This window comes from Hyaena hyaena, unplaced genomic scaffold (genome assembly GCF_003009895.1).
Source record: "Hyaena hyaena isolate Hyena2069 unplaced genomic scaffold, ASM300989v1 scaffold_33, whole genome shotgun sequence".
Classification (NCBI taxonomy): domain Eukaryota; kingdom Metazoa; phylum Chordata; class Mammalia; order Carnivora; family Hyaenidae; genus Hyaena; species Hyaena hyaena.
Window position 1 is genome coordinate 154,378 of NW_024080666.1, and position 72,089 is coordinate 226,466.

At 44.6% G+C, this 72,089-nt stretch overlaps 1 protein-coding gene across 1 annotated transcript; it reads left to right on the forward strand.

The window, feature by feature from the left end:
* Positions 1 to 15,178: 15,178 nt before the first annotated feature.
* Positions 15,179 to 37,011, forward strand: MEX3C (mex-3 RNA binding family member C). The gene is made up of 2 exons (XM_039228909.1): positions 15,179 to 16,003; positions 33,978 to 37,011. The coding sequence occupies exons 1-2, from the start codon at positions 15,253 to 15,255 to the stop codon at positions 35,201 to 35,203; spliced, it is 1,977 nt and encodes a 658-aa protein (XP_039084840.1). The 5' UTR covers positions 15,179 to 15,252; the 3' UTR covers positions 35,204 to 37,011.
* The last annotated feature ends 35,078 nt before the right edge of the window (positions 37,012 to 72,089 follow it).

Here is a 72,089-nt window from a genome sequence, read left to right on the forward strand (position 1 = left end):
GCGGAGCCTGCTTAGAATTCTCTCTCTCCCTCTCTCTTTTTCTCTTTCTCTCTCTCTCCCTTCCTTCCCCACTCAAATCCTCTGTCTCTCTAAATACATACATACATACATACATACATACATAAATACATAAATAAATAACTTTTAAAAAAGTCTTTCCTGATTATCTCTCAAAAATAGTTTTTCCAAAATGCCTAAAATATGTTTCTCTGATATCCATTTAATTATTATTGTCTTTTATGCCTATGTAATATTTTAACTTTTGACCATATTGCAAACTAGATTGTGAGCCTCTTGAGATCAAGTCTATGCCTTATACGTCTTGGTATTTCCACATGCTTAGTTCAAGGCCTTATAAGAAGAAATTAGTCAATACTTGTCGGCCCATGTGTGTCTCCTTCAACCTGCTATATTAGGAGATGTAAGAATTCTTAAAGATTTTCCCCCTCTTGGCAAAATATTAGTTCCATGTTATGCCTTTCAAATCTTTGGCCTTTCCTTTTAGGACCAGTGATTTTCATGAGTGAAGATAATATCAACTGTAAAATCCTGAGATTGTAGATAAATTTATTGGGAAATTTTCACTAGCATATATGCAGTTTACCTCCTCATAAACATGCAAAGGGAATTTGCTACTACATTCCAGAATATGGGAGGTGTTGTTGATACATCTTAATAATAGTTCATAGCATCTAAAGAGACAGGAAATCCCTTTTAAAGGACATTACATTAAATTTTTTATCCATTACTACTCACTTTCTAGTAGATGTAGATCAATATCATTTGATATAAAAATTAGCAGTTATGGGGAGGCACAATATTTTTGAGGAATATGGAGAAACCATCTAAAGATTGTTTTATTTGGGAGGTTCAGAGCATCTGTTTCCACTGGCATTGCTTTGAAAATTTGCAAGAAAACTTCGGAGATGATACATGTTTACAATTTGCATCCACATTGTTACTAACACAATAGCCTGTTAAATCCCTTGCCATGAATGTGAGCAGACTGCAGGCCATCCACATTACTTACCAAGGGGGAAACAGACATTATTCACAAATTTTAATTGCTCCTATGGCACCAAGAGTCTGAAAACAAAACATAAAAACGTAGCCTTGGGGAAGTTTTGCTGTGCTATGACTTTAGTGCAAACCTGACCACAGGGACCAATGCATCTATCACAATTATGCAGGGACCAGAATAAAATAAGTTTATTGTTTCAACCCAAGTCCTAGGGGACAGATGGCATATTTTAAAACTCATCCTATCCACCGCAGACTCAAAAACTCCTACACTTGACCCAAAATAAAGAAATCAGAGATTAGATTGATATGGAAAGTATATTTCATGCTTCTCCTGGCCAAGGTCCAAACACTCTACTAAATACTGGAAGAAAAAATGCTTCCATATCCTTCCTATCTCAAGAAATTAGCTCTCTAGTATTGCAAAGTGAATATCAAATTTGTTGCCAAAAATTGAATTATTGTAAAAGATAATTTTAAGAACAAATTTTAAGAAAAAAAAATTAATCTTATCCAAAAAATTTTAAGAAGAAGAATGAAAGTATTAGGAGGCTTCTTGTTTTTGTTTCTGTTTCTTCCCAACTAAGAGTCATTCATACTCCCTCAAGGACCACTGTCCTGTGGGAGAGGGCTTAGCAGAGAGATTGACAATTAAGTGCTAAGCATGAGAGGAACCGGCCAATAGGCTCCCTAGAAAATTAAACTGATCTATCTCCCTAAAGTTAAGAGTTAGAGGGTTGCAAAGCCTACGAGGATGATGACCAGTAGGGATGGTGAGAAACACCAAATCAAAGAGCCACAAAATAGGCTACCAATGATTGTGAAATCCAAAAATATGTGTCCCAAACCTGATCTGACTGCAGCTCTCCTCACTGATGGAATCACCATGGTTCTGATTGCCACGGAGCCAGCTCCTGAATGCTACTGCATCTTATGACCCTGCCCTTATCTGTGCCTCTTACAGGCAAAATTCTCAACACCTTTGAAAACACCACTTCTCTGCTTAAACTCAGCAATGGTTTCTCCTTCTACACAAAGCGAAGCTAAAGTTCCTAAAATGGTCTTACAAAGCTTTGGCTCATCTGCTCCAAACTGAGACCTTCACTCTAGATGTGTTGCTCTTCCTGGCGTGTTCTTCCCCCAGATTTGCAGTCAGATGACCTCTTAACCTACAAATCTTTACTCAGACATCTCCTGCTCAATTAGGCCTACCCTGACCGCCCATTTTAAGACTGCACCATGCCGCAGGGTCTTGTAGTCCATACGATCCTTACCCTATTGCACTCTTGTTTCTTTTTTATAGTATGATCACCTTCTAACACACTATGTAGTTTATGTATTACATTTGTTGTTCAAGTTTTTATGCTACACCCCCCCCCCCCCAATAAAATGCGTAAGTTCTTCAGGAACAGAGATCTTTCTTTTGTTCACTAATGCATCCCAAATACTTTCAAGCACCTGGGACATGGAGAAGTTAAATAATTATTTTTTGAATGAATGAATGAATGAATGACTCCATATTTTATCAGTGAAGAAACTGAGGCACAGACAGGATAAGCAATTTGTCAAGCTGAAAATTAGCAAACACCCCTTTGTTTGCTACGTATTTCCCACTGTTTTCAGAAGACTTATTCCATGGGTTAGAACTTGGTAGAGATGTTGAGTTCTGAATGGATAAACCTCCAAAGTTATGAAAACCAACACTACACAACAATTAAACTTTAAAGACACGCAGACAATTAGAAATAGAGTAGAATAAGAGTCCTCCTAAATGCTGCTATCCTAAATAAGGGCAAAAAATGAAATTGTTTACATGTTCATCCATCAAACTTATTTACATAGCTTGAGTATTTAAACTTATAAACTTATAATCATAAATTTCTAATACAAATTATGTTGTTTCCTTGCAACATCATTGTGTGATCACATTTCCTTTCCAGCTTTATGAGGACATTTTCTTTAGCAGCTCTATCAATATTTACTAACTTATTCCAGATTCACTTCAATATTTTTTCTTTCCTGCTCACAGCTTGCATTTTGCTTCTTTCTTCAGTTCTTTTGGTTTAATTTTTAATCAACTTTTGCTGTTTTATATATTTTATACCACATCTGCCATAGCTTATCTTTGTGTTAACTCTTTAGTTAACCAATGAAATTTTTCCCCCTTTCTCAACTTTTTCGTGCCTATATGTCATTTTTTCTGTCTGTACTTTTTTTGTAATAACTACTCCTTTACAGTGAGACTTTTAAATCAGTTCCATATAAAGTTGGGGATCAATTCTGCTGGTTTGTCTTTTGAAAAAAATGGAAATTTGTTATTGAGATCGTCTTCCCTTTTGGGTTTTTGACTAACTTCCTGTTTATATTTGACAATTCCGTCTAAATACTCTTCCTTTCTAGAGCACCTGGGTAGCTCAGTTGGTTAAGCATCAGACTCTTGGTTTCCACTCAGGTCATGATCTCATGGTTCGTGGGCTCGAGCCCTGAGTCAGGCTCCACGCTGACAGCATGGGGCCTGCTTGGGATTCTCTGTTACCTTCTCTCTCTGCCCTGCCCCTGCTCATGCAAGCACATGTACACGTACTTTCTCTTTCTCAAAATAAATAAACTTAAAAAAATAATAATAAATATTCTATCGCTGAGAAACAAACTGAGGACTGATGGATGTCGGGGGGTAGGGGGGAGATGGGCATGGAGGAGGGCACTTGTGGGGTTGAGCACTGGGTGTTATATGGAAACCAACTTGACAATAAACTATTTGTAAAAAATAAATAAATAAGTAAAATAAGCCCCTCTGGAAAACAGTGTGGAGGTTCCTCAGGAAACTAACAATAGAACTCCCTTATGACCCAGCAATAGCACTGCTAGGAATTTACCCAAGGGATACAGAAATGCTGAGGCATAGGAGCACATGTACCCCAATGTTCATAGCAGCACTCTCCACAATAGCTAAAACATGGAAAGAGCCTAAGTGTCCATCAACAGATGAATGGATCAAGAAGATGTGGTTTATCTATACCATGGAATACTACATGGCAATGAGAAACAATGAAATCTGGCCATGTGTAGCAACATGGATGGACCTTGAGGGTGTTATGCTGAGCGAAATAAGTCAGGCAGAGAAGGACAAATATCATATGTTTGCACGTATAGGAGGATTAGGAGGAACTTGACGGAGGAACAAGGGGGAGAAGAAGGGAGGAAATGGTGGGGGAAAGGGAGAGAGGCAAACCATGAGAGACTCTTGAATGCTGACAAAAACTGAGGACTGATGGATGTGGGGGGGAGGGGGGGATGGGCATGGAGGAGGGCACTTTGGGGATGAGCACTGAGTGTTATGTAGAAACTAATTTGACAATAAACTATTTGTAAAAAAAAATAATAAAAATAAATAAATAAGTAAAATAAATAAAACACAATTGATAAACTTCTCAAAAAAAATAAATATTCTTCCTTTCCAATCTGCATATCTTTTGTTTCTCCTGCTTTATTGCTCTGGCTAAAACTCCCAGTTCTATGTTAAATAAGAACACTAAGAGTAGACATCTTTGCCATGTTCTCAATCTTAGAGGAAAAGCATTCAGTCTTTCACCATTAAGTATAATGCTATAGACAGTTTTTGTAGATTTCCTTTAATTTTTTTATTAAATTTTTTATTAAAAACTTTTAATGTTTATATTTTTAAACCTTTTTAATGTTTATTTATTTTTGAGAGAGAAAGAGACAGAGTGTGAGCAGGGGAGGAGCAGAGAGAGAGAGAAGGAGACACAGAATCTGAAGCAGGCTTCAGGCTCTGAGCTGTCAGCACAGAGCCCCACACAGAGCTCAAATCTATGAATGGTGAGATGATGATCTGAGCCGAAGTTGGATGCTTAACCGACTGACCCACCCATGTTCCCCTAGATTTTCTTTCTCAAGTTAAAGATATGTCCCATTATTCCTAGTTTTCTGAGAGTTTTTATCACAAATGGGTATTGAATTTTGTGATACGCTTTTTTTTTTTTTTTTTTTTGCATCAACTGAGAGGATACTAAGATTTTTAGATTGTTGATATGGTAGATTACATATATTGACTTTTTAATTGAGATATAATTAACATACAGCATAATGCACACATTTAAAGTATACAGTTCCATTGCTTTTAAAATATTAACAAGATCTTTAAAAAATTTTTTTTCAATGTTTACTTATTTTTGAGACAGAGCACGAGTGGGAGGGGGCAGAGAGAGAGGGAGACGTAGAATCCAAAGCAGGTTCTAGCACAGAGCCGTCAACACAGAGCTTGATGCAGGACTCAAACCCACAAACCGTGAGATCATGACTTGAGCCAAAGTTGGACACTTAACCAACTGAGCCACCCAGGCGCCCCTAAAATATTCACAAGATTGTAAACCATCACCACTAATTCCAAAACATTTCATCACCCCAAAAAGAAACTCCATACCCTTCATCAGCCATTCCCTTTCTCCCCACCCCTTAGTCCTCGGCAGCTACTAATCTGCTTTCTGATTTTATGTATTTTCCTATTCTTGATATTCATATAAATGGAATCATACAATATGTGCCCTTTTGTGACTGACTTCTTTCACTTAGCAAAATGTCTTCAGGGTTCTTCTGTGTCACTCTTTTTTTTACGGCTCAATAATATTCTATGGGATGGATATAGCATATTTTGTTTATCCATTCATCAGCTGATAACATCTGGGTGGTTTCCACTTCTTGGCCATTATGAATAATGCTGTAATGAACATTCCTGGCAAGTTTTTGTGTGAACATATGTTTTCCATTGATGGATTTTAAATATTGAACCAGCTTTAAATAACTGAAATAAATTCCACTTGGTGGTAGGGATGTATGTATGCTTCTTTTTATATGTTACTAGGTTTGATTTGATAAATATTGTTGAGGTTTTTGTTTGTATGTATGAGAGATTTTGGTCTATAGTTTTGTTTTCTTTGTATTGTCTTTGTCTGGTTTTAGTATCTGTGCTGCCATCATAAAATGACTGTGAAGTATTCCTTCCTCTTCTATTTTTTGGAAGAGACTGCATAAAATTAGTCTTAATTCCTCTTTAAATATTTAGTAGAATTCTCCAGTGAAACCATCTGGTCCTGGAGATTTCATTTTTGGGAGCTTTTCAATTCTCCTACCAAGAAACAACCTCTTAACTATAGAGAACAAACTGATAGTTACCAGAGGGGAGGTGGGTGGAAGATGGGGGAAATAGGTGATGGGGATTAAGGAGTGCACTTGTGATGAGCACTGAGTGTTGTATGTAAGTATTGAATCACTAAATTATATACCTGAAACTAATGTAATACTGTATATTAACTAACTGGAATTTAAATAAAAACTAAAAAAAACAGAAAATGAATTCACTTTTAACCATTACAGAATATTTAAATTGTCTATTTCATATTGGTTGGTAGTTTGTGATTTTTGAGGAATTAGTTCATTTCTTTTAAGTTGTTATGAACATTAACAATGTTTATAGTATTCTTTTTATCCTCTTACTGGCTGCAGGATCTGTAGTGATGTCCACTATTTCCGTGCTGATATTGGTGATCTGTATCTCCTCTGTCAGTCTTGCTAAAGCTGTATCAATTTTATTTGAGTTTATTTTGCTCTTTTTTTTTTTTTTTAGATAGGCACTTAGGTTTCTTATTTGAGACCTTTTCTCTTTTCTAGCAAAAGCATTTCATGTCATAAATTATTCTGCTTTAGCTGTGTCCCACAAATTTTAATGTTGTATTTTCATTTTTATTCCATTCAATGTTTTTTAAATTTTCCCTTAAGACTTCCTCATTGGTCTATGGATTGTTTAGAAGTGTGTTATGTAATTTCCATGTATTTCAAAAAAAATTTTATTCTCTGTTATTGATTTCTAGGCTGATTCTATTATGGTCAGAGAGTGAACTCTATATGATTTCAGTTCTTCTAGATTTGTTGAGACTTTTTTCACAGCCTAGGATATGGATGTGAAAATTGCATGGGCAGCTGGAAAAAATGTGTATTCTGCTATTGCTGGGTAGAGTACTCTATAAATATCAATTAGATCCTCTTGGCTAATGGTATTATTCAGTTCTTCTACATCTTTTTCTTATTTTTTTGGCTAACAGTTTTATCAGTTGCTGAGAAAGGAGCGTTGAATGCCCCAATGCTTTCTTTTTTAACTATAATTGTGCATTTGTCTAATTCTCCTTTCAGCTTTACCAGGTTTTTTGTTTTTCATATATTTTGAAGCTCTGTTGTTTGGTGTATGCACTTTGAGGATTGCTGTGTCATCTCAGTGGGTTGGTCCTCATATAAGTAAATATTATCAGGTTCTGTGCTACAAGTGGGATCAACCCAGGCAGTTTGTGATCAAAGCACATCAGTATTCAAACTAAATATTGTCAATATGCAAAAGAGGTTTAAAAACATTCTTAATGGACTTTTTGAAAGTTTATTTATATTGAGATAGAGAGCATGAGCAGCGGAAGGGCAGAGAGAGAGGGAGAAGGAGAGAATCCCAAGCAGGCTCCTGTCAGCGTGGGCATCCCCCCCTCCCCCAACACCACAGGGCTTGAACTCACAGACTGTGAGATCATGACCCAAGCCGAAACCAAGAGTTGGATGCCTAACCAACTGAGCCACCCAGGTACCCCAATAGACTTAATTTTTTAAATCATTTTTAGGTTATGACAAAACTGAGCAGAAAGTACACCCTGACTCTACACACACATAGCTTCTCCATCATCCTGCACCAGAATGGCACGTTTGTTACAACCAATAAACCTGCATTGACATATCATTATCGCCTAAAGCCGTTAGTTCATGTTAGAGTTCACTCTTGGTACTGTATATTTTATGGGTCTTGATAAATGTATAATGACATATATCCACTATTATGGTCACATGCAGAATGGTTTCACCACCCTAAAAATTCTGCCCTGTGCTCTATTGATTTCTCCCTTTTCTTTAATGCCTAGTACCACTGATTGTTTTACTGTTTCCTTACAAACTGGAGAGTTTTGACCTGGCCATTTCTACAGTTAAAATGGGTTAACTGCTTTAACAAATGTACACAAAAACATATAACACTTCAAACTCAACAAAAATATTTTTTCTCTCACATAAGTCTAAAACATGTGTCTCTGACCGGAGGGCACCTCTCCTCCATGTGGTGATTCAGACTCCTCTCTCTTGTGGCTCTGACATCTTTAACATGTGGCTTCATGGGCATCTCACTCATCTACATCACAGATGGGAAAGGAATGCAGAAGATAATATGTGAGGGATTTTTAAGGGCTTGGAATGGAAATGGTGTAAAACTCCTCCCAGCTGCAGTGGAGGCTAGGAAATGTAGGCTAGCTATGTGCTCAGGAAGAAGAGAAAATGGGCTTAGTGACCATCTCACCAGTCTGTGTCACAAGCCTTAGGAATCTAAAGGGGGTCCGTGGATAGACCTTAGGGGGTTGTTTAAGCATTCAGAAGATATATGCAAAATGTTGCCTTCAATTGCATTTTGCAAGGGAAATTTACAATTTCTTAGGGAGAGGGGATGACCAGCCCTTTTTCACTTAGGAAAGTATGCTGGGAGTCAAATTTAAACTGAGGCTTAACAATAGGTAGAGGTAGGAGGGTAAGATAGAAGGTAAGGGGAATCCGGGCAGAAAGACATCACAAGCAGAGGTACAAAGATGGGAGATTATAATAGGTGTTTGCTTTTGTTTTTTTAAATGTTTCATTTATTTCTGAGAGAGAGAGAGACAGCGTGATCAGGGGAGGGTCAGAGAGAGAGGGAGACACAGAATCTGAAGCAGGCTTCAGGCTTTGAGCTAGCTGTCAGCACAGAGCCCAACGCGGGGCTCGAACCCACGAACAGTGAGATCATGACCTGAGCCAAAGTCGGGCGCTTAACCAACTGAGCCACCCAGGCGCCCCTGTAATGTGTGTTTGAAAAATGGCCAGGGGTGCCTGGGTGGCTCAGTCGGTTAAGCATCTGATTTCGGCTCAGGTCCTGGTCTCATGGCTCGTGAGTTCAAGCCCCGCATCTGGCTCTGTGCTGACAGCTCAGGGCTTGGAGCCTGCTCTGGATTCTGTGATTCCCTCTCTCTCTGCCCCTCCCCTGCTCATGCTCTGTTCCTCTCTCTCTCTCTCTCTCTCTCTCAAAAATAAAATAAACATTAAGAAAAATAAATAAATAAAAACGAAAAATGGTCCAAAGCTCAGACTAGCTGAAGGATAGAGGTTATTTGGAAGAATATCCATTTAGTCATACAAGTTCACATGGCTCATTTCAGTGCCAGGACTTAGAGCAGACACTGGCTCTGTAAGGGTGAAAACAGAGGAACAGGGACAATTAAACAACAAGATGTGAACAGTGCTGCTTACAGACATGGAGGATGCAATGAGAGCCTGCTACAAGGACCAGCCTCACCCCTAGAGGATTAGAGGAAGTGATATATAAGTGAGGCCTGAAGGACGAGCAGGTGCTAGCGAAGAGTGGGCAGAGGAGAGCCATATTTCAGGCCCGAAGGCATAATAAGGTATGTATCATATACATAGGAATGGCTGTCAGAAGGTCTCTGTGGCAGAAGGGAAGAATGAAAGAGGAAGAATGGCATGAAATCAAGCTGAAGAGGTAGGCGGGACCCAGATATACAAGACGCTGTAAGCTATGTTAACAAATTAAGATGTTATTCTAAGGACAGCAGGATTTTAAGCAGGGCAGTGGAATAGGTAAACGCGAATTAAAATCATATCAGCTACAGCTTGGCAAATGAATAGGAGGGCAGCAAGACTGGATAGAAGAATATTGTTTGGGGACTATTGTGATAGTTCATGATGTAAATGATGGTGGCCTAGAGTATGAGAATGGTGATAAAAATGCAGAAAGATAGATGGATTTGAGAGTCGAGAAGTATAACCCACAGGACTGGATCTTTACAGGGCGTGCAGATTAAGGAGAGGTCAGGAATGTCTACCAGACTCTTGGTCGGAGGAACTCAGTAGATAGCAGCGATTTTGTTTTTTTTTAATATAGTTTATTGTCAAATTGGTTTCCCTATAACACCCAGTGCTCATCCCAACAAGTGCCCTCCTCCATGCCCATCACCCATTTTCCCTTTTCCACCCCCGCCCCCCTGCACCAACCCTCAGTTTGTTCTCAGTATTTAAGAGTCTCTTGTGGTTTGTCTCCCTCCCTCTCCTTAACTATTTTTTCCCCTTCCCTTACCCATGGTCCTCTGTTAAGTTTCTCCTGTTCCACATACGAGTGAAAACATGGTGTTTCTGTCTTTCTCTCCCTGACTTATTTCGATAGTGGTGATTTTGAATATGAAGCTAAAAAGTGGCTTTTCATTGAGATTTCACTTTGGGAAATGGAGCTTACATTGGGGTTGAACTTGAATTACCAAGTGGAGACATCCATATAACTCAATGAGGAGGGGTCAGGAATCTGGAAATTGTCAGCAAGGGAACAGAAATCTTGGGAGTGGACAGGATTTTAGGTGGAGAATACGGAGTTAAGCAGAACGCAGCCCAGGACAGATCCTGGATGACTGACTTCCCAGGGGAGCGAGAGGGACACGGAGCCTACAGAAGAGAACGAGGCAGGGAACCAGGAAGGGAAGCAAAAGGCAGGCCAAGGGACAAAGTGCTTTTAAGGAGGAGTCAGTGGTATCAAATCCTGCTGTGGAAAGGTTAAGCTGAGGAAGGATAAACAGTGCTCATTGGATTCAGCAACAAGGTGAGGACAATTTCAAGGAAGCAGCAAGAGCCCATGGGCGCACTGCAGTGTGCTGTAGAGAAGGAGAACAGACAGGGGCGCCTCGGTGGCATCTGACTTCAGCTCACATCATGATCTCGTGGTTGGGGAGTTCGAGCCCCATGTTGGGCTCTGTGCTGACAGATTAGAGCCTGGAGCTGCTTCAGAATCTGTCTCATGCTCTATCTCTCTCTCAAAAATAAACATTAAAAAAAAAAAACTTTTTAAAAAAAGGTGAGCAGACAACTGTTGGAGCAGTGGACTTGGAGAAAAAAGAGTGGTGACAGGAAGGGGTATGCCATCAAGGAACACTTCTTGTTTGTTAATGTAGGAGAGGTTTAAATGTGTTTAGGATACAATTTTGACCACTTGGATGACTGACTGACCAGAGTATGGAAGGCCTGGAATTTCAGAAGTAGGAGACTGGGTTCCTAGGCAATCAGAAGCCATTTCAAGCAGAAAGACAGGGTCATTGTCATGCTCTAAAAGACTTGTTTTGGGGGTGAGTACTGCTGCTCCCACAGGACATCCTATCCTGAAGAAACTTACCCTGCCTGAAAATGAAGCAGATGTTTAGTCCTGGGTTCTCGATGAAGGTCTCAGTGGCATCTTTCAGGGTGCCTTGGAGGGCACTTTTGTAGCAGTCTTTAAGGCATTGCTGCAAAACTGTTGTCTAATAATTTGTTTCCTTGCTGGGACCAACATCTTTGTTAAGCTCTGTGCAGCGTGCAGTTGTTCCAACCTTAAAATCATTACAATTAGACAGGCTTAAAAGGCTAGTTCAGCAGTCAGGCTGAGAGTTGATAAAATGTAGCCAGTTCAGTAGGTTCCTTTTTGTCCTGAGATCCTCAAAGCAACTCTTCTGCCCCAGTGTATCATCCTACGTCATAAACGGCAGCAGAGGAATGAAAGAGAAACCCTACTCAGGGACAAATTACTGTGTTGTGTGGCTGGGACACACAATGTGTGTCCCAATTAAATTGGGAATTTAAATGAAAGAATCCCAAGCATATATTTAGAGCGAAAGCAAATCTTAAATTTGCTTCCTAAACAAAATTTAATACAAGACAAATTTAGACCGAAATGGGAAGGTCTGTGAGCTTCAATATCTCCTACCTTGTTCATAAATCACAATATTGATCAAGTATAAATTAAGGCATGAATGTATACATTAGTATATGGGAACTTAATGAAACCTCATTTATTATGTGAGAATGAAGCAGAAAGCAATTTTAATATTATGAACCCCTAAGTTAAACCATTTAGCATTTTTAAAAAGCTTACCTGAGTGGAACTTATCTGTATGAATCTATTCTTCACATCTCTCCTTCTCAAAAGAAAAACGTCTGGCAAACGATCACTCCCACTTTTGCTTTGGGTCCTCGGGAAGAGAAGTTAGGACCCAGGCATGAGCATTACGTGACAACTCATGGAAAGAGGTAGTGAAAGGAACTTCTGAGAATTTCATTTGTACTTCTACACATTTTCTCCCAATGACCAAAGTATCCTGGGTGTGGTCACTGCATGTTTTGATTTTCTCCCTTGATGAGATTTGCTTTGCTCCATGATCTACCCTTCAAATAACGGTTATTGTTTAAACTGAAATATCAGACAGCAGATGTACAGTATTTGTATATTCTATTAAGTAAATGCTGAGTTATACAAGCTATTCACTGGTACATTATTAGGATATTGTGAAATAATATGTCCTTGGGGCATATCTCACAAAGGGTGTAGGTATAATAAATCAGTGAAAATTGTACGTAAGTGGGAAGGCAGGGGAGAATAAGATCATTTTTCAGTAGAGTTAATAGCAAATTCCTCTGTAAACCCAAAACCATGCCCTAGATCAGTGTTCTTCAATCCTGGCTGAGATTCAGAAGAACGTGTGTGGCTTTTTAAAAACATGTCCACTCCAGATCTAGTAAATCCAAATACCCAGAGTTTGCCTGTCTCTGCTCTCCACTTGCCTTTTTTTAAAGCCCTTTTTGACTTTGATGTACATGCAGGGTTGATTGAAATCACTGCTCCAAGGGCTTAGAACAACAAATGACTTGTTAGAGAAGCAACATACAGGGTTATACGAAGTCTAGAAATCTTGGAGAAACAGAGACGTTTTAGTGTTAGCTAAAATCGTCTAAGCCTTTGACTGGAGGGGTGGGGTAAATTGATGTAAGGGTTGTGCAGGTAACCTTAAGGGAACAAACAGGAGAAAGAGAAGACATAGTTTATAGCTTTCACTTGCACTAGTGGCTTTCTAACAATTTAGAAGAGTAGGCGCTCAATTAAAATTCATTCATAAATTCTGAGTTTGAAGCAAGATATCATAAACAAATCCAATGTAGAAAGGGGCCCAAGTTATAATCCAAAAATCAAGAGGTTTGGAGCTTCTAGCACTCGGTACGTGAAATATGGCTAATGTGAAGCGAACTGGATTGAGGTCTGCTGACTGTATGCATGTAAGTATAAAATACACGCCAATTTTCAAAGACTGAAAAAACTATAAAACAATTCACTAATAATTTTATACTGATTGTATGTTGAAATGATGTTTTAAACATATTGAATCCAGTCTATTTAACTGTTTCTTCTTACTTTTTCTAACGGGGCCACCAGAAACCTTAAAATTACACTATGTTGTTCGCATTATACAACGCGGGTTAAGATTAACCTGCGGAGTTCATAGCAGCGCTCTCAACAATAGCCAAAACATGGAAAGAGCCTAAGTGTTCATCAACGGACGAATGGATCAAGAAGATGTGGTTTATCTATACCATGGAATACTCCATGGCAACGAGAAACAATGAAATCTGGCCATGTGTAGCAACATGGATGGACCTTGAGGGTGTCATGCTGAGCGATATAAAGTCAGGCCCAGAAGGACCGACACCATATGTTTGCACGTATAGGAGGATTAGGAGGAACTTGACGGAGGAACAAGGGGGAGAAGAAGGGGGGAAATGGTGGGGGAAAGGGAGAGAGGCAAACCATGAGAGACTCTTGAATACTGAGAACAAATTGAGGACTGATGGATGTGGGGGTCAGGGGGGAGATGGGCATGGAGGAGGGCACTTCTGGGGATGAGCACTGGGTGTTATATGGAAACCAACTTGACAATAAACTATTTGTAAAAAAAAAAAAAAAAAAAAAAAAGTTAACCTGCGGAGACCCAACTGGTCCCGGGGGTAAGGGTTGGGGCGATGGCATAGCCTAATATGCTGGCAAGTAATAGGCTTTTTTAACAAGCCATTTCAAAATAAACCTCTTAGAAAAGACAGCCCAGTGCGGGATCACCTGGGCCATACTGTGGGAAGAGCGTCTTGGAGGAGGAAACAGTGACATAGCTCCTTTGAAAAGTCCCAAAGATCGAAAGTGCAGCCCAGCAAGACTCCCGGGGCAGCCCAGCGGCCTCCTGGCACTGGAAGCCGGGCCCGCCGGGCGTGGGAGGGCCCCGCCCGGAGGGAGGAGCGCTCCCGGGTCGCTCAGGGATGGCCCAGAAGCCACGCGGCTCAGGAAACCACCCCCGCGGCCGGATAGGAGGACGCTGCGCTGGCCCCTCCTCCGATGACTCTCCCTAGGCCCTTACCCTGAAAGAAGGAAATCTCCTTCTCTACCCGGGGAAACGACGCCCTCCGCGCCCACGACTACGCCACTCCAAGGCCGCTCCCACAGTGCCCTAAAAGACCCGACCCTGGTGGGCAAGTGGGACGAGGAGAAAGGGATAAACCTAGGTGTGCACTACGGCTGCACGCGCCTGCGCGGAAACCCCTACTCGGCCCCAGCTTCAGCCTGTTACAGAGCCTCTGTCCCTCCTGCTTTTCCCCGCCCCCACCTGGGCACGTCACAATGAGTGACGTGTAAAGCGAACAATCACAGCCCCTCTCCTCGTGAGCCAGTAGGGACAGGGGAGGGAGGGGAGGGGGGAGGGGAGAGGACGGAAGGAGAAGGCTTCGGGGCCTGGCTTGTCCCGGTCACCCAATCAGAGAGCTCTGGGGAGGAGTGGGGCGGGGCCCGAGAAGAGGGTAGAGGAGTGGAGCTGTGGAAAGGCATTAGAAGGCTGCGGGGAGCAGAGGGCGGGCTCCCAGAGATTAAAAGCAGCCAATCAGAGCGCGCCGGCTTCATTCGGAGAGCGGCGTGGGGCGTCGCCGCCGCCGCGCGCGCCGGGGGCTGGTTAAGGCCATGAAACAAAAGAAACCCTGAGAGGGGAGCCGCTGCCACCTCCAGCCGCCCGCCCCGCAGCCGTCCCCACCCACCCACCTAGTTACCTACCTCTGCCTCCTTCCTCTGCCCCTCCACCCCGCCCTCTCCAGTCTCCGGGCGGCCCTGGCGCTCCTCGGCCCAGGTCGCCAGCCCCGCCGCCTCCCCAGAGGAAAGGTGTTTGCGCGCTGAGCAGGGCCCGAGCCCTGTCCGCCATGGGGCTCGCCGCCCGCCGCGCCTGACCCGGCCGCCGCCGCCGCCGCCATTGACAGCGCGCCGCCGCGATGCCGAGCGGCAGCTCCGCGGCCCTGGCCCTGGCGGCGGCCCCGGCCCCCCTGCCGCCGCCGCCGCCGCCGCCGCCGCCGCCGCTGCCGCCGCCCGCGGGCGGCCCGGAGCTGGAGGGGGACGGGCTCCTGCTGAGGGAGCGCCTGGCCGCGCTAGGCCTCGAAGACCCCAGCCCGGCGGAGCCCGGCACCCCGGCGCTCCGGGCCGCGGCGGCGGCGGCGCAGGGCCAGGCCCGGCGGGCGGCGGGGCTGTCCCCGGAGGAGCGGGCTCCGCCCGGCCGGCCCGGGGCCCCGGAGGCGGCCGAGCTGGAGCTGGAGGAGGACGAGGAGGAGGAGGGGGAGGAAGCAGAGCTGGACGGAGACCTGCTGGAGGAGGAGGAGCTGGAGGAGGCAGAGGAGGAGGACCGGCAGTCGCTGCTGCTGCTGTCGCCGCCCGCGACCGCCACCTCCCAGACCCAGCCGATCCCGGGCGGGTCCCTGGGGTCGGTGCTGCTGCCCGCCGCCGGCTTCGATGCCCGGGAGGCGGCCGCGGCGGCCGCGGCGGCGGGGGTGCTCTACGGAGGGGACGATGCCCAGGGCATGATGGCGGCGATGCTGTCCCACGCCTACGGCCCCGGCGGCTGCGGGGCGGCGGCGGCGGCCGCCCTAAATGGGGAGCAGGCGGCCCTGCTCCGGAGGAAGAGCGTCAACACCACCGAGTGCGTCCCGGTGCCCAGCTCCGAGCATGTCGCCGAGATTGTCGGTCGCCAGGGTGAGTGCGGCGGGGAGGAGGGGAGTCCAGCTGGGCTTGGCCCCCGGGCGTGGGTGGGGAGCCTAAAGAGATGAGCTCCGGGCCGCAACCTTGAACCCGGCGAGTCCCCCAGGTCCGTCGCGAAAGGGGTCTGCGAGGAACCGTGGGTGGATGAAATGGGAAGATGGGTCACCTTGCGACAACCCACGGTATTCCGCTCGTTTGCATGGGTGAAAGGTGTTAAGTTTCTCGAGCCACCCAGTCCGGTGGTGTTCACTTTACTCGGGCTGTATTCGTGGAACACCAGGCTGGCGTGGCACCAAAAACCTCAGTGAGGTGGTAAAAGGTCTGGTCGGTTGTGGATTCGGTGGTGGGCTCGGAAAGCTGCGAGATTGCAAGTTTGCGCAGCCGACAGTCCCCAGCTTACCTTACAGCAGCTTGTTCCGATGAAGAAATTGACAGAAATGGAGGCTTTGTGTAAAGAGCTCAAGTCGAGAGGGAAGGGGATGTTCAAGTCGTGGGTAATCCCATCACCCCCCTCCGCTGTTCAGAAACTTAGCTTTGGAAGAGCAGCCTAACTCTGTTGATCTTTTTGTACTCCTTTTGATACATTTGAACTCTCGAAATGGCACATTGGCTATCTTTTAGAACACTGTAGTAGTGTACACGACGACGAGAAAATGGACAGTAAGGTAATTGAGTTAAGGAACTCTGCGTTTATACAGTTTTCAGTAAATTCTCTTCACTCGCCAGCACACCAGCTCTGCAGACAGACTCCTCCCACATTGTTCAGACAAAGGACCTATGTCTCAGATTCCAGGAGTAGATTTGTGAAGGTGGGGGAAGGGGATGCCCAGAGTACCTCTGTAACCGACATTTTTAGGGAAGGTCCTCTGCTCTTCAGTATAGCTTCCCCCACCTGTACTAAAGGAGTAAATACTACCCCCAGCTGCTTTATTACAATATAGCTTAGCCTGGTGGATGCATGTCTCTTTACTGTTAGGTTGAGAGCATTGTTGGGGTCAAATAAAGAGAAATAATGGCGCTGCAGCTTAAATGATCTCATCTTTCCCAAGTGGTCTAAAGTACACATAAATACGAGGTCTGGTGGTTTCAGATGTCAGAGTTGGCTCATTTCTTACCTCTCAGATTTTAATAAGAAAAACCCATCTGAAATCTGGATAAAGGAGATAGCTTATTTCAGACTGCCTGATGACTGGTACTTGAAAGGCACTGTTCGAAGCTGGTACCATCCAATTGAGAATTTTCGTATATTGTTTGGTAAATAAGATTCAGATGCCTTGTTTTTGTTTTGTTTTGTTTGGATGGGTTTGGGGGGCTTTTTTGTTCTTTGTTTGGCCGTACTTAAGATGCTAATCTAGGAGAGCACTGTTTCACCTTACACAGAATAAAATTGTAACATCTCAATTTACAAAGCCAAAATGAGTTGGCCATTCAATTCAGAACATCAAGGAATTGCTATGTTTCAAGCTTCTGTTTGCCAGGTGTGGAGTTTGTGGCAGTTGGGAATGTGAGGTTGATTCAGACAAACTTGTTGCCCTTAAGAAACTAAGAGTCTAATAAACAGTGGAATGGCACTAAACTAACATGTAGTTTAATGGCACTCAATATACTGTGTGACAAACAGACATACTTGTGAGAACACCAACCCTAGAGGGACTTGGAGAATGGATAGGACTTAAATGGAGACGAAGAAGGACTGAGGGAAGGTGTAGGGAAAGGTGTGGAGGAGTGCTCTCTGATTATGATTAGAAAGTTGTGATTTTTGTTGTTGTTGTTTTGATACTTGGGGTCTTAACAGGGGTGTGGTGAAAAGGGGCTGGGAAGGTCTTTTCAGCCAGAGTATGAAAAACTCTAAATGCTATACTGGGATGGCACTGCCCGAGCACAAGTTGCTTCAGTGTGCTTAACAGTTTAGGAGAAAAGACAAGACCATTTACTTGCCGGTTTGACTAAGGACAACATAATGGTATCTTTTATATATTTAGTTTAATACAAACTTTTGTCCTTTTCTATACTTAAGCACGAAAAAATCCCTAATTGCACAAACTGTTGTCTTTATGCAACTCCATTATTTAAAAGTAAGTGGAATTCATTCCACGTTTTTATTTTGTATCATCTACTAAATTATAGCAAATGAGATAAATCTTTAGTTTTTCTGGGCTTATTGGGCTGTGCTTATTGGTTAATAAGGAAATGTGGTTCTATTTATGTCTTAGGACATGGAGACAAATTGCTGACTATTCCTCTTGCACTTAATATTTCCCAGAGTTGACAGTACTGTTAAAAGTATGTCATCATCCGGGGCGCCAGGGTGGCTTAGTCGGTTAAGCGTCCGACTTTCGCTTAGGTCATGATCTCGCGGTTCGCGGGTTCGAGCCCCGCGTCGGGCTCTGTGCTGCCTGCCAGCTCAGAGCCTGGAGCCTGTTTCAGAGTCTGTGACTCCCTCTCTCTCTGACCCTCCCCTGCTGTGTCTCTCTCTCTCTCTCCTAGAAATAAATAAAACATTAAAAAAAATTTAAAAAAAGAAGTATGTCATCATCCTCTATCTTATCTTAAGAGCAGAAAGTCTTGTCCCCCTTTCCTGTTCTGAACCATGCAACTAGTAGATCATTGACCCCTTCCCTATCTCCACCCCGGCAGCACCATAACAAAACCTGTAAAGTGTTTTCCCACTCCTGCCACAGCAAGGCAACTTCTAATGTTTGCATCGTGTGATGATTTCTCTCTTCTCTAAGTGAATAAATGGGGCAAATTACTTAATTTACTTGTTTGCTTTGGATGAACTAAATTTTCATTCTTAAGATTTATCCATTCCTTCCATTTTATTCATTACCTAAAGTCATGAGTTTCTGTTTGCCATCTCTTAATTGGTTTTGGAAATAAATATGACACAGATGGAGACATTTCTGACTTCAGCTCCGAAGCAAAGGGTAGGACAAATGGAATTCTGAGTCATATAGACTAGAACTCCTGTAGATGGCCTCTGGTTCCAGTATCTTTCAAAAAAAATAAACCACTGCTTTTGATAGTGATGAAAGTTGGCAGTGTTGACCTCATATTTGTACTCCTCAGTAGCATTGGTCATTTGCAAATGTTAAATTGGTCCCAGTTTTTTTAAGCTTTGCATCTCCTATTGAAACCAACAATACGGTAAAATAAAGCCATGAACTAAAGAGGCTTTTTGATAATCACTGAAGTTTTAGAATATGGACTAGAGATTAAACCTAACAGCAGACATGGGGCACCTGGGTGGCTCAGTCAGTTAAGTGTCTGACTCTTGATTTTGGCTCAGGTCATGATCTCACACAGTTTGTGGGATCGAGCCCCCACATCAGGCTCCATGCTGACAGAGCAGAGCGTGCTTGGTATCCTCTCTCTCTCCCTTTCTTTCTGCCTCTGCCCCCTGCTCACTCATGCTTTCTCTCTCAAAAATAAATAAACTTAACAACAACAACCTGACAACAGACTTAAGACTTAAACTTTTGTTGAATGTAGTACCTGCCAGACACATTCACAGTGGTTAACATGAGGTTTAATTTAAAGCAATGGGCTTTGTTCTACTTTGTACAGCCATTGATAATCTAGTTAGACTAAAAAGCGAATTAAAGTAGGACTCTATACCCATTCTTAACTACATTATAAGTAAATATTGAATGTCATATATTCAGTTGTTGTAGACATTTGTAACATACGGGTTTATGTTAAAGAATGGGGTAAAAATAGAAATGGGAGGGTTTTGGTTTTTTTTTTTTTTTCCCCTGCATTCCAGTGGGCTCTGTACCTTTGGATATCACTGAGCTAGACCCCCTGGGACATTGTTTTCTTCTTTATTGAACTCCTCTGTCTCCACTGATTTCCTAATGGGTTGTTTGTGTGGTCACTTTTAAGATCATAAATATGTTACATTGTTTCAATTTGTCAGAAACACATCCTTGTGACAGTTTCCTCCATTTTCCTATGGTAGAACCAGTCTTCAAGTTTTAACACAAGTGAAATAAGGTGTGTGCTTATTTGTGTATGTTCAAAAGAAAAAGAGAAACTTTGGTCTTGTCATACATAAATTCCCTATGCAAGAATACATACACATTTCTTGAGGAGAAACTGAGAACAATGCAAAAGTACATTATCTTTTTCTTTTATGGGGGGGGATTGTTGGTCCTCTCTTTGCCAGGTACCTCAGTCGTTCTAGGTCATTATTCCCATTTTATGGATGTAGAAACTGAAGCTCTGAGAGATAACTTGCTCAAAAAAATGGAACTTGGATTTAGACCAGTTTGTTTGTCATCAAAGATTAAGTTGCTGCTTCTGTATGCAAGGATCCTGCTCAGGAAGGTTAATGGTATTCGAGTTAATTTCTGACCTAATCTTTGGGATACAGTGTTTCTAGTGTAGATCGCTTCAAATATCCTCACTATCCAAATTAATTTACTTAATAAAATTTTGATGTCTCTGCTACCCAGAAGGCACAGTTCTCATTCTAATATTCTTGTTCTCATATTCCTAACTAAAAAAATTCACTGTCACTTACAGTTCAGAAAGATAATTTGTGTTATCTACATGCTAGCTTTAAAAAGCAGATATTGTAACTTATAGGCTTTAAAATTTAAATTTAGTTGATAATAGTTTGTGCTAGCCCTGGGACCACTGGGAAAGGTTCAATTATTGTTTTGCAAATGGGTGGGGAATCTACTGCCTCATTCAGCTACTGAACTATTTGGATTCACTAAGGAAGTGGAAAATAAAGTGGTAATACAAGGGCGTATTTTCTACCCCCTGGTTACCAGCAATCTAAAAATGATCCAGGGAGTCAAGTATTCGAGAACTGTTACTCTGTTAGAGATTTCTGCTTAGGACAAATTTCAACACAGTTTATGGATTGGATTCTAGGTAGCTCTTCTTGCATCTTAAGTTTTCAAGGAAAGAGCATTTCGTTATAAGATAGTGCTTAATATTTTGTGGATTTGGTTTTGAATGAATTTGATATTTGTACAGATTGAAAGATTTAATACTTTTGCCTTAAACTGAATACAAAAATGTTCCAGAATATTTGTTTTAATATAAAAAACTACCCAGATTCCCTTAACAGTCTCTGCTCAGCTGTGGTATATTGGAAAGAGCTAGCATTCAGAAATTAAAATTTCTAAATTTCATTGCTCTGTGCCAGTAACTCACTTTGTGATCTTGGACAAGTCACTTAAACTCCCTAGGCTTCAGATACCTCTTCAGCCGGATGTAATCTTATCTATAATACCTCCAGAGACTGAATGATACACAAATAAATTGAAACACATGAAACTTTAAGTGATAAGTACATATTATTTTTGTTAAGTTAAATCTGAAATTCAGTTTAACCACTCTTTAATCTCATTTACCTTTCTTCGCTTTAGCAGTTTCACACATTATGTTCTTCTAATTTGAAAGAACTAGAACCATCCAATGTCAGAATGCCTGTTGGCTACGCGGCACTTCTGTCTGGCTAGGTTTGAATTATGTTGTGGTGACAAAGAACCCCAGCATCTCTATCAAAACAATAAAGGGTTATTTCTTATTGGAAGGGGCTCTGCTCATTTCAGTTATTCAGGGACACAGGCCAGTGCAGTGACCACCGTCTCAAGTGTTGGCTGGGCCTCCCATGTGCCAGTGGAATAGGAAGCAGTGGCATAGGACATGCTGGTCTTTAAGTGTTAGACCCGGAAGTAATCATTACATCTCCTATTTCGCTAATCAGAGCAAGTCATCTGGCCACATCTAACTTCAAGTAGGTAAGAAAGAAAGTCCATAACAACCATGTACCCACAGGAAAGAGCCAGAAGTTTAGTGAACAGCTGTTATGACTACCACAGTATTATTTCATGATCAAAGGGATTGTTACAGAATCTTTAATGTCATTTATGCCATGTAGAATTGGTAAAATTGAACTCCAAATGAAAAAATAGGTAATAATGTTGATAAGAGACTAAATAGGTAAATGTATTTGCAGTTTAAAAACTCCTTTAGGAAATTACAGATTATGGAAAATCTATTTTATGTTTTTTCAATGTTTATTTATTTTTGAGAAAGAGAGAGACAGAGTGCAAGTGGGAGAGTGACAGAGAGGAAGACACAGAATCTGAAGTAGGCTCCAGGCTCTGAGCTGTCAGCACAGAGCCTGACGCGGGGCTCGAACTCATGAACCACGAGATCATGACCTGAGCTGAAGTTGGTCACTCAACCGACTGAGCCACTCAGGTGCCCCCTATTTTAAAACCCCATTGATCTTCAGGTGATTCCAAAGTGATAGTTTTTTTTTTTTTTAATTAAATTGCATCTTAATGCCTCCCAGATGGCTTTAGACCATAAATTGTGGGTTTACTTTTAACTTTTTTCCTCATGCCACCATTAGGTACCATATGGACATTTTTAAAGATTAAATCTGATATTTAAGCTTTTAAAATAATTTTCTAGTATTAGTATTACCAAGTCCAATTCTACTAAATTGAATGTGTATGCGCAGCCTAATGCCATTTGGATAGTTCGAGTCTTTATTCCATGACTGAACATTGCATAACATTAGAACCTCTTCCATGCCAGTGTTTGGGATTTAAGAACAATTCATGTGGGCATGGTTTGTTGCCTTTGTCCAGTAAGCAAAAACTACAATTCATTCTATGCAGGAAGCCTGATTTGACTACAATGAAAGTTGTACCATGGAATACTAAGACTAGTCCTTGAAATGATAAAGGCAGTCCTTCAATGAAAACTGCAGGTGTAGTGGAAGAGTTGTGTGAAATAATTGATCTTTTGGACCCCGTTGGGGGAGTGTGAGGAGGGAATAGTTTCAAACAACTAAAAAATTTCCCAAAAGGGTTATTATTATTAATGATATTTGCATTTTGGGCTGACCTTTTTAGTACTGTCCCTTTTTTCTTACCACTCCTCTTCCCTTTGATATATCTTCTCTTTTTTTTTTTAATGTTGATTTATTTTTGAGAGAGACAGAGTGTGAGTGGAGGAGGGGCAGAGAGAGAGAGGGAGACACAGCTCTGCTGTCAGCACAGAGCCAGATGCCCGGCTCCAACTCACAAACCCATGAGACTATGACCTGAGCTGAAGATGGACGCTCAACCGATTGAGCCACCCAGGCGCTCCTGACATATCTTCTCCCTTGCCATCAGTACCATTTTAGTGACTATAGGAAAGGACATTGGAACTTGGGAGTTAAAAAAAATTGTTAAAGACTTGGTCTCACCTTTGTTGCCTGTGACCTTGGACAAATCACTTAACCTTGCTGAGCATTTCTTGTGGGAAAGAACCTGTTCTAGCTGCTTGTTCTTCCTGGCCCCTTCTGCTCCCCATTTGTTGTGGGGATCAAGTTTGAGAAGATGTCGTTAGTACAGATTCATGGCACAGTTGAAACTACAGAGATAATAACTTCTATATGAGGCAGGGTAAAGTTTATAAATCTTTTACTGCTAGATTTGTACTAGCAAATACTAGGTTGAAACTGAAAATTGTCACTTCAGTAAGTTTTTCCCAGGGTATACCACTAACTAAATGGTCCACGGTATATGTTTTAAAGTGTACAAATGAGGGGCGCCTGGGTGGCTTAGTCAGTTAAGCGTCCGACTTTCGCTTAGGTCATGATCTCGTGGTTCGTGGGTTCGAGCCCCGCGTCGGGCTCTGTGCTGACTGCCAGCTCAGAGCCTGGAGCCTGTTTCAGTCTGTGACTCCCTCTCTCTCTGACCCTCCCCTGCTCGCGCTGTCTCTCTCTCTCCTATAAAAAAACAAAACAAAACAAAACAAAAAACCCTAAAGTGTACAAATGAATCTGATTCTATTATATGGTACCCAAATAGAAGTAATTCTAAGGTTTCTATTAACATCCTCTGAAGGGCATAAACCTAATTTTAAAATCCCCAATTAGGAAAATTGTTTTAGCTTTCATCTCTAATTTACACCCTCTTCTAGGTGTTTCAGCTTTAGTGAAAGGCCAAATGTAAGTCTTTTTTTTTTATTATTAAGTATTTCAGTTCTCTTGTCTTAGTGAAAAAAGAAGGGGAATTTTAGATTGAGAAATTTTAGATTTAGAACTCATTAAGAATCTACCAGAAATATAAGGTTGAGAGAATGGTGTATTTTAGGAGTTATTAGTTCATAACTTTGGGCAATTCTAGGCTTCTATTTTCTTCATGTATAAAATGAGATTGAACTAGATTATTTCATTCTGAATTTTGTCCAAAAAGAGTCCCTAGAATCATGCAAAAGTATACCAGATTTCAGATTCCCAGTTAAGATTGGCTTCTCCTCCAAGTTCTGTAAAGTTGATACTATTTCAACATTCTTTATACAATCAAAATGTCAAGTTTTATCTGCAGGAGATATATACTTTAAGTCTTTTCAACTTCCTATAGAAAATTGATTCGTTTGACTTTTTTTTTTTTTTAATATAACCTTCAAGTGTGTGAGACAGTGCCTCACCTTATTGATCCATTCTTATTCCTGCCATACAGATAAGGAAACAGATCTATGGGGATATAAGTAACTTACCCAGGGTCTCAAGCTCGTAGAATTGGAGACTTCAACACTCCTATCTCAGTAAGTGGTAGAACAAGCAGACAGAAAGACCAGCAAGGATATAGAAGGTTTGAACACCACCAACAATGTAAGAAAAGAGGCTGATAATTGTACATGAACCTGTGAAGATATCAGATCCTTCTGGTGCTTGGAGTTGATACAAGTCAGTGAGGGCAGCACTGAATCTTAGACATCTTTGCATCCTTGATGTCAGTTAAAGTACCCGAAGCAAAGTAGATACTTGATGTTTATTTTATTTAACTGGATTTTTGGATTAGACTTCCCATTTTACTATCCTGTTGTAATTTCCATATTGTGGTAATTGGGGTTTTCTTCCTTCTTGCCTGCATCTCCAACCCATATGTAAGGAGCTAGTCAACTTGAAGTTATTTGGAGCTTTAAGGGCAGTAACCACCTTCTTGATTTAAGGCATTAGATGTCAATAATAACAAAACTAAAATCACATAAATGAAGCTGTTTGAAGTGCTGGCAAAGTGATATCTACAATGAGACTGTATTCATAAAAGAATTTGAGGATTTTGACTAGAAGAGCTACAACGAACACTTGAACTCTAGAAAGGAAAGCTGTTACTTCTATATTGTGCATTTATGAATAGTTTGCATTGCTAATCTAAACAATTTAAATGTTGGGTTAAGTTAGTATGCATGAGAAACACTCTTATTGGGATTTGGCTGATAATCCATCCGTCTTTGAAAATGTAAAGTTAAAGGAGCTTTTGAATAGTGTGTCTAGACTCTCCCTCGAGGAATAGGACCCCCCTCTTAATTCTAATATATCATGAAACATGAAATAATGTGTTCTTCCAATGCTTTTAGAAAAAAAATAGTGTGGGGTTATTAAGACAACGTGGGTTTGAGATCTGAGTTAACAGCTGGGAGATCTTGAGCAGTTCAGGCTTTTTTCTGCCCTTCTTAAAGCACTGTTATGATGATTAAATGGGAATAAATCTAGAAAAGTTTGGAAAACTGCAAAGTATGCTACAAATTTTTATTTTATTATTATTATTTCAGGAAATACTTGAAGAGTGGTTGGGATGGTTGGGTAGCCTTGTAAGTTACCCTTTACTGGGGAGCCTGGGTGGGTCTGTCAGTCGGATCTCTCAGCACAGAGCCCACTTTAGATCTTCTGTTCTCTCTCTCTCTCTCTCTCTCTCTGTCCCTACCCCACTCACGTGTGTGTGCTCTCTCACTCTCAAAAATAAACATTAAAAAAAAAAGTTACCCTCTACTGAGCCACCTACTAGAATAACAGGCATTGTAATAAATGTTTTTAATACATTATTTCATTTAATCCTTATAAAAACCAAGTGAGAGAAGCATCTTTAATCAGAGTTCCTCACCCATGAAGGAGAGATGAAGGTTTACTGACCGGCTTAAGTTCACAAAGCTGATTAGTGATCATCCGAAGTCAATGTTCCCAACCATTCCTCAACCTACTTTTCCTTGAGGAAAGGAAGAATAGATATATGTGTATGAAAAAAGGTAGTATCTGATTGTCCCAAGTTCTTTTAAGACTTTAAAAAAGAAACAGTGACTGGTTTTCCTAGGAGAAGAGGGACTTAGTCAAAAATGTAAGCATCAGAAAGAACCTAAAGGTTGAATGACTTGACACTGAAACCAGGAGTAGAACCTGGTGAAAAAAATAAACTGGTGGTAGATTTAGAACCCAGGCCTGCAGATGATCAGTGTTTTGCTTCTTACATTGTTCCTTTTAAAACTATACCTTGGTCTCTGTAATAACAAGTCCGCACCTTTGTACTATTACTGAGTTCACAGAGCCAGCCCTTCTCATGTACAGCCCCATCTTCCAAATGGCCATGTTTGTTACTCAGAAGCTGTAAGGTATGGAGCAGAAGTACTATGGATCTTTCATGTTATTAGGGAAATATCTGATCAGAGCTAGAAAAGGAACAGAGCATGTTTAGGAGATGATAAAGTCTAGAAGAAGGTAGGTTATGGTTATTTGATGGGAGAGAGGTAGAGAGTGTCAGGACAAGGAGTTCTAATTTTCTCAAAGGTAAAAGAGCGGTTCAGAGTTTCATTCCCCCTCCTTTATCTATCTATCTATCTATCTATCAATGTTTATTTGTTCTGAGAGAAAGAGAGAGAGAGAGCGAGAGCATGCAAGCAGGGGAGGGGCAGAGAGAGAGAGAGAGAATGAGAATCCAAAGCAGACTCCACACTGTCAGTGCAGAGCCTGATGTGGGGCTCAAACCCACAAACCGCAAGATCATGACCTGGGCCAAAGTCAGGCCTGTAACCAACAGAGCACCACCTAGGCACCACCCCCCCCCCCCCAACTCCTTATTTAAAATGTGTGTGTGTACTACACCAGTATCTTAGTAGGATTCTTTTCCCTCAAAACAAAACTCTCGGGGAATTTTTGAATAAAGGTACATGCCAAAGTTGATCCAAAGTGAAAATATACACATAATGTAATTTTCATGTTCACCTTTCTCCAGTCACTTTAATTTAAGGTATATGTAGCTAGTTTATGAGATGAATGGAAAATACAGTGAATTTCTGGAAAACAAAGTATTCTGTCAAAAATCAGTAACACCTCACATAACAGTTGGCACTTCTTTCTTTAAAAACAAAACAAAAAACTGGGCGCCTGGGTGGCTCTGTCGGTTAAGCGTCTGACTCTCTTGGTTTCTGCTCAGGTTATGATCTCACGGTTTCTGAGATCAAGCCCCGCTTGGAGCCTGCTTGGGACTCTCTCTCCCTCTTTCTCTGCCCCTCCCCCACTTGCATGCTCACAGGCCCTCAAGTGTGCACGCGCGCTCTCCCTCTCTCTCTCTCTCTCTCTCTCTGAAATAAACATTAAAAAAGAAAAAAGATGGGGCGCCTGGGTGGCTTAGTCGGTTAAGCGTCCGACTTTCGCTTAGGTCATGATCTCGCGGTTCATGGGTTCGAGCCCCGCGTCGGGCTCTGTGCTGACTGCCAGCTCGGAGCCTGGAGCCTGTTTCAGTCTGTGATTCCCTCTTTCGCTGACCCTCCCCTGCTCACGCTGTCTCTCTCTCTCTCCTAGAAATAAATAAAACATTAAAAAAAAAAAAAAGAAAAAAGATTCTTTGTCCCTCCAAGATAGATTTTAAACCTCCTTGCCTGACATTGATGTGTCCACCTGCCACTGTGTGTGGTAACTTTGTTAGCAGTAGAAATCTAAGGTAGGTAATAAGCAAAATTAAAGAACAGAAAAAGATTTCTGGATTGAGCCTCCATCTTCCATCTAGCTCCTAGAGGCTGCCTGCAGTGTGCTGCCAGGAGGTCTCCATAGGCCCTTCACAGTGGGATTGGGGTCTTGCCCTCAGGCCAGCCAGAGCACAGCACGTCTCCACTGCCCTTCATTAAACTCTTCTGTGATAACTACCACCCCATCCCACCTCCATTTTAAAAGAACATTTGGCATTGCAGCCCTTCTTACACATGTTTTACTGAAATATTTGGAACATGTTGAATTTTGTGTTTTTAATGTCGATTGCAATCTATTAAACTAATCCTGCAACCCCTGGTTCGAGAAACACTGAAGATCCCATCAATATCAGCTCCTTTTCTTCCTCTTAACTCCTCTCCCAGCAATGAGAGACATCTCCCTCAGAGTTGCTGAGGCCTCTGGTGGGAAAGGTTCTCTCTACTCTGCAGAAGCAAGGCCGGACCTCCGGAGCAGGAGGGCCATGAATCTAGCTGCAGCTCAAGGGTACTAAGGCAAAACATAGGCCCAGCCACAGTGATAAAGGGGAAATGAGTTCTTGTACCACAGCTAGATTGCCGACTTTTTTATTTGGGGAATTTACTTCCAAATCAAAGTAGAATTACGACTAGGAATGTTGGTGCTATCCTAGTTCTTAACGTCTACACATTCTGGTACAAAGCTTGCCATGTGTTGCTTTTTATCTGTAGCTGTAAGAAGACATTGGTTAGTCCTCACCTCTTAGAATGAAAAGGCCTTGTTGAGATTTGAGGTTATGAAATCATTTACCCTGCTGTTCATACAATTTAAAATAATGTCAGTACTAGGCAAAAGTCTAATGGATATGCTAAGTCTAGTAAAATGTTTCATTTCTTTATATTTTTAAAAACTTCTGATTTAATCATATTTCTTGGAAAAAACTAATGTGTTTGTATGGTTCAAAATTATTAAAATAATAAGAGTGTAGAGGAAAATTGGGGCGCCTGGGTGGCTTAGTTGGTTAAGCATCCGACTTTCGCTTAGGTCATGATCTCGCGGTTCGTGGGTTCGAGCCCCGCGTCAGGCTCTGTGCTGACTGCCAGCTCGGAGCCTGGAGCCTGTTTCAGAGTCTGTGACTCCCTCTCTCTCTGACCCTCCCCTGCTCACGCTGTCTCTCTCTCTCTCTCTCTCCTAGAAATAAATAAAACATTTTTTAAAAAATTAAAAAAAAGAGTGTAAAGGAAAATTAAGTCTCCCTTTACCCTGTACCCCTAAGTGAATCAGTTTTATAATTGCATATTATTCCATTATATAGCTGTACTGGCCTCACACTAATACAATTAAGTGTAGACCTGTGCAAGTATTTCTACACGATCAGTTGTAGAAGTGGGACTGGAGGGGCAGAAGGACCCATGCAGTTGTAATTTTGATAAATAATGCAAACTGCCCTTGGGCAGTTCATACTCTCAGCAACTAAATATAAAGGTCCTTTTCCCTATTGTTAATGGCACTGTTTTTGATATTTGTTTTGATATTCGATAGTCTTATAGGTGGAAAAAGACCCCTCAGTTCACATGAAATTGGGAATTTTCATGTTCTATAGTCATGTGTAGATTTCCTTTTCTTTGAGCTGTTTCTTTTACTTATTTTTTAATTGGGTTTTGCTGTTCTGATATATAGGGCAGGTTTATGTATGTGAGACAGAGAGAAAATAGCCATTTGTGGTATAAGTTGTAAATAATTACTTCTTTTGCCATGCAGCAAATTTTTAAAGTGTTATTTATGTGTACTTTTATGGCTCCTGAGTTTTATGCCACTCTGAGATTATACATTCTTCTGTGATTTTTTAAATACCTTAGGCTTTTCAAATAGAAACTCAATCTAAAATACTCAAACCCTTTTGACCTCCTTCACCTATAAAATAATATAGCAAAAAAGTTTGTTTTTTCTTTAGTTTGTCCCCAACTTTGGAATATACATATATTTTAGAAATCATGTGTTGGTTGTTTGAAACTCAGTAATATGTTTCTATAGACACCACATGTTTTGATGTTGATTGATGAGGTTTCCTGTAGTTCAAATCTGAATCGAATGTGTTGTGTTAAAACTGTCTTACAAAAATTAGGAGAGAGAAGAAATACATTCTTCTATGTTTGTTGGCAGTGGTTTAGAGGGACTGAGCTTTGCTATCTTCCCATTACCTCCCCTGATCTGGAAGACTTAAGTGCACAGTCCTTTGGGGCAGGATAGGCCTGTCTGACTCCCCTATCTCAGAAGTGGTCCCTGCTCAAAATATTTGTCTTCAGTCTTCCCAGTGAGCCAGTTAAACACCTCTGTATTAGTACCAGCCATAGGACAGATGGCGTTCTGGTTCCGTTATGCATATTTTCTTCCTACTAAGAATTAAAAAGTATTCTAAAGTGTGACTGACCGTTGCTTATAGTCTCAAAAGTATTTATGGGGAGAAGTTTACTTAATTTCATTTTCTCATGGTCAGTATTTATTAGTAAGGGTTGAGAGAAGCTAACTTCAGACTCTTTGGTTATTTCTCCCTTTGTCCTTAATAGAAATTGCCCAGTGTTTTTCTGCAGAATGAACAGGGCCCTCTTTGTTAGAAATGTGATTCCAACAGACTGCCTTCTTGTTAAGTTGTCACCCAGAGTATCCGAATAATAACAATAACTCTCCTGGATGTATAACGTTAGACAGCTCTCCATTGGTCACATATTGGTCAATAGAAAGTGCTCTCGGTTCACAGCCCCAAGCAACACCTTCTGTGCTGGAAGAGGGAGTCTTCTGAAGATTCATCTATATAAAAGTAGATATGGAAGTTTTATTGCTCTTAATCTTCTAATTCAGTTTCTATTGTAGAGCAAATGCAATAGCATTGCCTTATAGTCAAAAGTAACACTATCAACATGATCTTCTTGTGTTCATTATAGATGTAAATTTACAGCAGCACTATTCATTCATTCGTTCGTTTAAGAGAGACCACACACAAGCAGGGAAGAGGGGCAGAGGGGGAGAGAGAATCCTAAGCAGGCTCCCTGCCCAGCACAGAGCCCGATGCAGGGCTGGATCCCACAACCATGAGACCATGTCCTGAGCCAAAATGAAGAGTTAGACACTTAACTGACCAAGCCAACTAGGCGCCCCTACAGCAGCACTCTTTATAGTTAAAACTTTCAAGTTTTACAGTAGCAGAAATTCAACTCATTGAAGTGGTTTCCTGCTAGACCCCAAGCCCTCCCCATGGCCCTTCTTACCTCATCCAGGTACTGCACTAAATGCATTCCTTGCAGTTTTGCTTTTAACCACTCCCTGCCAAGTCTTCTCAAATGAATATCTTTGGATTAGTGTAAACCTGACTCTAAAAGTGTTTTCATGATAGGTACCTAGGATCCAACAGTGAGAAAAGCCATTTCTTTGTAATTTGTTGGAAGGGGGAAAAGGTGTGGGTTAAGATCCAAAAATCTAATGGTAGGTTAAATAAAGTTGTGTTGCATATGTTATAATTGAAGTTAGCATAATCAGTTCCCTTCACCAAAGTTGCATTAGCAGTATAGGGCCAGAATATGAAAGTCTTGAAAAGCTCAGAAAAGGAAAAAAAAAAAAAAAAAAAAAAAAAGCTTAAATGCAACGCAGTATGTATAAAAAAGGCCCAGTGTTCTCATACAGGAATTGGATCTTTGTTTCAACACGTGCTGCACGAGCGCCCCAAAGGTATATACTTCTAGTCAACCGCCCAGTGGTTTGGGAATGCTTAGGGAGGTCACGCAAAGCAGTCCTGAGGGATAGGACCCTTTGTAGAGGAGGAGCCATCTAAACTAAAATTTGAAGGCCAGAAGGAATTAATAAGCAGAGGTGGGAGTAAAGAGGCAAGGACAAAGGAACATTCTAGTCATGGAAGCAAGGGAGCATGGGTAAGGAGTTTAATATAGTAAAAGCACACTGCAGAGTTACAGAAGGGAGGAAGGAGGAAAAGTAAGTGGTAAAAAGATCTAGAGAGAGGTAATCAGGTCCCAGGTAAAGAGGGGCCTTGTGTGTCATGTTGTTTGGACTTTATCCTTATGGTAAAAGGAGCCATTAAAGAAAGCACTTTATGCAAAGAAGTGATTATGTGATCTGTGCTTTACTTAAAAACCATCATTTGATTAAAATGAATATAAAGAATGGGTTGGAGTGAGGTGGGACTGGAGGTAAGGAGACTCAGGGGAGGAGGAGCTTTCACAGTTATGCAGGTTAGAAATCATGTATATAAAGACTCAGTTTTTATACATTATGAATTTACTGGGGGCAAAAAATGGGAGGAAAGGTTTAGGAAAAAGACCACCCAAAGTGTGAGATGTGTCTTTAAGTGCACCCGGCCTCGGGGTACCTGCCTCGGGGTACCTGGGTTGCTCAGTTGGTGACTCCTGATTTTGTCTCAGGTCATGATCCCAAGGGCTGAGCCTGCATTGGGCTCCACACTGAGCATGGAGCCTGCTTGGGATTCTCTCTCCCTCTTTCTCTGCCCCTTTCACTCCTGTTTGTACTCTTGATTTAAAAAAAAAAAACCACACACACACACACACACAAAACACCTGGCTTCTTCATTTTGAGGAACCTAGGAATAACATGATATATTCATGAGAAATCTCTTCTGGCAAGCTTCATGTTAAGATCGTTGAAAACTATAACCTCAGAGTTTTATGGCTTATTTGCCATTTTAAGTTAGAGTTTGAAGCCCTCTAATCTCATGTAGCTGGCTCGGGTAATAGGTGATTGCTCTAAAAAGTTGACTAAAGAATTAATGGATAGTTATGTATGTGCATCTCACATATTTTTACATTTAGGATTCGGGGCCAAAGCCTTTGAGAATGGGTCTGCAAGTCTAAGTAGTCTTAATAAAATCACATATAATGCCCATATTCCATACAATTTCCAATAATGTTTCTTTTGAATTTAGCAAGAACTTTACAGTGAGTACAGCATCTTTCTGTGCTAGTTTTTTACCCAAGGCCTTTACAGTCGTCTCACTCATGCATAATGAATACATGAATACACCTTTTTCTTTAACACATATTTGAAATTTTCAAAAATAAATGTCTTGATTTTCATACAAGTACAGTGTCTTTTGTATTCATATTTCACTGGTTTGTGTCATAGTTAATTGAGTTAGTGCATGAGTATAACTAGAATAAACAATCATGGGGATACCTTACTTAGTAAGCCTCACATTCAACTGATGGCAGCACATGTGAGTGACTTTTGGGCCATGAGCACTTTGCTCATCAGGTGAGTTTACAGAAGAAAGGATAATGTTAAAAGATGACAATTAAGTGGAAGGCTGTTAAAGAACTTGTATTTTATAGTATAGTTGTATGAAATTTGAGGTTCTGAGACTGACAAAAAGAGTGTAGATTTTGAAGTTAGACTAGGTTTAACTGTTTTCCTGAGCTTCATTTTCCTTAGCAATAAAAGTGTAATAACTGAATTCTTAGGGTTCTTGTATAGCTTGAATGAGACCGTAGATAAGTCAGTGTCTTACATATGCATTAGTGGTTTTTTTTTTCTTTTAAATTTTTTCAAATGTTTTATTTCTGAGAGAGAGAGAGTGAGTGAGTGAGCAGGGGAGGGTCAGAGAGAGGGAGACACAGAATCCAAAACAGGCTCCAGGCTCTAGGCTCTGAGCTGTCAGCACAGAGCCTGACGCAGGGCTCGAACCCACGAACCATGAGATCATGACCTGAGCTGAAGTAGGACGCTTAACCGACTAAACCACCCAGGCGTCCCATTAGTGGTTTTTTCTTTGCCACCAACATCCTGCAAGCAAGCTATTTATTACTGTTCTGAACGTCAGACCTGCTTGTGGTCTAGTTTGTCTGTACAGAGGATTTCATGCATCATTTGCAGTGACTGATAACAAGAGAAAGGAAACAGTAAGCATGACTTCTAAGCTCTCCCGGTGGAGGCACCACCTCTTCCTAAGTGAAAGCCCAGGAGACAAGTTTACTGCAGGACGAGCGAGCATTTGTGCAGTTATTAAGGAAAGCTTTCTCATCTAGTGATGTTTTTATGATAAAGAAAGACTGAACACAACAACAGAACAACTACCCAGAAAGCAGACATTTCACTTGAACGGAGCTTTCCGTGATTTGTCTTTATCAATATTATCCGTGATTTGTCTTAATCAATATTACTGACATAAATGTTGATTCTTATGAAATATGTTCTTTCTAACAGGTTGTAAAATTAAAGCACTGAGAGCCAAGACAAACACATATATCAAGACACCTGTTCGTGGTGAAGAGCCCATCTTTGTTGTCACTGGACGGAAAGAAGATGTTGCCATGGCCAAAAGAGAAATTCTCTCAGCTGCAGAGCACTTCTCCATGATTCGTGCATCTCGAAACAAAAATGGCCCTGCCCTGGGAGGGTTGTCATGCAGTCCAAATCTGCCCGGTCAAACCACCGTTCAAGTGAGGGTCCCCTATCGTGTGGTAGGATTGGTCGTTGGACCGAAAGGAGCAACTATTAAAAGAATTCAGCAGCAGACCCACACATACATAGTAACTCCAAGCAGAGATAAGGAGCCTGTCTTTGAAGTGACAGGGATGCCCGAAAATGTTGACCGAGCGCGAGAAGAAATAGAAATGCACATTGCCATGCGTACAGGAAACTATATTGAGCTCAACGAAGAGAATGATTTCCATTACAACGGTACGGATGTAAGCTTTGAGGGTGGCACTCTTGGCTCCGCGTGGCTCTCCTCCAATCCAGTTCCTCCTAGCCGCGCAAGAATGATCTCCAATTACCGAAACGATAGTTCCAGTTCTCTGGGAAGTGGCTCCACAGATTCCTACTTTGGAAGCAATAGGCTGGCTGACTTTAGTCCAACAAGCCCATTTAGCACAGGGAACTTTTGGTTTGGAGATACACTACCATCTGTAGGCTCAGAAGATCTTGCGGTTGATTCTCCTGCCTTTGACTCTTTACCAACATCTGCTCAAACTATCTGGACCCCATTTGAACCAGTTAACCCACTCTCTGGCTTCGGGAGTGATCCTTCTGGTAACATGAAGACTCAGCGTAGAGGAAGTCAGCCATCTACTCCTCGTCTGTCTCCTACGTTTCCCGAGAGCATTGAACACCCACTTGCTCGGAGGGTTAGGAGCGACCCACCTAGTACAGGCAACCATGTCGGCCTTCCAATATACATCCCTGCTTTTTCTAACGGTACCAATAGTTACTCTTCTTCCAACGGTGGCTCCACCTCTAGCTCACCTCCAGAATCGAGACGAAAGCACGACTGTGTGATTTGCTTTGAGAATGAAGTCATTGCTGCCCTAGTTCCATGTGGCCACAACCTCTTCTGCATGGAATGTGCCAACAAGATCTGCGAGAAGAGAACGCCGTCGTGTCCAGTCTGCCAGACCGCTGTTACTCAGGCAATCCAAATTCACTCCTAACTCTATATATGTACATAAATACTATATCTCTATATGGACTCGTAAAGGCATGGGTATAATGGTACCCCAGTAAACTTCCTAATGAATTCTTATGACTGTTATCAGGCTTTATTGGGATTAGGCTAAAGTTGTTAGTAAACTTATAAAAGGCTGCTATGGTAACACTACACCTAAGTGGTCTCTTGTCTATTAGTTTGGTTTGAATTATTAATACTGTCCTGTAGACCCAGAGACATAGCTCGTATAAGAATTGCTAAAACTGAAGTTCAGCTTGGCTGAGTGAAGATTATCATAGGTTGTGTGGCCTATGAGAAAAGTATATACGTCTAGATTTCAAAACAGTGGGTCCCAAAGCCTAACCACATTAAGAGTTTATGGAGGGTACTTGGCATTACAGATGATTCAGACACTTCCAGTGCTGCCTTCTTTACACTGCCAGTTTTGACAAAACAGGTTCGTTTTTTATTTTACAACAACTTATGCCTAATTCTGCAGGATTGCAAGTAACTTTTTAATGCATTGTGATTACTTATTGGTAATAATAGGGCTGATGGCAGTTTTCTCGATCACTGGTTATAATTTGGGACAAAAACTGCTACATTGACCTTCATCTCGCCCAGAACGCTCACGGCTGGTATGATCATTGGATCAGGAATGCAATTGTGTCGATCGGGAATTCCTACCCATTGCCTCCCTCGGTGAATGTGGAAATGGCCCCTGGGTTTTCCCATTTCGGGAAGGGCTTTGGGATGCACCTACATTGGCTAATAATCGAGGATGCGAACATTCCATTCATTAGTCTGATCAAGCTGTTGATTAATTTTTAGACTATAGATCAAAATGTGAAACATTTTATGTTCAATCCATATTTGTCTTGCACATTATAAATATATTTTTATTTTTTAGTAATTTAGGGGAGGGGGAGGGAGAGAGGGATAATAATGCCCGTAGCATAATTTACAAAAGCAGCTGTGATGACCTTCAATCAGTTTACTTCATTTCAAAACTATTTCCAATCACAAGGAAAGATTTCTTTAAGATAAACTTTTACATTTCACCTGTGGATGTCTGTAACTTCATCCTCAGTACGTTCCCAAATCTGTGCTGGCATTGAAAGGACAAAAACAATATACTGGTGGGTTTTTCTACTAATTATTTTTTGAAGCATTATTTTCCCAACACAAAAGAGCTTTTTTTCTCAATATAACAAAAATTGAAAATCCTATGTGTATTGAATAGTAAATAGACAAATTTTATTTTTTATTTCCACTTGAAGAGTTACATTTCGTATAAAAGTTTACAAATAACGGTTTTTATTTTGATTTTTTCAGTATAAAAATTGCCTTGATGGCATATTATGATGTAATGCTAACTGCTTGTAGGATAGTTAAATGTCAGTATTGAAACCTAATCTTTAGCTGCCGTCTTGTAGATATGAACGAATGTTCACCAAGCATGTATTTTGTATTTTGTTGCATCGTACACTGCAACTAATAAGCCAAGGAATCGACATATATTAGGTGCGTGTACTGTTTCTAAAAACCACAAACTAAGAATGATAAATTATCAATATAGTTTAGTATTTGCTAATTTTACTACACTCTTTTGTTATGTATATGTAGGGAAGTCATAGGGATTATAAATTCAATTTGAGTAAAGTTTAAAACCATATATTTTATGATAAAGGGCCTTTAACTTAAGATGGCCAAAGCACTGATATTATATATTTGCTGTAAAGAGAATTATAAGAGTTTTATTTTTCTGATATTAAAAGTTACTTAATAAAGACTTGTTTCCATTAACTTGAATGTATTCTCCTTGGTGTTTTTCATGCCATCATCATTAGTTTAGACTGGAAGATAGCCACTTACCAGACTGAACATTCCTTTCACAGAATTTCCCGTCTCACACGCCAGCTACCTGTGTTCCTTCTTGTAGTGATTTTTGTCAGTGTGTTCTTAGTGTTAAATGTGTCACTTAAGCTCCTATCCAAATTTAGCTTTTCTCTTAAGTGAGTGTTACGTTATAGTAAAATTAGAGATTTGGCTAGTTTTAGACTGGTTGCTTGTTTGTGTAGTTGACCACAATTACTATTAGACAAAGTAGTAAATGACTTTATCCACTGATGTTAACTAAAATCCTGAATCTATTTAGAATCTACTCAGTTTCTATCCTTTGTTACAGGTTCTTATCTTTCACTAAATCTAGAAAACCAGTTTCTTTCTAAATACGAAGTTCACATGTTTTTAACTTTCAGTTGCTCAGGACCATCTGAAAGGTTTGTGGTTAATAAAAATATCACTCCGTTTATGAGGCACTTCGATACTGAATAAATTGTTGCCGTTTGTTACGAAACAAAAGACATTTCTAAGATGTTTTAAAGAAACCAAAATTCTGTTCCTTCTTAGAGAGATTGCACAGCCGAGTCAGTCCTTCCCCGGTAGGTGTCAGACAGATCCTGAGGCTGTGCCAGGAGACTGGAGGACACAGATTTGACACTGGGTAAGCTCACTGCCCTAGAATTGCTTTGCTAATTTTAAGAATAGCCTCCAGAAGTATGAAATTTTGGGGGGTGTACCGTACCATATTCTGTCCCCCCAGAATTCACAGTTCTCCCTTCTGCCATTTCAGTTACCTGCGGTCAGCTGCTGTCCAGCCTGGAGACAGCCGGCCCTCTGCAGCCTAACTGTGCCGTTAGCTGCACTTCATCTCCTAGCCAAGGCATTTTTATCATCTGTCCTCACAAAAGGGGGATATTTTGAGAGACCATATTTCCATAACTTTTATTGCAACATATTGTTACAATTGTCCTGTTGTTAATCTCCTAATTTATAAACAAACTTGTACATAGGCATGCATATATAGGGAAAAGCAGTAAACTGAGGGTTCAGTATGAACCATGGTCAACTCCAGCGTAGACTGACCAGTGAATATGACTTGCTTTTAGTTAACAGAAGGTCAAGATCTTTCAAAGGACCTTGAAAATAATCTACTTGGGAGGCTTTCCTTACCAGAGGAAGCCAAAACTATCTGAAACCAATGTTAGCGAAGCGGATAAGCACTTACCCAAGTTGTAAGTCTGGATCCACCACTCCTTGGATGCTTGTGTTAATTTTCTTGCTTTTAGAAGTATTGAGGAAGAGAGGCTCTAAGAAGCCTGTGGACCCGTGTTACCAGGGAATTGCTACACCACTGGATAATCTACATTGTGAATAATTAAGAATTAGGAATTAGGCAAACCTACGGAGTACTTGCTATTACGTGTTTCCCCCACTATCTGAAATTAAGCGTTCCTATGAAACGTTTTTTAGGTTGAACAGGCATAAAGCAAAGAAGCAGTTAAAAAGCGAAAATCCTCTTCAGACTTCTTTTGGTTAACGAAACAGGTACTAACGTTGGTCTCTCATAAAAGCAAAGTAGTACGAGGCAAACTTGCAGGTAGCAGAGGTCACCTGTATTTCATTTTCACAGCCTTACAGGGTGGTGGATGCTAAACTGAAAACAGCCGGCAGGAATTCTTTCTATACAGGATTTTATCAAAAGTCCCTTGCAAAGCAGGTTTTTAGCAAGAATGAAGAAGGCTAGAATAATTAGGTTTGAAAACACGTGCAGGTATGTTATTACACTTCAAATTATTCTTTTCAGTGCATCTGTTAGCATAGAAACCAAACCGTGTTCTCAATATGCTACCAACTCCCCCACTCCTGGCCCCTCTTAAATTTCTACTTTGCTTATTCCAAAACTTACTGTAAATAATAGGGATTAGGAATATTTATAATATACTGCAGACATCTCTTTCATGTCTGTATACTTCAGTCTACTGAAGCACATAATTCAGTGGTTGCAGATACACTTTTTTATGGCTATTCCATACCTTGCTGTTTTCAATTAGTGATTAAGTAACTGGGCGGTGGAGCACTGATGAATTAGGAAGGGACGTTGAATAACCTGATGAGATTCCATTTAATAAATTACTAGATTCAGGATACCTCTTTTCTTTAAATTGCCATACCTTCCTTCTTGGGTGTCTTAGCGTAATTATTCCCATTACATATCTTCAAGTTGACCATGTGAAATAACTGAAAATTGTAAAAGAATGTTAGATTTTCCTGCCATTTGGGTCTTTCTGTGCTGCCTCTGTATTAATGTTTATCTGCTTTTACATTTTAAATCTTTTTTTTTTTTTTTTTTTTTTTGAGAGACAGAGCACCAGTGAGGGAGGGGCAGAGAGAGAGGGAAACACAGAATCTGAAGCAGTCTCCAGGCTCTGAGTGGGGCTCAAACTTCTGGACTGTGAGATCATGACCTGAGCCAAAGTTGGACGCTCAACCGACTGAACCACCTGGGCGCCCTGCTTTTTACATTTTAAAGGTAGCATTGGCACACCAATGCAAGAGAACTTCCTTCAGGAGGATAAGTGGTTAGATAAGTTTATTTTTTTTTTAACATTTATTCATTTTTGAGAGAGTATGAGTTGGAGAGGGGCAGAGAGCAAGGGAGACAGAATCCCAAGCAGGCTCCAGGCTCTGAGCTGTCAGCACAGAGCCTGACGCAGGGCTCTAACTCACGAACTGTGAAATCATGACCTGAGCTGAAATGGGGCACTTAACCAGCAGCCACCCAGGCACCCCTTGATACTTAAAATAGTAAACAGAGTTCAGTGATCAGAGAAGGGGATTGGTAGCCCAGAGGAAAACAGCTGAAGAGAAACCATACATTTCTAGGCCATCGCGATTTTTTTTAATGTTTAATGGAAAATGGAGGCGTAACATAATGCCTAAATGAGTTGTTGCTGCCTTTGTGTTTTGGGTTTAAAAACTATAAACCTGGGGCGCCTGGGTGGCTTAGTTGGTTAAGCATCCGACTTTTGCTTAGGTCATGATCTCACGGTTCGTGGGTTCGAGCCCCGCGTTGGGCTCTGTGCTGACTGCCAGCTCAGAGCCTGGAGCCTGTTTCAGTCTGTGACTCCCTCTCTCTCTGACCCTCCCCTGCTCACGCTGTCTCTCTGTCTCTCTCCTAGCAATAAATAAAACATTTAAAAATTAAAAAAAACTATAAACCTTCAGGGGTGCCTGGGTAGCTTAGTCAGTTAAGCATCCTTTGATTTTGGCTCAGGTCATATCATCAGGGTTCAGTTTGTGAAATTGAGCCGCAAGTCAGGCTGTGTGCTGATAGCACTGAGCCTACTTAGGATTTTCTCTCTCTCTGTTCCTTCTCTGCTTGTGCTGACTCTGAAAATAAACATTTAAGAAAATCTAAAAATTATAAATCTTCAGTCTTTGTAAGAGTGCATAAATAACTCATTAAACATGAAAGTCTTAAGGAGGAGCTATGACACTCAGCTGAACACACAACAGACTGAAAAGAACTGGCTTAGTAATAAGCTTGCTAGTTTGAAACGGGAAATGAGGGCCAAGATTACATAAATCTTTGTTCAGTGCCTCCCAGCAACATTTCAATGTTTACCCAAAGCCTCCAGCAGTGTTCTGCATAATTTATGGCATACATTAATATTGAGCATCAAGATGGGAAAACTCAGTCTCACCATCTTAAAGGCTATACAAAACCTCAAAATACAGAGATGACCTAGGCCCCCCCAGACAGATGAAGAGGCTGTTAAATTAGAATGTTCCTGGATAAGTCAAGAGTTGTTAGACTCTACTAATTAGAAAAATTAAAGGGCTTTTTTTACATATCCTGGAACTGTAAGAAGACCATAATTTTTTAAAACTGGGACATGAATTGTAGGTATTTATTTTAAACCATCAAGGCTCATATCTTACATGACATTTCCCAAGATCAAAAGCAAACGGAAATTTTGACATTATCTGTTCCTGCAATTTCAAGGGAATCACCAAGACATCATGACAGGTGGCCTGAATGGAGTAGTAATTTCACATCTACCTGAGTCATAGATGTAATGTGCTGAAATATGGAAACTAGGCATTGTACTTTAAAGATAAACTTACAACTTAGGGAGCTAAGATTTCAAAAAGGATTGATAGCTTGTAGATTTTGCTAATGCTGAACATTGGTAAGTAACCTTTACTTAAAGTCTTCAAGGTTTACTGTTGGGTGGCAATTAGAAGAAAATGATAGAGTAAGAAATAGCCATGCCTATTTATTATTAAGAAGTGGTTAATATCATTTATGAAAAACGGTTTTTTCTGAAAGTAAGACTTTAAAACCACAGAGAAAATAGAGGAGATGAGCTAGATAATTTTCTTCCGTGTTGGTGGAGTACAAGAACTTGCTGGAAATAATTTCAAGAACTCTGTATGTGTGAAAATAATTGTGTGGGTGTCTGAAAGCAGCTCTTAAAGCTACTTTCTTAAAAGTGTACTACCTCAGGTGCACCTTTTTTTTTTCCTGTATCAGACTATTAGGGAAAACCAAGAATAGATTATGAATGGGCTCGGTTGTATGTGGATTCAGTTAGCAGCTTTCCTCTGTTATTCTGTACATTACTGAATTTGTACTTCTTGGAAAATACATTCTTTTTTGCACATATGTTAAGTCAACCAAGGGTATTACTTAGGATATTTCTTTTTAATTCTGGAAGTTCCAGTTATCGAGAGGCTAGACATAGGTTTTTTCAGTACATGGTGAAGGTTCTCAGAGTTGATATTCTGAGAGCCACCATCTTATTCGAAGCTGAGAAAGCAACTTCCAAAGTATCTAATTTTCCTAGCCTATCCCAGTGGCTTTTCTTGATCCACATAAAAATCAAAGAAATCTTATCCTCGGGCCTCGAAGCTCATACTGATGACTCTTGAGTCAGGATTATATTTTATGATTTCTCTTCCCAAGCAGGTGATTCCTAGTGTGTTCCGGAAAATCTGGCATTGGGTCAAAAATGTATTTGTGGTCAAGAATTACAGAAATGGCCCTTCTGCTTTTACTTTCTTTACTAATAGATCATCCTGCTTGCTATTCCATCTCCTCACCCGCTTCAGCTCCTAACTCTACCTCTTGTAACTTTGCTAGCATCAGCATTCCTCCACTGTCCCTTCCATCACTACCTTAGGCAAGTCTTACTAGGTAAAGGATGGAATCAGATGGATTGTCTCTGGGGCCTTGAATCCAAGTAGAGCACCGAGAGGAACAGAGTGCGCCACCTCGCAGAGACTACATCTCAAGTCTGTCAGTCATTTCCTGTGCTTCACTGGTCATTTCATCTTGGGAGCTGCTCCTGGGTTAGGCCCACAAAGCTTATTTTTCAGTGTTCTCAGTTTCAAGTTCCCTTCTCTGGCTCCAGCAGAAGGCACTAACCCCATATTTTGCAGATTGTATACTTCGAGCCTCCTTTTCTTGGTCTGTAAAATGGGAATAATTGCTAGTGAGGACTGCCTGAAACTCAAGAAACAAAGACCTAGAGATGCGGTGAGGGGACTAATTTGCTTTTCTAAATAGTGTCCCTCTTGTTCTGGTTCTTTTTAAATCTCAGCATGGCCCTAAGAAAATGTGAAGTACTGCTAAAGAGCAGGGTAAGCCAACAGTAAAAAGCCTCTGGGTTTTATTTTTTTTTATTTTTTTTTAATGTTTTATTTATTTCTAGGAGAGAGAGAGACAGCATGAGCAGGGGAGGGTCAGAGAGAGAGGGAGTCACAGACTGAAACAGGCTCCAGGCTCCGAGCTGGCAGTCAGCACAGAGCCCAACGCGGGGCCCGAACCCACGAACCGTGAGATCATGACCTAAGCGAAAGTCAGACGCTTAACCGACTAAGCCACCCAGGCGCACCAAAAGCCTCTGGGTTTTAGAACAGCGCTGTTAGTTGGGTGATTGGGTGACCCAGGCAGTACAGAGTACCTAGTCTTAATCTTTCCCACAGCCCTCAGGGTGCAGGGACTATTATCTCCATTTTGCAGGGAAAAAACTGAAGCTTAAAACTTTAGCTTAAGGTAAAAATAAAAAACCCCAAATGTAAAAACATTTTCAGAAGGATTATGCAACTGAGGTGTGAGCATTTTTCGTTGAACTCTGGTTCGGGAGTTTGTGGGCACAGCCTGTCAAAGGTCTCCATAGCGCTTCTTAATACAATAGGGTTACTTTGTATTCTCAAACTATCAGGCTGGTGAAGGACTTGGACTCGGCAAAGGCACCAGTTCTTGTTTCAAAATTGTTGATTTGTGGACTCCTACTAAGCACCACAGTGCCCTGCCGGCAATTGAAATGTCAAAATTGGCTGAAACTGTGTCCAAGTCCGGATTTTTACTTAGGTTTTCAATTTCACCCTGGAGGCCCTAGGATGAGCAGATATTGCTCAGCCAGATACCTTTGTTGACTTTCTGAGGAATTAGTCTTTCTGGAACCTTGGAAGCTTCCCTTTGCTTAATGCTTTATAATCTCTTAGTGGGTACTTTGCCTTCTCCTAGCAAGAAAATTAAAAATGAGGGACAGGGATGCACCTGGCTGGTTCAATTGGTGGAGTGTGCAACTCCTGATCTTTGGGTTGTGAATTTGAGCCCTACGAGTGGAAAAAAATTATTTACAAATAAAATTTTTTTAAAAAATTTCAAAATGAGGGGTGGACCTCCTCTGTGGTGCCCTTTTTTCTTTTCTGGACCCCATTTCAATCTCCAGCCACTTTCCCATTCTGACCTTCTGATTTCTATTGCTTTTTCACATCTTACCAAAAGACGTGATCTCTGATCTCTGAGTATCAACTCAGAATCCAGTTTTTCTAACTTGATCTTGTGTGTCATTACTGCTAAGCTGTCCTTGCTGAGGTGAGGCGTCCTCTTCCAGGGACACCTTGTAGGAGCTTTCACTTGCCATCAGACCCCAGACTCGTAAGTCTAACTCCGTCCCCGCATCTGAGTGGGCTAACCCCCACTTCTCCTTTTTATCAACATCAGCACTACTGACGTTTCGGGCCAAATAATTGGGGGACCAGTGCCATCCTGTGCATTGTAGATGTTTAGTAACATCCCTGCTCCCCACCTCCTAGATGGCAGTTGTACAAACACACATGCATAGGCGCGCACGCGCGCGCGCGCACACACACACAGTTGCAATCCAAAATGGCTTCGGACACTGCCAATTATTACTGGGGGAGCAAAATTGCCCCTTTTGAGAGCTACTGCTTTAGATAAATATTTGAATTTATGGAGGTAAACATTTGAGCAAGCCCTCATTCAGCCAGTCAACATGAGCAAATCCTAGGCACTAGACATTCTAGGGCAAGGGACAGAAAACTTTTAAAATGGTTAAAATAGCCACCATTTATGAGTACTTGAGTTAAGCATTCTATTTATACGCCACATTTAATCCTTAAACTCTGAGAAGGAAGTACCCCTTTTACAGATGAGAAGACCATCTCAGATGCATGAACTGCACAGACGGTAGAACCGGCATTCACTCGGGCTGGTGGGGGTCTGAGGACCTCCTTCACCCCTGCTCTGTGCTAGTATCTTGCCCTTGAGCAGTGTATATTCCAATTGGGTCACCACAGTTGTATTCCTAAGCCTCACTCTCCCACTTCTTCATAAAGCCTTCTCTTGCACTTCCCAGGGACTGAGAGCTCTCTCCGCTTCACTCGTCACCCCGGCTAGGCTGTCCATAAGCCTGGTGGCTGCACCAAGTCCCCTCAAAAACTATTTTAGTCAAAGACACTAAGCTGTTTGTGGAGCAAACAATGAAGGATTAAGCTGCCTAAAACTTGGGTGCCAAGATCTTATTCGAAAAGTTAGGCCATTTGTACCTTTCTGAGAAGCCTAATTTTTCTGCATTATCCATTTAACCATGGTTCCACGAACGAAGCAGGTCTTCAGAACATCACTTCCAGCCCGTGGGAGGGGGTGGGGGTGCTATCATACTCTTGCAGGGCTCCATGAGACATCCTTAGGTAGTTCACTCTTCATTCGCCAAAGATGGAAAAAGCCACCTACCTGTGTGTCCTTGGGCCCTTTTGCCAAATCTATATTCAGTGTCATTGGCAGTCTGTGCAGCGCACCAAGCATTTGGGGCTAATCTTGGTGGGCGCCCTCATCCTCTAGGGCTGGACATGAACACTGGTTTGCTCCCTGGTGGACCAGTCACTATGTCACTCGGATCTTGAAGAAATCACTGGCTCATCTACAAAGGGACCAGAACCCTGTGATGAGGGAGCATGCCCCGGACCTATCCAGCTCAAGAGCAAGCACACCCTTGAGCCCACACTGCTTAATTTCATCTGAACATTAGAGTCACCAGGGAGTCCTTCTAGAAGCACTGATGCCTGACCCCACCCTGGAGGTCCTGGCTCAGTCAGTGTGGGAAGGGGGGTGGCCAGGAAGGCCTGTGTGTGCTGAGGAGGTGGGGCGGTGGAGGGGCTAAACTCTCCAAAACCAGACTTGTGCGTTACTGCTTTAAGCTCTAAGTCCAACATTTCTTTGAAGACTTGTGTATTTAATCTTGATGGTGAGCAATTTGCATTTCCAAAACAACATCCAAATTTGATATTAAAATTCCCCACATGTGCTTCTAACAGTAAAATCGATACGCCTAAGTGCTTATCACATACTACATACCCCGGGCGTCAGTGCTGTCTGTCGTGGCAGGTGGAATTGAGATCTTTAAGAACACTTGGTGCTCTTGCTGTCTACAAAACCACATCATGGGAAGATGTCCTCTGGCTTCACAACAGATGATGATTTTCCTCGGGCTTCTGGGAACCCCTTTCTCACTGGAATCAGTGCCTGGATTTCCCCAGGGTCAGGTCCTTCAACGGCTTCATAGGCTGCAGTTGCTTCTAAACACAAAAGAGGAACAAACAGCTCTGTACTTGAGTAACGTTCTATTTTGATCAAGAAAGATCGGCATAAACGGGGGAGGACCCTGACAGCACCGCCCGGGACATGGAAGCCCAAGCCAGGGGAAGAATCCTCTTCAGACCCAGGGGCTTCAGGTCTCTCACTTCAGTGCCTCACTCTTTTCTTGACTTCATCCCAGAAAGAGTTCCTTTATATGACTGTATTTGATGCCTCTGCCAATCCTATGACGTAGCGGATTTCCCCCCATTTTGCTGATGAGGGGGGAGATGAGGCTCAGAGAGTTTGTCAGAACTGAAAACCAGGAGACTCAGAGCCAGAACGAAGACTGTGGAGGCTGAGTCCATGCTGCCCATTTGCCTGGAATGGTCTCCCTCAGTGCCAGCCTGCAACCTGCCTTTACTCAAAACGTTTCAGCATTTAAAGCTCTGAATTCATAGTTTATATTAACTATGGTCACGCAGAGTCCCCCCACCCCAGGTGTCAGGTACTTCATTCATAAAAATACCCGTCTATCCCATGGGGCTCATAACCATCAGGCTCTCCTAGACATTGGCGTACCTTAATTCTACATTACTGAGCACCTACCACAGGCAGGCACTGCACCGGGGTTTACACCCACTATCCTATTATCTGCAAGGCCAGCCTGACCCCTGTAAACTGGTACTACACAGCATGGTGCCTCTTTGAGGTTGGACTTGATCCCACATTGCTGCCTCCCCTCCTCCCATGACACCCTGGGGGCCTGTAGAGGACTCCAGTCCTGACCAGTGCATGAGTGCGGAGCTAAGGACCAGCACTACTCACAAGGAGAGCGGTGGCGCTGTAGCCTTCAGCTTCCAGAATGGACCCAGGCAGGGGGCTGGCCACATGGAGGGGTCAGCATGCAAGGCACCCCACCAAACCCTCTGTGAGTTTAGAGTGGGACCTGCGTATCATTTCACAAAGGGGAAGGAGTCAGGAGGAGGGGCAGAATGTATTAATTCTGACAACGACCAGAAAAGAAGATCAGAGAAAAAGGGGACCTTCAGCCCAGCAGTCCAGGTACTTGACTAAAGGGACCAATAACGATAGTACAGCTCCATCAAGTTTCTGGCCTTGGATGGGGTAATGACACCGGGGTAAGGACAGGATGATGACCGGTCCTGCTGGCAGCTGGACCTGGCCCGGCAGAGGGATGGGGCTCTGGGGGCGGCAGCTGAAAACTCCGGGCCAGGATGAATCCTCAGGAAGTGCTTCCTCCCCCTCCTCTTTCCCACTCCTTCCCAGGCCTCTCCTTGCTACCAGCCACCCTCCATCCTTCCCTCCCACTAACATTTGTCAGCTGGGCCCAGCATTTGGCCTGGGGTAACAGACACATAAAACAGACTCTGTCCTTGGCTAGCTGGGTCCTCTCCTCCCACTCAGATCTCCCCTGGGGTTTAGGAAACAGAACTTCGGTGCATTCTTCTAATGCTGATTGAATTCCTTCCTTCTGGGCAGCTTTGTGTGCCATTGGCACAAATGGGAAAAAGAGCAGGAAGGGTTTAAAATAGCACACAACTGGCCAATTTGTACTACCAGCACGGGCTAGCTATTCTAAACAAGAAAATCCAGGTGATGCAATTTGTTGCAACTGTCTTTGGCACGGGCGCCAGTGTGGGTTTGCATTTTTAAGAGAACACGTGTCTGTTAGTGGAATGGAAATAAACACATGAAGTGCAGATTCTGTTGCAGGCCCCGGGACTGTTGTAGGGTGTGGTTGTGCTTCAGACTGCAGTGTGTTTTGGTGTCCAGATAAAATGTGGCTGTCATCCACTCCCGGCCTCAGGCCCCCTCAGGTGACTTGTGGGCATCAGGTGCTGTTGGAATCAGCTATTTCTAGGAACCGGAAACTGAGACGGCCATAAAAGGAAGTCACTTCCTGGAGTGTTTCTTAAAGGCATGTGAGACAATCTAGACATAGCTACCTTGGCCAGAATCGCCCCTCCCCCCTTTTAAATGTTTATTTATTTTTAAGAGAGAGTACACAGGAGAGACAGACTGTGAGTGGGAGAAGGGCAGAGTGTGAGGGAGACAAAAGAATCTGAAGTAGGCTCCAGGCTCTGAGCTGTCAGCAACAGAACCTGACATGGAGCTTCGAACTCAGACTGCGAGATCATGACCTGAGCCAGAGTCTGATGCCTAACTGACTGAGCCACCCAGGCGCATGTCCTGATTGCAAATACACTCTTTACTGTAGACCCATGTCATTCATGGAGAGTTCCTCCCACGACTTTTGAGAAGGCCAATGTCATGAATACAGAGCATTTATTTGCAAAGGAAGTTTTTAATCACTTTACTAGTTACTACGTCTGTTATAACAAGAAGAGAACTGTGAGCTATCCTGAGACAAGGATGTTTGGCCATCTGATGGGGGGGCATGGGGCAAGCTGAGGGCAAAGTACAGGCTAACAGCATTCCCCTCCCACCCCCCCAAGAACAAAGGAAAGGAAAGGAAACAAATGGTTAACCGATAGCGATCACAGTCCTGCGATCACAGTCCTGCAGGACGACTGTGAGTCTCCATCAGTTTACAAATTACAAGAAAGAGAATCTTATCAATAGCCTAATCTCCAAAACCTATAGACTCCGTTTTCTGGAGCCCCTAAGGATCACCGTCCCCTCCACAGGGACATGGGGAAAAAAGGCAAGACGGAAACGGCAGGTAAAATTAAATTTCCTTAAAACCCGCAGCCCATTGACAAATACTAGAGGCAAATACAGAGTAGAACATTTCTCCAGGAACCCCCTACTGTCCTAATGTCAATGCCTTACTACAGGGAAAACCACCTCAGCTTCACGATAGCAAAGCGTCAGGTATCTTAGGAGTCCTCTTTGGGATATCTGGAGGCCTCCCTTTTGACTTTACGTGCTCAACTCCACAGTATAAAAACCGGCCATTCTTCACACCCCAGCGCAGCCCTTCCTAACAACAGTCCTGTCCCCGTGCTTTAATAAAATCGCCTTTTTGCACCAAAGATGTCTTCAAGAAATCTTTCTTGGTCGTCGGCTCGCCCCCCCCTCCCCAAAACTTCATCACATCCACCAAATACATTCCATTGCAACTGAGTTCTGTACATCAGCAAAATGACAAGTATACAGTCAGGGGCCCTCTGGGTGGCTTGGAAAGGACTGAATCTCAATCGCACAAATGCCCAGGACCTATAACAGTCGTGTTGTCAAATCAAGGATCTTGACTTGGGATGGATGAGAACAGATCACTAGAACTGCAGTCACCTTTGTTCCCCTTGAAAGGAAGACATGCACCTTATCAGGATGCTCTCAAATTGGCTGATCTTTGCAACTGAGTGATGCTTTAGATCTCAAAGCATTTCACAGCTATTATCTTCTGTTTGTGGCCAAGAGGGCAGATTTTGAAAGGCTGAGAAAAGTACCAGGACATGAAGAGCCTTTCTGCTCAGAACACATAATTAGTAGTTAGTTGAAGCTGGAATTAGAAACTCCAGTCAGTCTTCTCTTTTATATCTTGCTGCCTCTTTGTTACCTGGATCTAATTTTCCCCACACCTTCTCTGGCAAAAAGTCAACCAGAGGGAGCCACCTGCCGCAGATAGGTGCCTAAATTCCACCATTATGAGCTCCATCTCTCTTGCTTAAGACACTAGTCGAAGTTCTAAGTCAGGGATTGGCACACTTTTCCCGTGAAGGGCCCGATAATAAATACTTCAGGTTTTGCAGCCATATGTTCTCTGTCGCAACTCCTGAACCCTACCATTGCAGCGTGCAAGGAGCTGCAGACTACATAGCAAATGAACGAATCACTATTTATGGACACTGACGTTTGAGTTTTATGATTTTCACATGTCACAAAATATTTTTTTAAAAGAACTTCACACCATTGAAAGGCGTGAAAACGCGTCTTAGCTCAGAGGCCGTGCAAAAACAGGCAGAGGACCAGAGCTTTGCTCTAGGGGTCAGTGGCTGTACTTTGCAGGTAAAGGCTCAGGTGAAAGCATTGGGTGGGGAGACAACCTAGCACCCCAGGCAGGGGGACGCAGACAAGCCAGTGCCGTCTCTGAAGTCCCATGGGCCCATCTAGAAGGAAGCGGCTGCCCCTGGGCCACCTGGGCAGCCACTGTGTCTGGGGCAGTCCCTGGAGCCTCTTGGGCCTCTCGAGAACTGTGGCTTTAACACTGGCGGCCACTGGCCAGCCGAGGGTGAGCCAGCTGCGTCTCCCCCACTGCGGGACACAGCTGCACCAATATTCAGCTGCTTTTTCCTGCTACATCCATCTGCGGGGATCCTTGCCTCGCCATAATGAGGCTGAAAGGTCAGATTGCTCCCTGGTGCTGTGAGGTTTGAAGGGTTTTGTCATTGATTTGTTCTTTTTAAAATATAAAAAGCTGTTTGAGGAGGAGGCTGCCCAGATGTAGACTGGCACTTCCAAGGCCACATGGTAGATACTGGGTATCAGATGCTGTTGTCCTAAAAGCATGTCATCTTATGAGCTCATTTGAGTCTCCTAAGTGGACTGAATGAGATGTAATGATCACCATTTTACAGATGGGAAAACTGAGACTCGGAGCATTAAAATGACTTTCCCAAGGCAGAGCAGGGGAGCAAGGTTTAACATCCAGGCCCGAGTCCAAAGCCCAGCCTCCGTGGTTGTCAGCACACAGGATGCCTCGAGGGGTAAGGTGTGCAGAGAAGGGCTCTTGCAAGGATGGTTAGCCTCACACCGCCTCAGAACAAGGAGGAAGCTGAGGCTGGAGAACCCCTCCTGCCTCCGTCCTCCCCCTTGGTCTCACTGTGAGCCCGTCACCAGCCCCTCTGTGGTTCTTCTGCCGCTTTGCCTGGGGGCAGAAATGGGCTTCCATCAACTGGCAGTTCCCACTGCCCGTCCCCCTTTACCGCCATCCCCCAGCTGCACAGTCACCGTCGCTAGGGAGCCCCAAGGCCCTTCTGCAGGAATAGCCCTCCCAGAGAGGCGTTTATTGCTATTTGTTCTTATACACTTATTAGTTTATTGTCTAACTTGCATTCAGCACTCAAGATTTCTGTGTGCGCGGAGGAAGGAATCAGTTAATGTGTCTCACCTTCAGATGCCCTGGAACCTGGGATAAGATCCTCCAAGTTTAGGGGCACCTGGGCGGCTCAGTTAGTTAAGCGTCAGACTCCCGATTTTGGCTCAGGTCATGATCTCATGGTTTGTGTGTTCGAGCCCCACACTGGGCTCTATGATGACAGTGTGGAGCCTGCTTGGGATTCTGTCCCTCTCCTTCTCTCTCTGCCCCTCCCCTGCTCGTTCTCACTCTGTCTCTCAAAAATAAGTAAAACTAAACTTAAAAAAAAAAAGATCCTCCAAGTTTAGCTTTCAGTGCAGTAACCCACAAAGGTTTTTCAAATTTAGTGAAATTAAATCAACATGTAATAAGGTTGCAAAGGGAGCATCCAAAGGGCCTGGCACTTTGTACACACTCGCCTCATCCCCTGACCATCCACAGTGGGTGCTGTCCTTACCCATGGCTCTGTGCAAGGAGTGGTGGTAAGGATTTGGACCCCAGGTCTGGGAGGACCCCACACCGTCCTCCCCCCCCCCACCCCAGTTCTCACTGGCTCCTTACAAGCATTTAGTTGCGGGTAAAGGAGGCTCCATAATTAACTCTAAAGGCAAAGCTTGGGCCCATGAGGAAGGAAGGAGCCCCGGGGGCCCCCCATGCCTACCCTCTACTCTCGGAGGTAAGCGCCAGGCACTGGCCCCACTGGGGGCTGGGCCTCTCCCTGCATGCTGTGTGTCTGGGGCTGGAATTCCAATACTCTTCACCGGCAGCCAGCATAGGCAGGTGCAGAAAACTGGTCTGACAGTAGGCCTTCCCTGAAGCACACAGCCCGTGGATGGAGGTGATGGGGGCCCAGCGTAAGGGACACAGACTCGTTACCACCCAGCCCGGGCTAGCCATCCCCTGCCGTGCCAACTACACCCCTGGGTGTGTTACTGCTTCTGGTTTTCAAGAGACCCATATAAAAATGCTGAAAGGACGGGAGGGGAGAAAGAAAGAAAGGGAGGGAAGAAAGAAAGAAAGGGAGGGAAGAAAGAAAGAAAGGGAGGGAAGAAAGAAAGAAAGGGAGGGAAGAAAGAAAGAAAGGGAGGGAAGAAAGGGAAGGGAGGGAAGAAAGGGAAGGGAGGGGGAAAGGGGAAGGGGAAGGGAAGAAAGAAAGAAAGAAAAACCGGATGTGACTACTTATGGGAGGGAGCCCAGGGCAGGGGGAGGTGGAGAAAACCACCACAGGGTGCTGGGCCGGGACCTCCGCACCGTCCCCGGCCTGCTTGCGGGCGAGTGTGGGGGACAGGAGCAGTCTCCCCAGTGCGACCCCGGCTTCCTCCTCCCTCCCCTCGCCCAGCCCCTGGGTGGCCATTCCCCAGCGGCGATTCAGTTCCTCCACCAATACCCCCCTTTACAGAAGGCAGCAAGAGAATGAAAAACAAGATTTGTTTTGTTCCGTGGCACATAATTTACCTTATCGAGGATTCGAAGTCCAAAGCCAGCGAGGGGCCGTGCAGGGAAGCCAGCCGATCTCTGCAACAGCGCGGCCGGAGAGCGCCCAGCGCGGCGTCCTCAGGTGAGGCCAGTAGGTGGGCTCTAAGCCCCTACCCCCCTACCCCTGCCCCAGGCGGCCAACACTCCCTTTAGCCTTGTTTCTAGCTCCTCCCTCTGTGGGCGTGGCTGCAAAGCCAGGCCTCCCGCTGAGGAATCTGTGCCGGTGGGTGACTTCCAGGCCCTGTGGCCGGCTGGAGGGGGTGGATGTCGCTCGTCTTCGCGGTGGGGAAGAAGGCTGGGCGGCAGAGGTGGGCCTCCCTCACCTCCAGCCTGCTTGCCCGCGGGCTGGGCTCGTTCCTACAGACCCAATGGGCTCCTGATAAGTCAGCACCACCTGGGGACCCGTTAGGCGCTCAGGTGCACCGGCCGCACCCGAAGGGCCTCAATCCCAGACTGTGCAGGTGGGCCGGGCGCCCTGGGTTTTAACGAGCCTCCTGGGAATGCTGAAGCGCTGAAAGTTTGAAAAACCAGATCCCCTGCCCTCCGGTGTGTGTGCTGCCCGCCCACCCTCACCTGGGGGACAAAGTGCCGTTCCCGCCTCCACACAAGTTCTGCCGATGTATCCTATTTTATGCGTTATACCTACGTACATCTTCCTATTTTATGTACAATGTAAAACATCCAAGAAAAGTTTTAAAAAGGTGAAATCAACAGTTGTGTGTGGTTTTTTAAAATTTTTTATTTATTTCTAGGAAAGAGAGAGAGCATGAGCAGGGGAGGGTCAGAGAGAGAGGGCGTCACAGACTGAAACAGGCTCCAGGCTCCGAGCTGGCAGTCAGCACAGAGCCCGACGCGGGGCTCGAACCCACGAACTGGAGATCATGACCTAAGCGAAAGTCGGACGCTTAACCGACTAAGCCACCCAGGCGCCCCTAACAGTTGTGTTTTAAGTGTCTCCTTATCCCCTCACGGTGCGCTCTAAGTCAGGCAACAGCATGAACGATGGTGGACGTAAAGTCACGTCTCATTCCGGCTTCCGGACAGTTTCGATTGAGGGCATCTCTTAGATCAGCCGAAGACCCCGCGGTTTTTACCTCCCGACGGTTGCCCGGCCCGGCAGCCTGTCCCGGCTCAGGACTCCGCGCCCTCGGGACACCTCGGGGGCTGGAGGGCGTCAGCGCTCGGCGTTAATAACGCCGCGCAGCCTTCCCTCTCACTGAAGGCAAACGTTACCGTCAGCACACAGCGTTGTCTCCCCTCCGCCCCACGCAGGGGAGGCTCGGTTCACCCGCCCCGGACTGAGCACGCCGCTCCTCTTGCCCGAAAAGCCCCCACGGAGGCCCCTGAAGAGACGTCGTCAGTCAAGCGGACCTGGCGCGGGCCGTGCGGGCCACTGAAGGGAGGCTCGGCCGGGTGGCCCTCAGGGGCCCCCTCCCCCTTCCCTCCGTGACCCGCGCTCTCGGACTCCGCTCCCGCCGGGCGTCCGCACTCGGGAGCGGGGGGGGGCTCGGCCAGCCCTCCGGACACGCCGCCTCCGCGCCGCCACAGGGTCACAGGGTCACAGGGCGGGCGGGGAGACGGGGGCTCTCCCCGGGGGCAAGGTGGGGCTGCGGCCTCCCGGCTTCTCGGAGGCGCTTCTGGAATCTCATTTCCTGTCACCATCCCCGGGCAGGTGTTTCTGTTTTTAAATACGTCTCCGGCTGCTATTCCTGGTGCGAGGCGCTAGTTTCTCCCAAGGACCGAACTGCTAGGTGTTTCCCCTGGTGGCGGCACAGCCAGCAGCCGGTCCCCAGCCCGTGTGGCAGAGGCCCCTCCCCGGGGACGCGCCACCGACAGCTGCGGTGGGGGGTCCGGTGGAGCCGGGAGCACTCCCTTGGGCGGTTATGAGGCCCTTTGGGTTTTCGTTGCGTGGCACACATAACAGGCCCCGGCCCCACCCAGGACAAGCAAAATAAAAACAAGTCGGGGCCATGCACCTTGGGGGGACCCGGGCCCCAGCGCTTTAGAGGAGTTGGGGCCCAAACCCGGCTCAGAGGGAAGCGGGCAGAGAGCCGCTCACATGAAAGCCAGAACCACGAATCCAGCGATCTTTAAATTGGGGTCTGCAAACAGCCTGAGAATCACCAGACGCATTCCAGAGGGCCCGGGCCGCTCTGTGAGACCTGTAATTTTCATGTGAAGGGAAAAATCTGAAAAACTAATGTAAACATGTTCCACATCACATGAAAGATCATCTCATAAGTGTCTCTAGAGATTTCAGAGGCACATGGTAGTTTTAAAAAGAATGGCGAGAGGCCTCCATCCCTGAACACAGTGCTCTGTGCACGCGGGATGTTTGCAGTTCTTCCAGAGGAGGAAACATACGGAGTAACTGCTTCATCTCACCACAAAAGTGGTGTCACCAAGCGCGGGGTTGGGTGTTTGGTTCAGAAAATAACATGGCAGGTCGTATTCAAGAAAGCTGCTCCCTTGAGATTCAATGGTGTAGGGATTTGCTGCATTTCATTCCCACTCTGGTTTTGGTTTTAGAGGTACGCCAGGGCTATTACGGAGTTCAAATAATGTTGTGTTCAGGGCAATTTACATAATAGAAGTAAAATAATTTGTCATCCCTGGGAGATCATTAGACTTCTGGTTTCCTTTTTTAATTAATTTATTTTTAAATATTTATTTATTTGGGGGAGAACAATGAGAGGGAGACAGAGGATCGGACATGGGCTCCTCTGCTGACCATCTGCCAGCAGGGAGCCCAGTGTGGGGCTGAAACTCACCAACTGCAAGATCATGACCTGAGCCGAAGTCAGACACTCAACCAACTGAGCTACCCAGGCGCCCTTGGTTTCCTTTTTTAAAAGAGGTGAATAAATAAATAAATAAAAGAGGTTTATAAATGACTCGGATTTTAAGATTATCACATTGGTGTTTGAATTAGATGTCCAGAATTATCTAGAATGTAGGTTTATGCGGGAGCAGCGTTTTAGGGTTTAGGACTAGCAATGACGGACGTGTGGGAGGCATCGCATCACTTGTGTGTTTACTAGGAGCTGAGCTGAAGCAACTGAAATCTTAGTTTCTAGTGCTTTGTGGTCAATAAGTAAAAAGTGAATGTCATGCATGTGCCCTTGCCTAAAGGTGACCATGTGCGTGTACACACACACACACACACACACACAGGCTCCTGCAGTCAGCCCCCCCCCCCGCCCCCCGGAAGCCCTGGCTGGGTGAGGTGTCTCACCTCCCACTCCCCCTCCTCTCAGGGACACTGGAGCTTCACGTGCTTGCCGGCCGCCCTCGCCAGGTCGTTGGGCCTCTGGGTTAGGTCCGGTTGTGCTGACCCTGAGGGCAAGAACCAGAGCTCTGAGTGGGTCATTCTCAGCCTCCCCGAGAGCCCCAGCGTTCACAGGAGCAGAACAAGAACCACAGGCAGTGCAAGAGGTTTAGAAGCGGTAGGTTCGCGCAAGTCATGAACAGCCCGTGAGGCGGCAAGGTGTCCCCACTACCTGAGATGTGGGGACCCCACCAAGGAGCAAATCCAATCCACAGTCTTTCTGGTGCCTCTGGCGGAGCCAAGAACGCCGGTGCCAGCACCCCTCAGGATGGAAACCCCAGAGGTCTGGGCTCTCTGCCTTTGGAGAGAAGCCTGCTAGAGCCTTCTCATTTGGAAGGGGGCTGTGGTTAGGGGGATGGGATAGGCCTGGCCGACAGAGCACACACGGACAGAGCAGGCGAAGCACCTGGAAGTGGTTTTCCAGAAAGCCTGATACCACAGGCCCAGGTTGGGTGGGGGGAGTTACCAGGGAGGACAGGGGTTCTTACTGTCACCTCTGTCACCTGAGAGTATTCACCCCAGGGCACTGATTGCAAAGCACCACAGAGAGATGGGGGGGGAGAGGCTTACACAACAGGAAGTTATTTCCTCCCAGTCCTAGAAGCTGGGAGTCCGAGACCAAGGTGCTGGCAGGTTTGAGTCTCCTGAGGCCTCTCCTCAGCCCACACATGGCAGCCTTCTCTCTGTGTCCTCACACGGCCTTTGCTCAGGGCGAGCTCATCTCTGGGTCTCTCCCTCCTCATGGAAGGCCACCAGTCCTACTGGATTAAGGACCACATGTACAACCTCATTTAACCCTAGCTACTTCTTTAAAAGCCCCATCCCCAACTACTGACCCATTCTGAGGAATTGGGGATCAGGACTTCCACGTGGGAATCTGGGGGAGATTGAGTTCCGTCCACAGCACCGTGCAAGGCGTGCAGATCCCAGCCCCGCACCGTGCCGTCGCCAGCAAGGGTCATGCAGAGCCCCCTACAACCCCCACAATGCCCGCGTCGTTCAGATTCATGAGACGACGGCGCACCAGCTCCAGGAACGCCATGTCTCAGCCCCCCTCAGCCCCTGGCAAGGATGCGCAGACTCTGACCTTTGGCTCAGACTCTGGTTTTTGAACCCGCACTGAGCCCTTATTGCAGCCATCTTTGAGAACGTGCAACAAAGACACTATTTTCGTGTTGACCCATAGAGGCTGGGTAGGCCCCGGTGGCCCTGGGCCCTGGGCACACATCCCAAGCCTGCTCAGGTCAGCACAGGCCACCTCAGGTGCCCTTGTGGCTTCTGTCTACTCAGACAGGCAGTTCGTCCGGCTCCCAGGGAGGGCCGTCACACACACCACCCTTACAACAGCACGTGCTGGGCCTGTGCGTCACCTTTCACAGACACCACTGACACTAAAGAGTGACAGACTAATCTGTTGGCAGCAATACCCGCCTCCAGACCTGCTCAATGGTCTTCATCAACTAGACTGTAGTTAACTGTTCTCAGTTTCCACTGCCTTTAATGACAGAACAGGTAAATCAGACCAGTTGTTCCACCGGGGACAACGAGAAAAGCTGGATCAAATATATAAATTGTTAAAGGCATATGAGAGCTATCATGAGACTGAAAAATTACTGGACCAATATCTCATGGAGGGCGGAAACTCAGGTAGGTGAGGCAGTTGTGCGGAGCCCGGGCGTGTTTGCTGATACACACAGGAGAGCAGGTAGGAGACTGAGCCTCTTTCTAAAGCTTCATAGGCTGCTGGGCAGGCACACGTAGCTATAGTAGCATGAATATCAGAAATGAATAAATGGCATTAAGATTCTTCTAAGGTACTCATAAGTATCATTTCTTTTAGAAACCTGAAAACTCAAAAAGCTATTGTAATTTCCAAATTTGCCACCAAAAACTATACTTTGTGAAAAGTATAACTACCAACTAAGAGAGGAAATAATGAAATGACTTAAAAAGAATTAGGATGGCTCAGTCAGTTGAGTGTCTGACTCTCGACTTCAGTTCAGGTCATGATCCCAGGGTGGTGAAATTGCACCCTGCGTTGGGCTCCGAGCTAGGCATGGAGGCTGCTTGGGATTCTCTTTCTCTCCCTCTGCACCTCCCCCCACTCATGTGCATGTGTCTGTGCTCTCTCTCTCCCTCTCTCTCTCTCTCTCTCTCAAAAATAAAAAAATAGGGGTGGGAGTGGGGTAAATGGTGATGGGCATTAAGGAGGGCACTTGTTGGGGTGAGCACTGGATGTCCTATGCAAGTGATGAATCACTGAAATCTACTCCTGAAGCCACGGATATGCAGTTTGTTAACTAACCTGAGAATAAATAAAATTAAATAATAAAAAAATAAAAAATAAAAATACTTAAATAAAACAAAACAGGCAAGAAAGAAAAGAGAAGAAAACTTAGACTGGGACAAAGAGAAAATAAATAATAACATTTGCACCCAAGTGAGTTAGTAATTAAATTAAAATGTAAATAGACTACATGCTCCAGTTAAAAGCTAATCTGGCTTGATAAAAATAAAACCCAACTATAAGCTGATTATAAGAAGCACACCTAAAATAAAAAGATAGAGAAAGGTTAAAAGTACGGAAAAACATACAGCAATTAAACACCTAAAGGAAGTCGGAGTAGACATTAATATTGAGGGGAAAATAATTTTGGGGGCACCAGGCTGGCTGGGTCTGTGGAATGTCCAACTCTTGATCTTGGGGTCATGAGTTCGAGCCCCATGTTGGGTGGAGAGACTGCTTAAAATTAAAATCTTTAAAAAGAACAAAAAAAGATTTAAAATCAAGAAGCAGTACTAGAGGTAAAGAGGTATTTTGTAGCAATAAAAAATTTGAGTCATCAGAAAGATCTAGCAGATCTAAATTCATATGTGTGTAATAAAATAGCTTCAAAATGTAAAAAGCAAAATGTTGATGACCAAAACAGAAAAAAATAGGCAAATAAAATAGGCAGATCTATCAGTATTCTTAGGAGATAGTAACAGATTTCTCCCAGGAACTTGGGGAAACAAAAAGTCTAACAGAACTGAAAGGACACACCACTTAATTGACCCCAAATGACGAATACCAAGACGTATTCTAGTAAAATATTGGTTGTTAAAAATAAAAGGGAGAAACATCTTTTGTACATCTAGGCAAAAAGACCAAGTAACTCATAAGAAAAAGAAAATTCGATTGTTGAAAAAACACTTTGACAGCAACATTTAATGCCAGAAGAAAATGGGTTAGATATTTAAGATACTCAAGGAAAGAAAATGAAAGCCAAGCAATTTTTTTATCTAGCCAAGTTGGTTCTTAAATGTAAATATTACAATAACAACATGCAAAAATGCAGAGAATGTGGGCTCTATAGCCCTTGCTTAGGAAACTACTAGAGGATGAAGTGTAGATAACGAAATGACAGCTGTGTGCGTGTGTGTGTGCGCATGTGTAAATAAAGACTGCATGGGGGGCACCTGGGTGGCTCAGTCGTCTGACTTTGGCTCAGGTCATGATCTCATGGTTCATGATTTCAAGCCCCACATCGGGCTAGCTGCTATCAGCACAGAGCTTGCTTCAGATTCTCTGTACCTCCCTCTCTCCACCCCACTGCCCCTCAAAAATAAACATTTAAAAAAATTAAAACAAAGACTGCATGAAGAGTATAAAAGAGAAAACATGTATTAATGCTCCAAAAAGAAGATGAGGAAGGGGTGGAATGGAGTGAGTATACTCACACAAAGTAATCTTTTTTTTTAAAGGTGAGTATTTTATTTTACTTATGTTTTTAAGTTTATTTATTTTGAAAGAGAGAGTGCACTCTGGCATGCAAGCAGGGGAGGGGCAGAGAGAGAGAATCCCAAGCAGCACAGAGCCGGATTCGGGCCTTGATCTCACAAACTGTGAAATCAAGACTTGGGCCAAAATCGAGTTGGAAGCTTAACCGACTGAGCCACCCAGCCGCCCCATGCACAAAGTACTCTTTTCAGCTATTTTCAGTAACCAGATTTTGAAAGTAGGGCATTACTTCCCACTGAAAGAAACCAATGCCTCAAGGAAAAATGTCTGGGACAAGAATTGTATGAGTATAGAATATCTTGTCATAAGGGATGGAAAAGAAGCTATGAGAGACACAAGAGCCAACTGTACAACCACTCTAGAAAACAGTATGGAGCTTCCTCAGAAAGTTAAAAGCAGAATGACCCTACGACGCAGCAATTGCACTACTAGGTATTTATCCAAAGGATACAAAAAGACTGATTCGAAGGGGCACATGCGCCCCGATGTTTACAGCAACATTATTAACAATAGCCAAATTATGGAAAGAGACCAAATGTCCATCGACTGATGACGGATAAAGATGATGTGCTGTATATATACACACTCACACACACACACACACACACACACACACACACACACACACTGGAATATTACTTGGCCATCAAAAAGAATGAAACCTTGCCATTTGCAATGATGTGGATGGAGCTAGAGTGTACTATTCTGAGCAAAATAAGTCAGTCAGAGAAAGACAAATACCATATGATCTCACTCATATGTTGACTTTAAGAAACGAAACAGATGAACATAGAGGAAAGGGGAAAAAAGAGAGAGGGGGAGGCAAACCATAAGAGACTCTTCACTATAGAAAACAAACTGAGGGTGGCTGGAGGGGAGATTGGTGGGAGATGGGCTGGATGGGTGATGCGTTCTCAAGGGGGCACTTGGTGTGATGAACACTGGGTGTTGTATGTAAGTGATGAATCACAATGAACCCTATACCTGGAACCAATCTGACCATATATGTTAATTAACTGGAATGTAAATACAGAATTGAAAAACAAAGACACAGGAGCCAAGTAGAATTGGCCAAATGTGGGACAATGTGAGTATCAAGAGCAATTACTGAAATGGATGAAACATGAAACACATCACCCAGTTCCTCTTCTCTGTGCTTGTCCTGTATCAGCCCTTGAACAACACAGGTTTGGACTGTGCAGTCCACTTACATGCAAATTCTTTCCTGATAGATACACTACACTTCTGTAAATACATTTCTGCTTCCTTAGGAGTTTCTTCATAATAATTTCCTTTTCTCTAGCTTACTTTATTGTAAGAATATAACCTATAATACGTACAACATACAAAATACATTCATCAACTGTTTATGTTCTCGGTAAGACTTCCAGCCAACAGTAGGCTCTTTGTAGTTTAGTTTCCAGGGAGTCAAAAGTTATATGTGGACTTTTCACTACACAGGGTGTTAGCACCCCTAAGCCCTGCATTGTTCAAGGAGCAACTGTATATATTTTTTCTTTTTTCATCCCACATAAGCAAACAAATGAACATTCCCCAGATTTGGGGAGCTCTCAATGGACAAGTCCACATTAGGCACCTCTGAGAAGCAGAGAAACACAAACCATACCACAGGCCCCACACTACCTGTTAGAGTTGGGGGGTAACAGGGTAGGAAGGAGGGAGTTGGAGATTTAAGGATAAGGTCGTACACAGGAGCAAGATGCACCTTCTTCATTTTTTTTTTTTTTGCCTCCTTGCCTTGTTTTTGTTTTATAATATACTGAGTTGGTTCAAAGGGCTTAGAGTCCAGAGTTGGAGAGATACATATTTATGAATATAAGAGTCAAAGAATTCCTGGCAAGTGAATATACTCACAGGTGCATGTATCTTAAAGACACCACAGGCAGCAGGAGTTAAGGAAGGAGGCTGTTTCTCAGCGCTGGAGCAGAAAGACTGTGGGCTCATACCAGGAAATACAGGTTTCTAGCTTGGTTCTGTGGGACCTTGGAGAAGTCCATTCCACCTTTCTCCATCCTCATAGAGGAGTCAACAAAGGAAACCTCAAAGTTTTGCTCTGAAGCTCTTGATCAACAGGAATGCCTTATAAGTGCCTTGGTTAGGAGTGTTTCTGTGCAGGCTAGTGACCAGCATGGGAGGGATAGAGGCCCAGAAGACATAGCCAGAGGGCTGGGGCAGGCAAGAGAACACACAGAAGAACTCTAAGAAATCAAATAAGGTAAAATAAAGACATAAAAAAAATTTTTTAAAAATATTATTAAAAAAGGGGGCCGCCTGGGTGGCTCAGTTGGTGATATGTCCAGCTTCGGCTCAGGTCATGATCTCACAGTCCGTGGGTTCGAGCCCTGCATTGGGCTCTGTGCTGACAGCTCAGAGCCTGGGGCCTGCTTTGGATTCTGTGTCTCCCTCTCTCTCTGCCCTCCCGTGCTTGCACTCTGTCTCTGTCTCTCAAAATAAAATAAAGACATAAAAAATTTTTTTTAAATATTATAAGAAATCAAATAAGGGCAGGCAGAGTCATCTGACTTTCAGAATGGGGCTCCTAACTGCCCAGGGCTCCCGTTGGCCCATTGGCTAAATGGGGCCAAGACGACCCTGTGACAGGTAAGTCACAGCCCCTCCCCAACCCCACCTGCTCCCCACTTGGACTTTCCTCAGCCTTCAGTGAGGAGGCCCAATGAATTCTATATCCTTGTCATGGATCTAAGTACTGCAATGACAATTCAAGTTTATTTCATCCTAAACCATCACCCAGCCTGCCAGGATCCACATTTACTGAAATCTGGACCCAGAAGCCTGCTCAGACTTACGCTTGCTGATGAGTTCAGCTCTCATGCTGCCCTCGTTGTCCACAGTGAGTGACTATAAAGAATCTTTACTCATCTGCACGAAGCCCTGGGAGGAGAGAGAAGAGGGGTATGTGGATGACCAGGAAGTACAGAGTACCTGGGCTAGAGAGAAGTCCTTAAGACACACGGGGTAGTTGTACTAAAATCCCATCAGCTCAGCATCTTTTTTCCTTTTTCTTTTTAATTGGAAAATCTGATTTTGAATTTGTGCTTTGAGTCCCAGATGAGCTGCCAAGTAATAGATCTGGCCACTGTAGGGTGCTGTTTCCTAATCTCTGTAATGGGTCTAAAGTACTGCCATGCTGAGGAGACAGATAAACAAATCATGCAAGGAAAGCACTATGTGAACTCCGAGCGTTGGGCATTATTATCTCGTTTCTTCAGATTGCTTCTGCAGGCCCCCTGAACAGATGATGGGCACAGCCAGCTGGGTGGAGGGCAGGTTAGCCCAGAAAACGACTCTCCTGCACTTGAAAAGGAACATGTGACCTCATCACAAATTATTCTCCAACAATTATTCTCCTAGGTCAACCAAGAACCCCTGCTTGGCAAGGGAGCCTTGTCACCATGACATACTGGAATGTCATGTAGCGGCATGGCTTGAGAAATGGAGTCCTTTTCCAGGACCTCAGAGGGGAACCCCACCCCAGAGCCTTCCTTGAGTCAGGTACTTTTCGATTTGTGTCCTTTTTCTATTTGTTTCCACAATGAGCCTGGTTTCCTGCTGCTCCCTGGGGAGGCAGGGGTCACACAGTGGGTGCTGGGCTGAATCTGGTCACACTCACCCGCTGTATGTCCTTAGGTCACTTAGCAGCAACCTCTGTGGGCCTCTGCTTTCTCATCTCTGTGTGCCACAGGGAAACCATAGTCCCCCCCTCACAGGGTCACGGGGAGGGTTAAGTAATCCACACAAGTACTGAACCCTGGAAGTCTTCAAAATGGATTAGCTAATGACTCAGGGGGAAGAGTTATAGCCATAATGAAATCTTATTTCTCGGAGAGGCAGAGAAGACCGTGGAGGCCTTGGTTGTGACCTTCAGATGTAGACTCAACATGAATGATGGCTTTTCTGGCCTGAGTATCTCCCAGGCCTGAGAAAGGGCAGCCGGATCTCAAGCCTGGGGGGTAAGTTCATGCACAGGAGCAAGGAAAGGGTTGCCACCAACTCAGATAGTACCTAGAACTTCTAGCTGCCCACAGCAGGAGCTGTGGGAGGCTATGGCTCTGAACAGGGGGCCTCAAGGTGACCAGCAAAGACCCCTTCGCACACGCTGCTCACTTTACACACATTTAGACATTATACAAAGCGTCCCTCAGCACTTCATGCAGAAGTGTGGGGACCTGCCAACCCCCAGCCACGGCCGTGCTGCCCCGGGCATGATTCAGTGTTTGGGCTTATTTATGAGAGACCATGGGTTCATTTCAAAGTGTCAGATGATCCTTGGTGACTAATGGCCCCTGCTGTGCTCAATATCTTCACAGAGGTCGTCCTTCCCTGCTCCGAGGGCCTCTGCGCTTTGGGAACATCCATCTAGGTGTCTGTCACAAGGAGCCACTGTGTCATCAAATCACCCAAAACACCCATGCTGGGGAAGCCTCAGCAACAAGGCACATCCCAAGGAACGAGGAAGGGAAAGCTGGTGGATGGGAGCGTATAAACTCACCGGGAAAAATACACGGTGCGTCGGACTAGAGGGCCTCATGTAATGCGCTTGGAAAAGAATTTTATTATTTTACCATTTTTGCCCATAATTGGAACCTGCTCTCTGAGGCTAGCTCTTGATTCTGCTCAGAAGTGAGTCTCTGGAAGATTCTATGCCCTGCCTGTTCACACCCCATTTAAAAAATTTTTAAGAGCTTTCACTATGGAAATGTTCACACACAACCACAATTTGTAATAGTGCTGTAATGAACCCCATGTAACAGTCACTTGGCTTCAACAGTTATGAACGATCTTTCAGTTCCCATCCCTACTCCCCAGCATACACACTTTGTTTGTGCTGGAATATTTTACAACAAATCCTCTAATTACTTTTAGAGACAAAAACAGCCTTAGTTCAGTAACCTCGGACTTCCAAACTTCATTTCAAGTTCAAGCTTCCCCCAGCCCCCATCCCACCCCCCACCATGGCTGCTGCAGGATGGGAGCCTGGGCTGGTGTCTTCCTCTGGCTCCTTCAAGGTGGGGCAAGCACAGAGATGTTCCCCCTGGCTCTCAAAAGCTACAGGTGGTGGTCAGCTCCGACCCCAGAGTGGCCTCCTCATGTCTCCCACGCAGGTCTTGCCTACTCAGAACCATCCCCAGGGTGGGCAGGCAAATGGCGGAAGCAGACATGTCAGATTGCCTGGTTCGGGGAGCAGTGCGTGCCAGGTAACCCCACACAGTGCGGCCCGCCTTCACTAGGAAGACACGTTTTCAGTGGGAAGAAAATCTGGGTGCGGGGAAAGGAAGGTATGCACTGCTCTCAGGCACTAGGTGCAATGCGGAATTCTCATTCCTCCTGAGGGGACCTGGCACCTCGCTTAGGAATGTGGGAATAATTGGCCTCAGAACTGTGCTGTCCAACGTGCTGGCCGCCAGCCACATGGCTGAAGGGCAAACTGTGCACTGCGTTTCCAATAATAAAAAACACCTGAGTAACAGTTTTACAGTTGCTTTCATAAAGGGGCGCCTGGGTGGCTCCGTTGATGGAGCGTCTGACTCTTGATTTCAGCCCAGGGTAGTGGGATCAAGCCCCATGTGGGGCTCTGCACGAGTGAGGGGCCTGCTTAGGGTTTTCTCTCTCCCTCTCTCCTCCTGCTCACATGCATGTGTGCTCTCTCTCCCTAAAATAAAAAAAGGGGCGCCTGAGTGGCTCAGTTGGTTAAGCATCTGACTCTTGATTTTGGCTCAGGTTGTGATCTTGTAGTTTGCGGGGTCGAGCCTGGCTGAGGGCACCGAGCCCATTTGGGATTCTCTCTCTCTCCTCTCTCTCTGCTTCTCCCCCTTCGCCCCCTGCCCCACCCACTCCCCACAGCTCATGCTCTCTGTCTCAAAATAAATAAATACACATTTAAAAATAAATAAATAAAATAAAATAGGGGCACCTGGATGGGTTTGTTAAGTGTCTGATTTCTGCTTAGGTCATGATCTCATGGTTCATGACCACTACATTGGGGCACTGGCAGTGCAGAGCCTGTTTGGATTCTCTCTCTCTCTCTCTCTCTCTCTCTCTCCCTCTGTCGGTCCTTCCCCCACTTGAGCTCTCTCTCTTTCTCAAAAATAAATAAACATTTGGGGCACCTGGGTGGCTTAGTCGGTTAAGCGTCCGACTTTCGCTTAGGTCATGATCTCGCGGTTCGAGCCCCACGTCGCGCTCTGTGCTGACTGCCAGCTCAGAGACTGGATCCTATTTCAGAGCCTGTATCTCCCTCTCTTTCTGACCCTTCCCTGCTCATGCTGTCTCTCTCTCTCCTAGAAATAAATAAAAATTAAAAAAAAAATAAACATTTAAAAAAGTTAAAATAAAAAATTACATTGATTACACTTAAACTGATAATATTTTATTTTAATATTTATTTATTTTGAGAGAGAGAACAAGCTGGAGAGGGGCAGAGAGAGAGAGGGACAGAAGATCCAAATCAGTCCCTGCACTGATAGCACAGAGCCTGATGTCAGGCTCAAACTCATGAACCATGAAGTCATGGCCTGAGCTTAACTCAGATGCCCCCTGATAATATTTTTATATTGCATTAAATCAAATGTATTGTTAACATTAATTTCATCTATTACTTTTTTTTAATGTTTATTTTTGAGAGAAAGAGAGAGAGACAGAGACAGAGTGCAAGTAGGGGAGAGCCAGAGAGAGAGGGAGACACAGAATCCGAAGCAGGCTCCAGGCTCTGAGCTGTCAACACACAGCCCACGCGGGGCTCGAGCTCACAAACCGTGAGATCATGACTTGAGCAGAAGTTAGACGCATAACTGACTGAGCCTCCATCCAGGCGCCCCTATTTCTTTTCATTTCTTAATGTGGCTACTAGAAAAACTTTTTATAAAAATTTATTTTATTTAATTTATGTATTTATTTAAGTTTATTTATTTTGAGAGAACAAGTGAGTGAGCAGGGGAGGGGCAGAGACAGAGGGGGAGAGAGAGAGAGAGAGAGAGAGAGAGAATCCCAAGCAGGCTCCATACTGTCAGCAGGAAGCCTGGTGCGCAACTCGATCTCACAAACTGTGAAATCATGACCTGAGCCCAGGTCTGACACTTAACAGACTGAGCCACCCAGGCGTCCCTCCTAATGTGATATTAAAATGCAACAATTTCACTCACAGTTTTAGCCAAGTCTCTAAGGCCACGCTGTCCAAGCGAAATACAATGTGAGCCTCAGATGCAACACTTTTCAATTTTTGCATTTAAAATTGTCTAGGGGGTGCCTGGGGGACTCAGTCGGTTAAGCGTCAGACTCTTGGTTTCGATAATCTCGCATCATGATCTCACAGTTTGTGGGTTCGAGCCCCGTGTCTGGCACCGTGCTGTTGGTACAGAGCCTACTTAGGATTCTCTGTCCCTCTCTCCCTGCCCCTCCCCACTCTCTCATTCTCCCAAAATAAATAACCTTTAAAAATATATATAATATCACCTCACAAAACCTCCTCCCCACCGCACACACACAAAAATGGTCCTGGAGCCAAGGAAGTTTTGATCTGGATGAATGTCTCGCTGGACCCCTTCAGTTTTACAGATGATGAAATGAAGGCCCAGCGAGAGGCGACTGGTTTGGCCGGGGTCACCGAGTGTCACTGCAGAGCGTGCAAGTGATTTCAGACTGTTCCTGTGGAACAAAGACTGGGGCCCGAGTCCCCCAACTCCCCTTGTGCCTGCGTGCCCCAGAATGCAGAATTCCGGCCTCTCCTAGCTGAACGCCAGTGGGGAGTGTCCCCGACGGACACGGCTGGCTGTGCGCCCGCAGACAGCACGCGGCCTTGAAGGGGTCTGGGTCTGAGGTCAGCAAACTGGCAGACGGAGGCTGAAATCTGGCCCTCAGACCTGTTTGGATTGGCTCGCGGTGTCTCACAGTTTTCTGAATCGTGTGCCAACGTCTCAACATTAGGAAACGTCAGTAAAAAAATGGGTTCCAATCCTCCTGAACACTTAGCTCTGGGGACCCGGGGCTCGTTTCCGGCCTGGCGCTCAGCAGCGGCTGCCCCTTGGATGTGGCTTGGCGGCCGTGGCCCTCGCCTGGCCCGGCCCCTCCCCACGGAGACCTGACAGCCCCAGTCTTTCCTCAGAGCAGGGGGAAGAGGAAGGGGAACCGGTTTCCATCCCTCTCTTGATCAAGAGGCAAAGAAACCAAAGCGAAGCCAAGAAGACTTGGTGTTTCCGCGAAAAAACCTTTTCTCAGCTGCCCCTCCATCCTCACTGCAGGCGCTCAGGTTTGCCACCTGATCTGTTTCCGCTGCATCCCGTGACAAAGGGAAGGTGGCCGTTCTAGCTGTTTCTCATGAGGAAACTGAGGCCCTGAGAGGTGACCATCCACCAGATACCAGGAGCCAGCTCTGGAGTCAGGACCCCGAGGCCCAGGGGGTCTGAGGTCTGGGGCTTCTTTCCAGCAATAACTTTCTAGGGCCAAGTCACCAGCACTTGGTGGCCATTTGATGGTTCCTCTGCCCCGAGGACAGACGACGTGCCACAGGTGGGAACAGACTCTGATGCGGCCAGCCTCCCCCGGCTTCCCCCAAGAGCACACCCAGGCGAGAGAAGGAGAAAGGCAGAAATTAAGCCACACTGAGGGCAGTCGCACTGGTGAGACGTTCGCTTGGCTTTTCTGCCACCTTCCCCACCATCAGGTCATCCTTTGTTCCTGAGGACGCCCTCCCTCCCCCCCTCCCCCCCCAGGGCCCTGAAGCCCAGTCCTGCCTCCAGGAGGTGGGGCCAGCCACACGCAGAGGCCTGCAGCTTTCAGAACAGGTGAAGCAGAGTCCCAGACAAGGTCGCCACTGTGGGGTCGGCAGCCTGACTGGACCGGGGTGGCCCCCGGAGCCAGGGCCCCTCTGGGCTCCCTCACAGTTGTTGTGACAAGGGCACAGCAGGCTCCCAGCAGCTGGCAGAAGCCCACGCACATCCAGCCCTCAGAACTGATGAACCGACATGGAAACAGACGCCTGCCCCATTGCCTGGACTGGGGAGCAATGCTTGCTGGGTAAATGGCAAAGGATGTGAGTCCTTCATTTCCCTAGGAAATGAGTGGAGGGAAAGCTCTGGAGTGGAGGGAGTGGCCTGTACTTTGACCAACCAGGTGAGCTGTAAATGCAGAATCCTTACTTCCTTGCTCGGTTGACAAACACAACATTCGCACTTCATTTGCTCATTTTTTTTCCCCTTGGTTTGTTTAGTGGAAAAGTACTATGTACGAATAAGGAAAGATTGGTGGGTGAAAACGAGGAGCAGAAACAATACATTTAGAATGCTACTTTTATGGCAGAATGGCGGGGCAGGGGAGTGGAAAGAATCTCATTCAGGCTTGCTTGGATTTACATCAAGAAAATATGAGGGGAGCCTGGGTGGCTCAGTCGTGAGCATCTGACTTCGGCTCAGGTCATGATGTCATGTTTCGTGAGTTCGAGCCCCACATCAAGCTTTATACTGACAGTGCGGAGCCTGGTTGGGATTCTCTCTCTCCCTCTCTCTCTGCCTCTCCCCGACTCCCACTTTCTCTCTCTCTCGAAAATAAGTATTAAAAGATATTTAAAGAAAATATGGAAGGATACACAAGAAGCTAACAAAAGTGGTTGCTGGGGGACAAGGGAGAAGAATATATCTCAGAGTATACTTTTAAAACATAAAGTAAAATTTAAGATAAATAAAAATACCAGAGGTGCCTGAGTGGCTCAGTCTATTAAGTGTCTGACTACCATGCCCAGCTAGCTGAGTCGGTAGAGCATGAGACTCTTATTAAGTGTCTGACTTCGGGTCAGGTCATGATCTCACAGTTCATGTGTCAGGCTCTGCTGACAGCTCAACCTGGAGCCTGCTTTCAATTCTGTGTCTCCCTCTCTTTCTGCTCCTTACCTGCTTGTGTGTGCACTCTCTCTCTCAAAAATAAATAAACATTTTTTAAAATACCACAGATAACTCATAAATAGTGTAAAAAGCAGAGGAGGAAAATCCACCATTAACCCAACTGCTATAAAAGCATATTCATTTGTGCTTATTCTCTTTCCGTTTTTATCCGTCTGCTTTACATTTTACATGTGCATAAATCACAGGGCACATAAAATTGTCTCCTAATGATTTCACTGAACATCATGAGCTCTTCTTCCCAGGTTGCCAGGTGGGATTCATTTTGGTTGGATACATAAAATTCCGTCAGTTTTCCTCTTTCTAAAGACCCTCGGTCATTATTTCTTTATTTCTACAGCTAATCTGGCTGATTAGCTAATGCTCATCCCTCAGCAGATTCATGGCTGGGACCGAGTTTGACAGAAGAACAAAACAGAGACTGCGTCCTCCCTGGGCACGAGCAGAAAAATAGAGCTGGGACCCACCGCACCTTTCCCCAGGACAACAGTAATGCTTCCTCCACCTCACAGAGCTGGAGCTCCCACCAAGGGCTTCTAATACTCCTTAGAGTTCTTTAACGTCTGTTTACTTTTTAGTTTGAAATTATTATGGACTCCCAGGAAGTTGCGAAAATAGGACAGAGAGGTCCCCTGTACCCTCCACCGGCTCCCCCCCACCCCCCGTGGTTACATCTTACATAGGTAGAGTATGGTATCGAGGCCAAGAAATCGACATTGATACAATCTGTGGGTAGCGCTGTGTTACTTCACTGTGTGTACACATTCCACAACCACCACACCGGGCAAGTACAGAATTAGTCCAGCTCCAGAAAGCTTGCCTTCCTGCCTCTTCCACGGGCCCCCAGCCCCGGCCCTAATCCCTGGCAACCAGTAACCTCTTTCTCCATCTCTCTCATTTCGTCATTTCAAGAATGTTGTACAAATGAAATCATACAATATGTGACGGTCTGAGATCGGCTTTTGGGGGGCTCCTCTGAATAAACTGTTAGGAATATTTGCGCACAGGTTTTCGTGTGGCCACGAGCTTCTGGTTCTCCTGGGGTAAATGGGCCATTGCTGGGTCATACGCCTGCTGAGTTTTTTCAGAAACTGCCAAACCATTTTCAGAGCATTGGTACCATTTTACTTTCCCATCAACAACGCAGGAGAGATCCGGTTTCCCGGCATCCTCCACCAGCATTTAGTGCAAAGCCTATGACACAAGTGGGCCGGACAGAGCGTCTCCCAGACCTTAGTGGGCGGTGTTGAGACGCACGGTCCTACTGGCGTGGTGAGGTGTTTTATGTTTAGTTTTGCTTTTCTTGTGTATTTCTGAGGTTTTGTTGTCTGGGGCTTTGCTGACCCCACAAGGTTGGCCCTCGCAGGGCCAGCAGAGTCCTAGACACAGCTAATGACTCTCCTGCAAGCGTGCCTTCCACGGGCAGACTGAGCAATCCAGAGCCTGCAACCCCCCAACCGCCTCCTTCGAAGGATTCTTCTACTCGGGGTCCCTCTGTCCCTGCTCTTAGCACCCCAGCGCCCAGTACCAGACACCTCCGCCCAGAGCCCCCGGAAATCCTTCTACATAGCAACCGTACACCTGCTTGGCCGCTTAGCCTGCTCATCCAGAGTAGAGGCTCTTGCCGTCCTTTGCCTCCTGCCCTCTCTGCTTCCTGACCCGCGGGCCCTGCGCGACGCCATGCATGCAGGTGCTGGGGACCCTGAGTAACAAGCCGTCTTTTCGGGGCGCCTGAGTGGCTTAGTCGGTTAAGCGTCCGACTTTCGCTTAGGTCATGATCTCACGGTTCGTGGGTTCGAGCCCCGCGTCGGGCTATGTGCTGACTGCCAGCTCGGAGCCTGGAGCCTGTTTCAGTCTGTGACTCCCTCTCTCTCTGACCCTCTCCTGCTCACGCTGTCTCTCTCTCTCCTAGAAATAAATAAAACATTTAAAAAAAACAAAAACAAAAAAAACAAGCCGTCTTTTCAACGTCAATCATCTCCTGATAAAGTTGGCCTCACCGTACCGGAATTAAAAACAAAAACAAAAACAAAAACAAAACACAAACCCCACGCCCCCCCATTTTAAGACGAGGACAATGCAGGCTTGTAGCTCCTGTGGCTGCGCCTCATGCGTACCCGGGAATGAGACCCACCTGAGGAAACACGAAGGAGGGACACTGTGTCCTGATGGACCCGTTTCCGGCCCAGATGCACCTGTATCTGTAAAGCACCCCAGACCCGCGAGTCCCACGAGCCCTCACCTTGCTGGTGCTGGCTTACACCCTTTGGAGGTGGACTGTCCGTCCCCAGCACCGGGACGGAGGCACAGACAGGCCCCGGCGCTGCCCCTGCTGACACGCAGGTCCCCCAGAGTGCTGCACACAGTCCTGACGTGGCGCGAGCCGGCAGGGGGAGGCGGCGGCAGGTGTGGGGCGCGGGGCCCAGGCCGGAGCACCTGCCCGGGAGCCAGCGAGGAGAGCCGCTCTCCCGCCGCGGTGCCCTCGCCTGTAGAAGAAATGATTAGGCCGGACATCTGCGTGGACCCTCCCTGCTCGCATCCCCGAATTCGCTAAGTTTTCCCTTCAAAGGAAAAAT

What these genes read in the sequence shown, in the direction of transcription:
- MEX3C (XM_039228909.1), top strand. Translation starts at nt 15,253, where the DNA reads ATGCCGAGCGGCAGCTCCGCGGCCCTGGCCCTGGCGGCGGCCCCGGCC. An exon ending in CGAGATTGTCGGTCGCCAGG is followed by an intron (nt 16,004 to 33,977) that starts GTGAGTGCGGCG and finishes TCTTTCTAACAG; the next exon opens with GTTGTAAAATTAAAGCACTG.